The sequence below is a fragment of the Phoenix dactylifera genome, chromosome 18, assembly GCF_051530095.1.
Source record: "Phoenix dactylifera cultivar Ajwa chromosome 18, Ajwa_hap1_PhDact_Kaust_v1.1, whole genome shotgun sequence".
NCBI lineage: Eukaryota > Viridiplantae > Streptophyta > Magnoliopsida > Arecales > Arecaceae > Phoenix > Phoenix dactylifera.
The window spans coordinates 6,587,109-6,659,197 of NC_143207.1; the positions used below are offsets into that span (position 1 = coordinate 6,587,109).

General features: G+C 38.6%; 1 long non-coding RNA gene across 1 annotated transcript; it reads right to left on the reverse strand.

Moving 5' to 3' along the window:
• Positions 1–39,911: 39,911 nt before the first annotated feature.
• Positions 39,912–45,962, reverse strand: LOC148703102 (uncharacterized). The gene is made up of 2 exons (XR_015987859.2): positions 44,868–45,962; positions 39,912–44,445 (listed from the first exon to the last, which is right to left on the reverse strand). It is a non-coding gene; the product is annotated as an uncharacterized LOC148703102 (long non-coding RNA).
• Positions 45,963–72,089: the final 26,127 nt, after the last annotated feature.

Consider the following 72,089-nt stretch of genomic DNA (forward strand, 5'->3'; position numbering starts at 1 on the left):
CTTAGGATGCCCGTGAGCATACCTCCAAGCTTTAGTTAGTCCATGATCCACAATAGCCTCTTGGCTTGATGATGCACCTTCAATTAATTTTTGATTATCATCTTGTAATGTCATCTCATCTATCTTTTCTTCAAGAATTTCAGCATCATCAAAATTAACTCTCTTGCTAGAAGAGATGTCACTAGAATCATCAAATACAACATGTATAGATTCTTCTATAACTAGGGTTCTTTTATTAAAGACTCTATAGGCTTTGCTAGTTGTAGAGTACCCCAAGAATATAGCCTCATCAGATTTTGAGTCAAATTTTTCTAGATTATCTTTCCCATTATTATGAACAAAACACCTACATCCAAAAACATGAAAGTAGTTTACCTTTGGTTTTCTGTTTTTCCAAAGTTCATAAGGTGTTTTCTTTATAATGGGTCTCAATAAAACTCTATTTAATATATGACAAGAAGTATTAATGGCTTCTCCCCAAAAGTACTTAGGGAGGTTACTTTCACATAACATAGTTCTAGCCATTTCCTCTAGAGTTCTATTTTTTCTCTCCACAACTCCATTTTGTTGTGGTGTCCTAGGTGCAGAAAAATTGTGAGTTATTCCCTTTTTACTACAAAACTCATCAAATAAATGATTTTCAAATTCGGTACCATGGTCACTTCTAATAGCTATTACTGTAGTATCTCTAGCATTGGTTACTTCCTTATGAAACTTTTTAAATACTGAAAAAGCTTGATCTTTATGTGCTAAGAACATAACCCAAGTGTATCTAAAATAATCATCTACAATGACTAGACCATATTTATTTCTACCTAGGCTTGTTGTTCTAGTTGGTCTGAATAGGTCCATGTATAATAATTCTAGAGGTCTAGAGGTAGAGACACATTTTATGGATTTAAAGGAGTTCCTAGATTGTTTGCCATATTGACAAGCTTCACATATTTTATTCTTTTCAAATCTTAGTTTTGGCAAACCTATCACAGAATCTCTTTTAACTAGTTTAGATATTGTGTCCATGCTTGCATGACCTAACTTACGGTGCCATAACCAACTAGCATCATTGTCTTTAGTTTCATTAACAACTAAGCATGGGTTGTGTTTGGCAAGATCCTCAAGATCTACAACATACACATTCCCACGTCTTATTCCTTTAAAAACTAAACTATTATCATTTGGATTTGTTATGATGCATAGTGATGGTTTAAACATAACATTATAGCCTCTATCACATAATTGACTAATGCTTAATAAATTATGCTTAAGACCATCAACATATCGAACATTATCAATAAAAGTAGAAGGGGTAATTTGAACTTTACCTATACCAATGATGTGACCTTGGTTATTGTCTCCAAAAGTCACAGCACCTCCCTTCTTAGCTTCAAGGGTGAAGAATTGATCCTTGTCACCCGTCATGTGTCTTGAGCAGCCACTATCCAAGTACCAGTAATTTTTGTTGACCTTGGCTGCAAGACACTCCTACACAAGCAAATCATGTAATCTTAGGTACCCAAGTTTTCTTGGGTCCTTCATGGTTAGTCATGTTGGTTCCTTTTGGAACCCATACCCTTTTAATTTTTTCTTTTGTTTTTCCTTTTCTATAATTACACACATTTGCCTTATGTCCTAATTTTCCACAACAAAAACAGGTTATTTTCTTAGTTTTACTTTCTCCTGCTTTAACAAAGAAGTTACTAAGAAGTTTTTGCTTATTTTTAGGTTTATATCCTAAACCTGCTCTATTGAATACTGCATGTTGACTATTAAGTATCATATTTAATTTTTCAGAACTATAAGTAAATTTCTCAATCAAAGGTTTGTATTTTCCAAGTTCTTTAGTTAGAGTTTGTTTTTCCGTTTTTAGAGTATTCAAGTCTTTTATGAGATTTTCGTTTAAGATTTGTTTATTGTTTTTAAGTTCTGAAATTTCCTTAGTTAGTTTTTCATTATCTTTACTTAAGGTGTTATTTTTTTAATTAAGAGTTGGTTGCTTGTCTTAAGTTCTAGATTTTCTTTGGTGATACAGTCCTTATCCTTAACTAGTTTATCATATTTATGTATGTAAGTTTGATTAGCTAGTTTTAGCTCTTTATTCTTAATGTTTATAGCCTTATATTCAATCATTAGTTTATTAAATGCATCATAAAGTTCATCAAAAGTAAAATCTAGATGCGTTTCGGATGTTACCTCATTTTCGTTGGCCATGAAGCAGAAATTGGCCTTTTCTTCTTGTTCCTCATCCGATGATGAAGATGATGCGTCGGAGTCCGATAAGGTGGTGACAAGGGCTTTCTTCTTCTTGTACTTGCTGCCCTTCTTAAGTAAGGGACACTCAGCTCTGATGTGTCCCGGCTTCTTGCACTCATAGCATCCAATCCCCTCATTTTTCCTTTCCTTACCTTTATCCTTGCGATAGAAATTTGAGGGGCCTCTCCTTTGATGATAGGACTTCTTGTGGTTGATGAATTTTCTGAACTTGCGCACAAGAAGAGCCTCATCATCATCTCCCTCATGATCTTCTTCTTCACTGCTGCTACTGCAGGACAAATCTTTGTTAGATGATGTAGATTTAAGAGCTATTACCTTTTTCTTATGTGAGGACTCTTCTTCGCTGTGTTGCTTCATGGTTAGCTCGTGAGTCATTAGGGATTCAAGGAGCTCTTCAAGTGGAAGCTTGTTCAAGTCCTTAGCTTCTTGGATTGCCGTCACCTTGGCTTCCCATGACCTTGGTAGACATCGAAGAATCTTCCTGACAAGCTCACTGTTAGTACAGTTTTTGCCAAGGCTTTTTAGGCCATTGACAATGTCAGTGAATCTAGTGAACATGCAAGTGATTGTTTCATTAGAATCCATTTTAAATAGTTTATACTTATGAACCAATATATTTATTTTGGATTCTTTGATTTGATTCGTGCCCTCATGGGTCACTTCAAGTCTATCCCAAATCTCTTTTGCAGAATTGCAAGTAGAGACTCTATTGAATTCATTCCTATCTAGTGCACAGTAAAGCACATTCATTGCTTTAGAATTGAGTTGTGCCTTTCTCATGTCGTGTTCATCCCAATCCTTTTCGAGTTTGGGTATAGTGACCCCCTCTAGATAAATGGATGGGATGTATGGCCCATTTGCTACAATGGTCCACATCTCATAGTCTTGGGCTTCGATGAATATTCTCATCCTAGCCTTCCAATATGAGTAGTCAGATCCATTAAAGAATGGGGGTCTTTAGGTGGACTGACCCTCAATGTGGGAAGATCAAAATGGGGTTGTCATTTTGATCTTTGACTCTTAGGGTAGAAGAGTTTAGGCTCTGATACCACTTGTTGCCCAGATAGACAACCCAAGAGGGGGGGGTGAATTGGGTTTTAAAATAATTTGGCTATTAAAACTTTTGTGGATAACTAATTAATGCTTTTGCGAGATGATTAATTAGTTTCTATGTGCGGTGAATGAAATGCGAGAGATAGAGAGAGACAAACAATCACAAACACAATGTTTTATAGTGGTTCGGAGCTAACCCTTACTCCTACGTCCACACCCCAAGTCTCACTTGGGAATTCACTATAACCCCTTGGATTACAGCCGGTTGTTTTCCAAGCTCACAACCAAACTTGTTGTTTTACGAGCTCACAACGAACTCGGTCGGTTTTCCCAGGCTCACCGACTAGAACCAACCCGATTGTTTTCTCGGGATCACAATCGAACCCTTACACGTTGGTTTTACACTCGGCTCACCAACCAACCTCAATACCCTTGATTCAATCCCCCGATTGAACCAAGCAAAGACAAGATGGAAGTAAAAAGGAGTAACAGAAAAACAGAGCTTCTCAAAAGCAGATAAATAACAATATAAACAAAAGAGAAGTTAGAAGCCCTCAAACACGTTTGAGTTGGAGTAGAGTAGGGCTTCTTGAACTTCGGGTCTCCTCTTGAATGTCTGGTCGACTTGAATGCAGGAGGAGATCTCTTTCAATGTTGGGAAGAAGTAGGTGGATGCAGTTAATGTTGCTCTTCACTCTTTTCCGTTGAAAACCAGGTTGCAGAGATTGAAAGCTTGATTACTTTGAGTGGAATAGTTGTTCTCTTCCTTGCTACAGTCTTCTGTGGCTATTTAAGCCATCCCCCACGGAAACTAGCCGTTAGAGACCTTTTTCTGCCCGTTCTGCACACTCTGCACAGCCTGACAATATGTCCGTTGGTGGGTTGGAGTCGACTCGCGCGATCAGGAGTCGACTCGGCTGTAGCGGGAGTCGACTCATGCTTTTCTGAAGTCGACTCGGCAACTGTTCCGGATTTGAATTAAAGTCGCCTCTTCGACGGGGAGTCGACTCGACTTGACCCGGAGTCGACTCGCCAACTTCTGGAGCTGACTTGGCATTTTCGGAGTCGGCTCATCCCATGGAGTCCGTGGATCTATTTTTGAACTTGGTCCACTCGAGTCGACTCGACAATCCTGGGAGTCGACTCGGCGCTCAGAGCCCGAACTCTCGATCTACTGTCTTTTGGCTCGTCCAGTCTTGGAGTCGACTCGAACTGTTCCGGAGTCGACTCGGCTCTCAGTTTCCGAAACTTAGTCTTCTGTGTTTTTAGTGAAGCGCTGCCTTGGAGTCGACTCGAGCTGTCTGGGAGTCGACTCGAATCTCAGAGACAGCAAATTGGTCTTCTGTCTTCTTTGGGGTCGCGGTGTCTCGGAGTCGACTCGTGCAATGCGGGAGTCGACTCGAATCTTAGAGTCCGAAAAACGCTCTCTGACTTTTGCCTTGTGTACTGCTGAGAGTCGACTCTCACTATCTTTGGAGTCGACCTGCCAACCATCGGAGTCGACTCGCATTCTACAGGAGTCGACTCGAATCTCAGGGTCGAAAACCGCTCTCTGACTTTTCTGCCTGTAACTCCTTGGAGTCGACTCATACTTCTCCGGAGTCGACTCGGTAAACATCGGAGTCGACTCGCGCACTTCAGGAGTCGACTCGCTGACAGATTTTGAGTTGATGCTTTCTGTTTGTCTGTCCGTTCTCAGTTGGAGTCGACTCGTAATGGTCAGGAGTCGACTCGAGCCCGTGCCAGTGATCCTGATACGCTTAGAGTCGACTCGTAATACTCTGGAGTCGACTCGAGTCTCAGACTTTGGTTCAAACTGACTTCTTAACTTATCCAAAATATTATGAACCAAGTCTTGAGACACTTAGACAAGATTTTCACTGAAACACTCAATTGAATTCATTAGTAAACAACATATATACTCTAATGCTTTGAGCTCATCAAAATCAAATAGGGTTTTAATCAATCACTCCACAATATCCACTTTTATTTGTAATGAATTTTTTTTTTTATCAAATCTATCATTTCTTTTTCATGCAATTCTTGTTCTAGGTTCAAGTTAATTTCTTTTTTTTTAATGCAATCTTTTAATTCTTCTTTGATGCAATACATTAAATTTTCTTTTATGCAATTTATGTTCTAGGCTTTTGATCTTCTTAGCACTTGTTTTCATCCATTTTAATTTATGCCAAAATTTTTCTTTGAATAGTTAAACATTTCATGAATTTATAAATGCTCTTCAATTTCTAAGTACTTGTCTTTTTATTATTTTTAAATAAAGAAGATTCTATGGTAGACCAGAAAATCAGTCAATATCCTCAAAATAATATTTTTCTTCTATCATTCAAAAGTCTATTTCGAATCAGAGTGAACGTTTTAATTTTTATGCAACTCCAATCACCTTCCTGTGGATCGACCTCTTACAACCACTATTCTTCGAGTAGAAAAGATAAGAGTAAAATTAAATTAAACTTTGTTTGTCGGTTCTAACAACGATCTATTTAGCATATTTTTAGTTAGACAGAAATTGGATGAACAAAATTTTGGCGCCGTTGTCGGGGAGGCAATTCGAGAAGCAAGAACGATCACGAAGATCAAATCAAATTTTGGATGCTCGGAGGGAACGCACTCCGGTAGTAAGTTTTATTTTTATTTTTATTAATTTTTCTTATTTTGATAATTTCTAGTTAATAATTTTATTAAATTCTAAAATTTGAAATTCGAAATTTAAATTTTTTTAAAAAATAAAATAAAAAAAAGTTCAAAAAAAAATTTGAAAAAAAAAATTTGAAAAAAATTCTAAAATTTAAAAATTTGAATTCAAAATTTGAATTCTGAAATTCAAAATTTGAAATTTAAAAAAAAAATTAAAAAAATTATTATTTTTGCTAGTAATTGATAGGGTGTAATCCCCCGAGGTTATCATACCTCTTTTGGGGCTTGATAGAGACGCAACCAGCCCATCTAAAGATCCTTTGCATGGAATTGAAGGTCCTATGACTAGGGCCAAGACTAAGAGGATGAAACAAGCTTTGAAAAGCCTGATGATCAAAGGAAAAGAAGACCAACGTGAGGATGATAGTGTTATTTTGATGATTAACAAGTAATTATCTAGAGTATGTTATAAGTTAAATTGATACTTCATTTATAAGTTCATTACTCTCAGTATATTTGTGTGATTGATAATAGATACATGCTTTGTTCATTTGAATGAATCTAACCTTGAGAATGCAGCAAAGTGTGGTTTGAGTCGACCCAAAGATTGTTTGAGTCGACCCCGGCACATCAAGAAATCATTTGGCACACTCCTGCAAAAATGGCACAGATGAACAGTTGGTTGGGTCGACCCAAGGTAAGCATGAGTCGACCCAAACTTCAAGAACCTCAAACCGTGAAGGAAATATGTTCTCTGGATTTACTGAGAGGGTCGACCCAAACAGTGGTTGAGTCGACCCAAGCTTGAGCCGACCCAAACTCTGAGAGGGTCGACTCAAAGGCAAGACAGAAAGACAGACAGAAAATGGTTCTCTGAAATTACTGAGAGGGTCGACCCAAGAAGAAGTTGAGTCGACCCAAGTGAACTTTGAGTCGACCCAAAGAAAGGATGGGTCGACCCAAGTGAAGGAAGGCTGAAATCAAAGTTTCTGTGTTCTCTGAGAGGGTCGACCCAAGGAATGTTTGAGTCGACCCAAGGCAAAGTTGGGTCGACCCAAGGACAGGTTGAGCCGACCCAAACACGGGCTGAACAGTAACGGCTAGTTCTGCAGATGTACTTTTTGTCCTTCCCAAGGTCAGTAACGGCTAGTTTTTGAATTCTAACCATTGGGGCTTGACCAAAGAAGGTGGGAAGCTATTTAAAGGGGCACTATTCATCAGAGAGAATAACTTTTGAAAGGAATATCAAAGAGTACTCAAGAACACAAAAGTGCCCTAATCTTCTTCATCAAGAGCTTCATTCAAGAATCAAAGAAAGGGATTGAGCAGATTCAAAGAGGCATCAAGAGCTCCATCCCCCCTTGAAGAGTGAAGCATCCTTGACAAAGAAGAGCAAAGCCACTTCAAAGCGATAAATACTTTCTAACTCTTCTTTGTAGTTTATATTGTTTCATATGCTCATTTAGGAGTTTGAATCTTTTCTTTTTGTTTGTCAAACACTTTGTAAAGGTTCGTTGGTTAGCCCGCAAAACCAACAAAGGTTTTTGGTGAACCCGGAAAACCAAAGTGTAAAGGTTTGTTGGTGAGCCCGCAAAACCAACAAAGATTTTTGGTGAACCCGGAAAACCAAAGTGTATAGGTTTGTTGGTGAGCCCGTAAAACCAACAAAGGTTTTTGGATTGTGAGCCCGGAAAACAATCCAACTGTAATCCGCGGGATTATAGTGAATTCCCAAGGGGACGCTTGGGGAGTGGACGTAGGTGCTAAGGAGAGCACCGAACCACTATATATTGTTGTGTTTGTGTTGTGCTTGTGCTTACGTTTATTCTTGCATCATCTTCTATCTTTGCACTAGTTTAAATCATTCAAATAGTTTAAGGAAGCATCCACCGCACTTAATTAAGAAAACGTTTAAAGCACCAAAATTTAGAAGAAACCAATTCACCCCCCCCCTCTTGGCTTGTCACCTTGGGCAACAAGTGGTATCAGAGCAAGGTGCTCTAATAGTACTCATTGATCTCACAATCAAGAGTTAAAGATCATGACAACCCAAGTGGGATGTGCAATGAGTGAGGGGCAAACCACAAATAGACCACCTCTATTTAATGGCACAAACTACACATATTGGAAAGCTAGAATGAGGATATTCATTCAAGCTTCGGACTATGAACTGTGGCAAATCATCACTAGAGGACCTCACACACCCACACTTAACATAGAGGGCACTATCATACCCAAACCAGAAATGGATTGGAATGAAAATGATAGAAGATTAGCACAGTTAAATGCAAAAGCTGTAAATATACTTTACTGCTCTTTAGATGTAAGTGAATTTAATAGAATATCCACTTGCACCACTGCCAAAGAAATTTGGGATAGACTTGAGGTCACACATGAAGGGACCAATCAAGTTAAGGAGTCTAAGATAAACATATTAGTACACAAGTATGAACTGTTTAAAATGGAATCTACTGAGTCAATAATTGATATGTTTACTCGTTTCACTGACATTATAAATGGGCTTAAGAGTTTAGGAAAGTCTTATTCTAACTCTGATTTGGTGCGAAAAATTCTCAGGTCTCTACCAAGGAATTGGGAGGCCAAGGTAACCGCTATTCAAGAAGCAAAGGACCTCAACATACTGCAGTTAGAGGAGCTTCTAGGATCTCTCATGACCCATGAGTTGACAATGAGGCAAAACTCAGAAGATGAGGTCAAAAGAAGAAAGCCCATTGCCCTAAAGACTACCACCCCTAAACAACTAACTGAATCGGAAGATTCAGATGATGATGAAGAAATCGATGAAGAAGGGATGGCTGTGCTTGGGAGAAGGTTCAGAAAATTCATGAGAGGTAAGAATAGGTATCATAAAAAGAAACCCTTTCTTAAAGGTAATTCAAGCAAAGAAAAGGGTAAGGACAAGGAAAAGGAAAAAGAGACTCCCATTTGCTATGAGTGTAACAAACCCGGGCATTATAAGATAGATTGCCCAGATTTGAAATGGATGGCAAAAAGTTGAAAAAGAAGAATTTCATGGCCGATTGGAGTGAAAGTGAGGAATCAAGTTTGGAGGAGGAAGATCATCAAGAGACGGCCCAAATGTGTCATATGGCCAATGACGATGAGGTAGATTCTGAACTTGACTGTGATTTTACTGTGGATGAATTACATGATGCATTCTTAGAACTCATGGAAGAACATAAGAAAGTAATTAATAAAAATAAAGCTCTAAAAGAAGAAAATCAATCTCTCATTAAAGATAAGTTAAAATTGTCTCATAACTGTGAAACATTAAGTAGGAAACTTGCAAATGAAACCAAGAATCTAATTGCTGAAAATATCAAGCTAAAAGAAGATGCTGAAAAATATAAAACTTTGGTAGATAAATTTACTCTTAGTTCTACCAAATTAAATTTGATTCTTGATAGCCAAAAAGCTGTATATGATAAGGCCGGTTTAGGATATAGAACAAATAGGAAACAAAAATTATTAAAGAATATTTTTGTAAAAGCTAAAAGTGAAAATATTACTTGTTATTGTTGCAATAAGTTAGGACATAGAGCATATGAATGTAACTTTAGAAAATCTAATCAAAACAAATTAAGTAATAATCAAAAGATTAAATTCAAGAAAGTTTGGGTTCCAAAAGGAACATGGAGCACTAACCCTAAAGGACCCAACTTAGTTTGGGTACCTAAAGTTTCTTCTTGATCTTGATTGCAGGTGTGTCTTGCAGCTGATAAAATGGAAAAACGATGGTATCTAGATAGCGGCTGCTCAAGACACATGACCGGTGACGAAGATCAATTTGTCACCTTGGAACCAAAGAAAGGTGGAGTAGTAACCTATGGAGACAATGGTAAAGGGTATATCATTGGAAAGGGTAAAATTTTCATTGCTCCATCTATTTTTATAGAAAATGTCTTATTAGTTAAGGGTTTGAAACATAACCTTCTTAGCATAAGTCAATTTTGTGATAAAGGGTTTAAAGTTACATTTGAAGCATCTGTATGCATAATCACTAATCCTAAAGATAATAGTATTGTACTTGTAGGACAAAGGCAAAGAAATATTTACTTAGTAGATCTTCATGAGTTAGGCAAGAAAAATGGTTTATGCTTAATTACTAATGAATAAAAGAAAATTGAAACTAGTTGGCTTTGGCATCGAAGATTAGGACATGCTAGTATGGAATTAATATCAAAACTAGTTAAGAAGGAATTAATAAAGGATGTGCCAAAACTGATCTTTGAAAAGGACAAAATATGTGGACCATGTTCATTGGAAAAACAAACTAAGTCATCTTTCAAATCAAAGAATGTAGTATCAACAACTAGACCATTTGAACTCATACACATGGATTTATTTGGACCTACTAGAACTACAAGTCTAGGAGAAAAGAAATATGGACTAGTTATTGTTGATGACTTTTCGAGGTATACATTGGTTTCATTTTTGGCACATAAGAATGAAGCATTTTCAGAATTTTTGAAACTATATAATAATATCATAAATGAAAAGAAACTCACCTTAGTAGCAATTCGAAGTGATCATGGTACGGAATTTGAAAATCAACACTTTGAAGAATTTTGCACTAAAAATGGAATATCACATCAATTTTCAGCACCTAGAACGCCTCAACAAAATGGGGTTGTTGAAAGGAAAAATAGGACATTGGCAGAAATGGCACGCACAATGTTGTGTGAGTCAAGTCTTCCAAAGTACTTTTGGGCTGAAGCTATAAACACCTCTTGCCATATTCTGAATCGAGTTTTAATACGACCAATAACTAAGAAAACTCCTTATGAACTTTGGAAGAATAAGAAACCAACTGCTAAATATCTTAAAGTTTTTGGATGTAGATGTTTTATCTTAAACAATGGCAAGGAGGATCTAAGTAAATTTGATGCCAAGTCAGATGAAGGTATCTTCTTAGGATACTCCACATCTAGCAGGGCATACAGAGTATTCAATAAAAGAACCTTAGTAGTGGAAGAGTCAGTCAATATTATATTTGATGAGTCTGATAGTGAGTCTACTAGGAAAAAAAATTTTGTTGATGATGATACAGAAATTATCGAATTTGAAAAGTTGAATATTGATGACGTGCCAAATCAAGATAAGGGAGATGATTACGTGCCACCACAACCCCAAGACGTGCCAAAAGAATGGAGGTATGCACATGGACATCCTAAAGACTTAATCATTGGTGATCCATCTCAAGGGGTAAGAACTCGATCATCTCTTAGAAATTTAAATGATTATCTTGCTTTTGTTTCACAATTAGAACCTAAGACTTATGAAGAAGCTGAAAAAGATACTAATTGGATAAATGCCATGCAAGAAGAATTAAATCAATTCAAAAGAAGTAATGTATGGACATTAACTGAAAGACCAAAGCATAATTCAGTAATTGGAACAAAATGGATATTTAGAAATAAATTAGATGAAAATGGATTAGTTATAAGAAATAAGGCTAGACTTGTAGCTAAGGGATACAATCAAGAAGAAGGAATAGATTTTGATGAAACATTTGCTCCCGTAGCTAGATTAGAGGCTATTAGATTACTTCTAGCATTTGCATGTTTCATGGATTTCAAATTATATCAAATGGATGTGAAGAGTGCATTCTTAAATGGTATTATTGAGGAGGAAGTATATGTAGAACAACCTCTAGGATTTGAGAATCATGAATTGCCAAATCATGTGTTTAAACTGCATAAGGCATTATATGGATTAAAGCAAGCACCTAGGGCTTGGTATGATCGTTTAAGTAAATTTCTGCTTGATAATGACTTTAGTAGAGGAAATGTAGATAAAACTCTATTTCTCAAAAGAAAGGACAAGAATCTGTTAGTGGTACAAATATATGTAGATGACATAATCTTTGGTGCCACTAATGATACTCTGTGCAAAGAATTTGCTGATTTAATGCATGGAGAATTTGAAATGAGTCTAATGGGAGAACTAAGCTTCTTTCTAGGTTTACAAATCAAACAAACTAAAGAAGGCATTTTCATTCATCAAACTAAGTATACAAAGGAAATACTAAAGAAGTTTGGGAATGAAATGTTGGGAACCCGCCCATGCCGCTGATATTTCAAAAATTTTTCAGATGGCAGCGGAATCGGCATGCACGGGTTCGACGTTCATCGCATGAACGTTGTTTCGAGACCTTTCGTAATTAGGTAAGAATTAAAACTTTTAAAACTATTAGGAAGATCAAATCTTCACCTTGCACGGGTAGATGATCACCGCAAATCTGAATTCGTGGTTTTGGAAGAGGGTTCGCTTGAAGCCGTTCAAACGTCCGGCCTCTACGGGTATCCACACGAAGCAGGATCCGATCCAAGCTCTCTATCTCACCGGGGTGCTAGTTCCCTTGCAAAGATAGCTTTGATGGCTGATGTCCTCTCTTTCAATCAACTCTTGATTGCACTTGAGAGGAGGAAGAAGAAGGATCTTGAAGAAGAAGAAGAAGATCAAATCCCTTCGCAGCCTTCTTCTCTTCACACGCGCTGAAGCCAAGGAAGAAGACCAAGAGGAGGGAGACGCCTCCTCTTCTTTTCTTTTGCTGATGGCGGCTGAACCAAGGGTGGAGAGGGAGAGGGTGGCCACGGCTTGGAGGAAGAGGGCTCTTCTACCTTGGGGCCGGCCCTAGTCCTCCTTTTATAAGGAGTGGAGCTCCTAACAATTAGGAGCTCCAAGACAATCTTCCAAAGAGGGAAGGGGGGCGCCGGCCCCTCTCTTCATTCCACACACAAGGAGAGGAGGAGGGGCGTGATCCCTCCTTCTTGTGTTGCCCTAATCCTCTTCCAAAGAGGATTGGGTGCCTCTCTTATGGTTAAGTCCTAATCTAATTAGGATTGACCATATTGGGTTCAATCTACGCTAGTCCTAATCCAATTAGGACTTGAATGAACCATGACTCAATTGAACTCTTCAATCCTAATCCAATTAGGAGTCATGTTGATTCATTAGATTATTCATTAATTTAGACTTAAGGAATTCTAATCCAATTAGGATTTGTTTAATTTTAGTCCTAATCCAATTAGGACTCCATTTGAATCCGAAGTCCTAATCCAATTAGGATTTTTAGGAATCCTACTCCAAGTAGGAATCCAATTCAAAATTCCTAATCTCATTAGGATTGTAGGAATCCTATTCCAAATAGGAATTCCAGTCCTACTCCAACTAGGATTCCTAGTCCTAATCCAATTAGGACTCTAGGAATCCTACCCGAAGTAGGATTTGTGTTTAAGTCCAATTAATTAATTCCCTTTGTTCCTTCTTCAACTTCTTATCAATCAAATTGATTTCTTGTGATTCCTAATCACGATTTCAACCATCGGATCGGTCAATACTTCTAGTGTGTGTGACCCCATAGGTTCTATTCTGACTGGTAGTGAGATATATTGTGATCTCTATCACTATATCATTGAAAACTCCTTTCAATGGGTTGGAACGATTCCAACTCAACTCATTAGGGTTTATCGATCATCAAGATAATCCCTATGAGTCCCACCATCCACCAGTGACACCTAGCAGCATGTAGTGGCTACCCAGCAGAATGGAATGATGAACCTCTAGGTGCAGTTAACATGTGATACAGTCCTACTATCGTGGATCTCTACAGGACGGAGGTCATGGACAACTCGTCAAACCCCATCGTCTGTCATATGTCAAGATTTGTTCGACTTGAGTTCGATAGTGGAAAACTCTTTTTCACTTTATATTACTGCCCTGGCCAAGGTCTTAGAACTCAGTCTAACAAATCACATAGGATCACTCCTTTTCTATCAAGGTCGATAGATTCCTTATAGGTGCATACCCTACTCCTACAGTGAACCTACTGCAGCCAATCTACACTGCATGGACCCATATGGCTAGAGACCATGTATGTGTGCAGTCAAACTACAATAACCTCACTGTGAGTAGCCGAAGCACCGCAGGTCAAAGGACCAGTCACACTACTGCAACATCAAGCAAGTCACTGACGAGTGGATAGACATCCAAGTGACTTCTTGTCTTGGTCACGCTCAGTACCCTTGTTCTCTAACAAGCACCTGCACTATCACTTCAGTGTCCCTACACTGTGGACTCAAGTCTCGTCCATCTAGAAGGAAAGTGATCTGTGCACTGATCGGATCGATCACCGTCCTCGTGATGATCCATTGATCAGGAGCATTTAGAAATTAATCACCAATGATACATGGCTCAAATTCTCAACTCTTGAGAATATGTATCATCATCTTATTAATTTCTTGGACGATTCATAGACACATAAACAATATGAATGAAAAGATGCCTTTTATTTATTCAATAATAAATAGTCAAGTACAAAATTATGTCCCTAGAATCAACAATGTGTCAGCCAAATTGGCTTCTAGGGCATACATCTAACATGAAAATCATAAGGGAGTAGGTACTCCAATGAATCCTACTAGTAAGCTAGACAAAGATGAAAAAGGGAAGAGCATTGATATTAAGCTCTATAGAGGACTAATTAGATCTTTGCTCTACCTTACTGCTAGTAGATCCGACATCGTATTTAGTGTAGGGATATGTGCTAGATACCAATCGGATCCTAAGGAGTCACATTTAAGTGCTGTTAAGAGAATCCTTAGATATTTAAGAGGAACTACCACTATTGGATTATGGTACTCGAGAGACTCTTGTCTAGATTTGCTTGCATATTCAGATGCTGATTTTGCCGGATGCAAATTAGATAGGAAGAGCACAAGTGGCACATGTCAATTCTTAGGAAATAACTTAGTATCATGGTTTAGTAAAAAGCAGAATTCAGTGGCACTGTCCACAGCTGAAGTTGAATATATAGCTGCTGGTAGTTGTTGTGCTCAAGTATTATGGCTTAAACAACAACTAGAGGACTATGGAGTTAAACTAGATAATATTCCTATTAAGTGTGATAATACTAGTGCTATCAATCTTACTAAAAATCCAGTTCAGCACTCTAAAGCCAAACACATAGAAATAAGGTACCATTTTATTAGGGATCATGTGCAAAATGGAAATGTATGTATTGAGCATATATGCACTGAAAAACAATTAGCCGACATATTTACAAAACCATTGAGTGAAGATAGATTCTGCATGCTAAGGAGGGAATTAGGCATATGTGATCCTTTTTATTGAAGAGATATAAAAGGGAGCTAGTAGTCTCATGATACTTTCCTCTAATTTCAAAAATCCCATGAAACATGAGTCAAATTTGTTATCTATAGATTTCCTACTCATGTATCATTGTCCCAGAGAGAATTTATAAGGATTGGAAGCAAGGAAAATTTTTAGAAGCAAAAAGGAAGAGAAAAGAAAATTTCTGCACTTGGGTCGACCCAACCCAGAACATGGGTCGACCCAACGTTGAGTCGACCCAAGAAAAATCTTGAGTCGACCCAACGTCGGGACCCCACTGTTATAAGGGGGCCCGAGAGCATTTCTAGGGCACTATTTGGCCTTTGTCTTCTTCCGAAAAACCTACTCCCCACTCTCCAATCTCCACTAAACTCCTCCAAACAGTAGATTTCCTAAAGATCTTGGAGAAATGGGACCCAAACGAGCCGTGGCCAAGAGATCCGGAAGAGTGACTCGGATCCAACGCGAGGAAAGGCAACCTACCGAGCCATCTCCCATGTCTCCACGACGTGAGGCACGTGCGGAGGCCCCTCCTCCTCCTTCCCCCTCAGTGATTCTTGCTAGATTTGCGGGGAGGCCGGTTACAACGGGGAGAAGGATCCATTCCGAGTTTTTCAATCAAGAAGGGTTTCGGATTTGGGAATGGATCCAAAGACAAGGTTGGGAGTATCATTGCTCCCTAGATGTGGTAATCTACCCCGGCTTGGTACAAGAGTTCTATGCCTTCCTCAAGACTGGATTGGGAGGGCTTGTTTCAGAAGTTAGAGGGGTTCGAATCAGAGTATCCGAGGAGAGCTTGAGTGAGCTACTTCATCTACCCTGCATAGGAGCCACTCCGGAAAGGCCAGAAAACAAAATGAGAGCTCTACAATTGATTATGGAAAATGAGAACTTCGATTTCTCCACAAAGGTAATAGCTAGTTCTCTTTCCGCAGAAATGAGATTACTGCTCAATATGATCAATAGGATTTTGTTTCCAAAGACCGGGAGATTCGATCTCATCACTGAGCGAGATCTAGCAGTGATGGAGTGTATGATTCGAGGGATGCCCCTAAATCTTCCGGCTATGATATTGAGACAGATGAGGAAGGTAATGTGCAGCAACAGGGTATCACTACCTTATGGTATGATACTCACCTTGATATTTAGACAGCACGGTTTACCTCTCGAGGAGGAGGCATCCAAGAGTCTGCATCACACTGACACGTACACTGCACGGACACTTATACGCATGGAATATGAGAAAGTGAACGGACAGTGGATTCACACAGGTGCAGGCATTCAGGGTGAGGCACCAGAGGGAGATGCACCAGAGGATGAGGATGAGGAGCATATGGATCATCCTACTGCACCCTCCGAGGCTGGACCATCGTCATCCGTTCCTTCGACAGATACGGATGACTTCTGGAGCAGGATGACTGAGCTCATGTCAGCTCAGGCGAGGACTATCACTGACGGGCTGACGAGCCGATTGGACGCCCGGTTGGATGTCATGTCTGCTGAGATCAGTGATCTGAGGCAGCAGATTGGAGCACTCCGGAGAGAGAGAGAGACACATGGACCATCTGTGCCACAGGCTGCTGAGTCAGAGATATCGGCACAGAGTCATCCAGCTCGTCGTGCTCCACGCCAGACACAGTCTCACCAGGCTCGACCTCCCCTCGCCACGTATACTAGGAGGATGAGGACTAGATCCCAGCCATTGGATTCTCCCTAGGTTGATCTTAGCATCTATGTTTAGAGCCTAGGCTAGATATCTAGTTCTCACATGTATCTTGCTTTTCTCATATGTATCTTGCTTTCTCTCATGTATCTTTAAATCTTGATTAAGGAACATTGTATCTGTTTTTGTTTTTAATGTATGAAAATGTTCCTATTTTGATCAATGAAGATTGAAGTTTATGGTATATTGCATCTTTCCCATGTATCTTTTTGATGATAACAAAAAGGGGGAGAAGAAAAGAAAGAGTATTTAATTTGAGAAGTAAAGAAAGAGTATTAATTTTGGGAGAAGTAAAGATATTGTTTAGAGAGTAAACAAAGTAACAAAAAGGAGAGAAGTAAAGATGTCTTAAGAGTAAGTAAAGCAAGCTAAAGAAAGGATTATGTAAAGAAAGAGAAATAAGAACTTATGCAAGAAAAGAGAAATAAATGGGCAAACAAATTGAAAATCATATAAGAAAGCTTATACATCTAAGGGGGAGCAATTTGTAACAATGAAATTGATTAAATCAAAAATTTCTATCAAATTTCAGAATTTGGCACATATAAATTCAGAATTTGGCACGCACCTCTTGTTGGAAATTATGTCCTAAATCCAATCAATTGTTGATTGTAAATGTATTTGAATCAATTATAAATAACATGGTATTTATTCATCACCAGAACATCTTCACAAACTCCGATGTGATGAAGTCCTTAGGACTGCTTTGTGTAATGAAATATGATTTTGTCACACAGGTCCTTAAATGTTCATGACCGTATGATATACTATTAATAGGACGATAGTATTATCGGGCGTAGGTCATTGTGTATCATATTTGTTGGTTGTCTTCCAAACCAAAGAGTATAGAGATACTAGTATGGTATACAGGTGAATGGTAGTGTACGTTCACTGAACGTGACCAATTGACGGACTCTCTCTTGTCAAGAGTTGTTCCGAGTGGATATGGGTATATGTATCCTTTAGACCTGAGATTGCAACCGGTGGCTTGCAAGCAACTCACTGTACTTTGGTGCCGGACTACCTGAATTTCTAATCCAGCGACGAAAGGTTTCTGGGTCCAGTCAAGTACTTGTGGTAGTCAGTTGCAGATCAAGATGGGATTGACCTCCCTTAGAAATAAGGGTGAATGCCTTGTGTTTTCAATTAAGTAGTACCCTGGCCAGGGAAAGTCAAATCACTATCACTTGACTTATTGAATTGAAACATATTTCCGGATGGATCGTTTCAGGGTAGACAGACTCTAAACCCATCCTGGGCATTTTCTGGTCAAGAGGATGAATTATGCAGTAACCATAGTCCATAGGTTCTAGAATGTTGCTTTGCATCTATTCGGCCTATCCGGTCGCGCGTGCCTATCAAAGCATTCATCATATGAGCCCCCGGGTGGAGAGCCACGCTTCGTCACACGATCACGCGTGAGAGTTCCCGAGAATCGGATAGTCTCCACTAATCCTTTGCTTTGACACCATATATCACAAAGCCCTCAGATCCCGAGGATTGTGTAATTCAAATCAATATGCATAAATCACAATTTCTTGTGATTTGAAGATTGAGATCATATCTCAACCATAAAAGAGATCAGATCTCTTACCTTTAGAAGGGGGTTCCTTCAAGGATGCTTCGCAGCCGCACAAGCGTCCGGCCTCGATGACTCGTCCACGCGAAGCTCCGGAATGATCAGCTTCCCGGGGAGTGCTAGCTCGCAGGGAGGCAGAAGGTTGGCTGAAAGGGAGAAGGAAGAAGATGGACCTTCACAGCTCAAGCACTCCTTCTTGGGCTTTCACCTTCAGAACTACTCTCTCCTCTCACTCTCTTTCTCTGGTGCTCTCCATGTATAGGGAAGAAGGAAGAGGGGTGGCCTATTTATAGGCCAAGAAGAAGGTGAGGTGTCCCTATGAGGTGTCCTGTGAGGTGTCCTGCCAGGACACATGTCACACATGCAAGGAAGAGAGATGTCCTGCTCCGCCACGTGTCACGCATGCAAAGGGGTGAGGTGGCCTGGAGGGCGATGTCATGGATGACCTCATGAGGCAGATGAGGTCATGGATGACATCAGGAGGAGTGTGAGGTGTCCAGGCCCGCCACATGTCACACATGCAAGCAAAAGAGGTGTCCTGCTCCACCACGTGTCACGCATGCAAGCAAAAGAGGTGTCCTGCTCCGCCACGTGTCACGCATGCAAAGGGGTGAGGTGGCCGGGATGTGGGTCCCACCTAAGTAGGACATGGGTCCCACATACAGTATGTGGGTCCCACCTAGGCAGGACGTGGGTCCCACATACAGTATGTGGGTCCCACATAGGGAAGGAAGTCCTAGTCATACTAGGATCATAATTGATTTTAATCCAATTTGACTCAAGCCAAATCTGATTTGGTTGGGGCAAATTAGACATTTTCACCAAACCAATTTTGGTGTCAATTACGGTTTTACCAACTTCAAATCATATTTGAATTTGGTCAAGCCCAATCTCTATTACTCAATCAAATTGAGTCTAATCAGTGATCTAATCACCAATTAACTTCTCCAAGCAACAATTGCTTAGGGCAATCAGTCAATCACATTGACTATTTTACCTCTAGACGATTCTCAATCGTCAATCAGCCATTTGATCAATCCAGAAACTTCTAAGCGTGTGACCTCACAGGTTCGAACCTAAGCCGGTAGTACAAGAACACTTCCTGCACTAATCGAAGTAACCATCTAGCAATGGGACCCGACGACCGGATAGGCCGAATAGATGCAAAGCAACATTCTAGAACCTATGGACTATGGTTACTGCATAATTCATCCTCTTGACCAGAAAATGCCCAGGATGGGTTTAGAGTCTGTCTACCCTGAAACGATCCATCCGGAAATATGTTTCAATTCAATAAGTCAAGTGATAGTGATTTGACTTTCCCTGGCCAGGGTACTACTTAATTGAAAACACAAGGCATTCACCCTTATTTCTAAGGGAGGTCAATCCCATCTTGATCTGCAACTGACTACCACAAGTACTTGACTGGACCCAGAAACCTTTCGTCGCTGGATTAGAAATTCAGGTAGTCCGGCACCAAAGTACAGTGAGTTGCTTGCAAGCCACCGGTTGCAATCTCAGGTCTAAAGGATACATATACCCATATCCACTCGGAACAACTCTTGACAAGAGAGAGTCCGTCAATTGGTCACGTTCAGTGAACGTACACTACCATTCACCTGTATACCATACTAGTATCTCTATACTCTTTGGTTTGGAAGACAACCAACAAATATGATACACAATGACCTACGCCCGATAATACTATCGTCCTATTAATAGTATATCATACGGTCATGAACATTTAAGGACCTGTGTGACAAAATCATATTTCATTACACAAAGCAGTCCTAAGGACTTCATCACATCGGAGTTTGTGAAGATGTTCTGGTGATGAATAAATACCATGTTATTTATAATTGATTCAAATACATTTACAATCAACAATTGATTGGATTTAGGACATAATTTCCAACAACTCCCACTTGAACTAAAGCCAATCAGTACAGTATCGTATACCCATCTTCAAGTAATGATGGTCAAACTCCTTTACACTGAGGGCCTTAGTGAAGGGGTCGGCTAAGTTATCCTTCCCGTCAATCTTTTGAAGATCAACGTCACCTCGTTCTACTATCTCACGAACCAGGTGATATCTGTGCAGAATGTGCTTGGTGCGCTGGTGAGCTCTTGGTTCCTTGGCCTGAGCGATGGCACCAGTGCTATCCGAATAGACAAGGACTGGTCCACTAAGGGAGGGTGCAACTCCGAGCTCAGCAATGAACTTCCGCAGCCACACAGCTTCCTTTGCCGCATCCGATGCCGCAATGTACTCCGCCTCGCACACAGAGTCCGCTATAGTAGTCTGCTTGGAACTCTTCCAACAGACAGCCCCACCACACAGGGTAAAAACATAACCAGACACAGACTTGCTATCATCACGGTCTGATTGAAAACTTGAATCGGTATAACCGACAAGTCTCAACTCAGTATCTCCATAAACAAGCCACTTATCCTTAGTATTTCTCAAATACTTGAGGATAGTCTTTACAACTTTCCAGTGGCTTTCTCCTGGGTCAGATTGGTACCTACTCACTACTCCTAGTGAATACGCCACATCTGGTCTAGTACAAGTCATAGCATACATAATAGATCCCACAGCAGAGGCATATGAAATTCTACTCATACGCTCTCTTTCTTGGGGAGTTGTGGGGCAATCTCCTTTAGAAAGAGTAATTCCATGACCTATCGGAAGATAGCCTTTCTTGGAATTTTCCATGCTGAAACGTTTCAGCACAGTATTTATGTACATGGATTGGGACAGACCGAGCAACCTCCTAGATCTATCTCTATAGATCTTCATCCCAAGGATGTAGGATGCTTCTCCCAAATCCTTCATGGAGAATTGTGATGAAAGCCATATTTTTACTCCCTGTAGTGCAGCAATGTCATTCCCTATTAGGAGAATATCATCCACATACAGTACAAGAAATAAGACTACCGTACCATTAGCCCATTTGTATATGCAAGGTTCCTCTTCGTTCTTAACGAAGCCATAAGTTTTGATAACCCTGTCAAAACGAATGTTCCAACTCCGAGATGCCTGCTTTAGTCCATATATGGACTTTTGCAGCCTACACACCTTAGACTCATCTGCAGAAATAAAACCTTCAGGCTGTATCATATACACCTGTTCCTTTAAATCTCCATTTAGAAAAGCGGTTTTAACATCCATCTGCCAGATCTCAAAGTTCAGATGGGCCGCAATCGCAAGCATGATCCGAATGGATTTCAGCATTGCCACAGGCGAAAACGTTTCGTCATAGTCAATACCATAACGCTGACGAAATCCCTGGGCAACCAGACGAGCTTTATAGGTTTCCACCTTTCCGTCTGCGCCTCTTTTCCGTTTGAAAATCCACTTACACCCTATGGGTTTAAATCCTTCGGGTGGGTCAACCAATGTCCATACATCATTGACCTTCATGGACTTCATTTCAGATTCCATGGCTCCAAGCCATTTATCAGAGTCAGACCTTTGCATAGCATCCATATAGGTGACGGGATCCTCATCGTTCTCATCGAGAGCAATGGGATCATCGTCCCGGACAAGAAAACCATAGTATCTATCCGGTTGATGCGGTACTCTACCGGATCGCCTAACGGGTGCAACCTTAATGGGTTCTGAGTTTGATCCAATCAAATCAGACTCTAACGGTTCAGTTCTAGTTGTCTGATCCTCTACCTGTTGAACTTCATCAAGCTCAACCTTAGAGCTGTTCGTTCTTTCACCAAGAAATTTCTTCTCCAAGAAGACAGCTCTATTGCTGACGAACAACCTTTGTTCATTAACCTGGTAGAAATAATACCCTTTGGTTTTTTTTGGGTAGCCGACAAAAAGACATTCTTCCGACCTAGCTTCCAGTTTATCTGCTTTCAAACGACGGACGTAGGCTGGAGACCCCCAAACTTTAAGGTGAGAGAGTACAGGCTTTTGACCGGTCCATATCTCATATGGAGTTTTAGTCACAGATTTACTGGGAACTCTATTAAGAATATAACAAGCGGTCTCAAGTGCATAACCCCAAAATGATAAGGGCAAAACTGTAAACCCCATCATGGATCGGACCATGTCCAACAGAGTCCGATTCCTCCTTTCAGACACACCATTATGCTGCGGTGTTCCGGGAGGGGTCCACTGAGAGAGAATCCCATTCTCCTCCAGATATGTCAAGAAATCACTGGAGAGGTATTCACCACCTCGATCAGATCGAAGTATCTTAATACACTGTCCAGTTTGTTTCTCTACTTCATTACGGTATAATTTGAACATTTCAAATGATTCATACTTGTGTTTCATAAGAAACACATACCCATACCGAGATAGGTCGTCGGTAAATGTAATGAAATAGCTGTATCCACCTCTTGCACTAGTGCTCATAGGTCCACATACATCCGAATGTACAAGACCTAATACAGCACCAGCTCGTATACCTTTTCCAGTAAAAGGCGACTTGGTCATTTTTTCAAGAAGACAAGACTCACAGGTAGGTAATGATTCACAATCATTAATATTTAAAGTATCCAGTGAGGCCAACCTGTTGATCCTGTTCTTGTTAATATGACCTAGCCTACAATGCCAAAGGTAGATATCAGAGACATCATCAGATCTAGGGCGTTTACTTGTAGTGTACATTACACTAACAGGTTGTGACAATACATAAATGCCATTGTTTAATCGTCCATTGATTACTGTAACACCATTCATAATGATATCACAATAATCCTTCTTTATACAAATTTCATAACCGTTTAAGGCCAAATGACCAACGGAAATGACATTCATTAAGAAACTAGGACAATAGTGACATTCACCAAGGGCAATTATGTGAGAATTTGAAACAATTTGAATATTACCTAATGCAAGAACTGGAACAGTTCTTCCATCTCCAACATTTAGGAATTTCTCATTGTTACCGAAATTCTCAATGACTTGCAGTCCTTTCAACGTATTACAGATATTAAAAGGACTTCCGGTATCCAATACCCAAGTCATCATATCACATACAGAGAAATTATAAGGTGTTATCATATAACCACCTTGACCAGCAACTCTTTGCTGATTTCTCTCATTAGCACTCGAGTTAGCCTGATTCTTAATCAAAGGTCTAGTCGGCTCATCACTATCCAATAGTGATAGGGGGAACTTATAAGAGGACATTTCTGCATAAAGGATAAAACCATGGCCTTATTAGTAAATGAATCAATTAATCTAAAGACATGGATTTTAGTCTAAAGATCCTTCCACTATTTTATACGAATCAGGAGCCTCTACCTCTAATCCGAAGAATTACTCTTAATTCTTTAGTGGGCACTAGAATCCAATAGGCTATACCTGGGCCCGACTTTGGTCGGTATCAACCCAAATACACCTAAAGGTAAGTTCATAACAAATTGCTTCAACTAAACAACTTCTAGTGATCATTCTGCCCCAGGAAGCACTTCAGCAGGCGTATATCGACACTACTAAAAGTCCCGGTCAGGTCCAACCATTAACATGTAGCAATCAATGCAAACTATCTAATAGATGGTCAAGCCCGACTTTGGCCGGTATCCAACCGGACCACCCATTCCAATAGTTGCAACCGACTCATCATTATTGTATGACAATTCCAATGGCCGATACGCACCAGTGCGCGCACGCGCCTCCAATGTATATAGACGTATTGGACTCATTATCACACAACTAATGGGAGGCTATGACGTGGTCATCTCCATTAACCATATCATTTTATGGACCTAATAATTTAGAGGATTTTTATAATAAAAAGCTGACTCAATCCAAATCCTCCCACTGACTTCATAAGTCAGGTATCATAGGAAATAGATTCAAGTCAGCGCACCTAAATCAGTCCAACTGATTTTCTTACAGGCATGGGTCAATTAGAGTCAATCAGAGATCTGATCAAAAGAGATTCATCAAGATGGCCAGGTAAGTGAGATCAGCGGAAGGGTATGCCATTAACTTGACTGGACCGAAACCCAGCAAGTAGCTCCCAATTAAAAACCTACTGATTACAGTTGCCTTTGACACCAGCTGGTTTATCAATTTCAATTCGATCAATATCATAACTCAAGCTCAACCACGAAGCCTAAATCAACATCCATTTGGTCTAATCAAAGACATGGACTTGATCAACTACAACTATTGCAAAGATCAAGAGCAATCTTGACCCAATCTAAGAAACAACTTTAATTAGATTAGATCAACTACTCTACCAAGTTTGATTTCAACCATTGAGTCCAAATCATTTGGATTTGATTTAGCTAACCCATTACCCCATGAATTATGCAATGTCTTAGACATTCAAATCACATTTAAAGTCTAGGATCTATATCATTACTCAATTCATAATTAAGTATATTACATTATTCATGTCTTATCTTTGTTTTGCATGCTCCGTAACTTTAAATCGTTAAAACACTTTTAAGATTCAAGTTAATCATGCAAACAAACATGTTCATTCATCATATGAATAACATAATGAAATAATACAATTAGTTTACATCATATGTAAAAGATCACATCTTGCATAGATATTTGATATTACAAAGAACCTGGACGGGCTCTGATACCACTGATGGTGTGCGTGCAGAGGGCTAAGCATGAATTTCAGAAAATTTTTATGCGGAAAGAACGGGTTAAACATTTTAACCAAAAACATGCTTGATATTTTAGATATTTTAACTCTGGTACCAGTCGAAGACAGTCTTCAACTGCACATCACATGTGGCGCAGGCTCAGTCCCAATTCATAGGGTGACACCCGCGCGTGCCTATCAAAGCACTCATCACCTCTCGCACCCCGATACATAAGCTGAAACTCATATTTTATCTCAAATTTTTGAAGTTTCATCACTAATGAATTATAAATGAAAGGGGGAGCAATTCAAAGAGTCAAATTGGCAACATTTAAATGATAAAGGGGGAGATTTCACTCGTATATATGAAAAGCTGAAATTCAGCAATTTAATCCCTTTTACAAACTGATTTTAAAGACAAGTATCAACAGGCTTATACTCTTTATTTTGTAATCATCAAAAAGGGGGAGATTGAGGATGATAGTGTTATTTTGATGATTAACAAGTAATTATCTAGAGTATGTTATAAGTTAAATTGATACTTCATTTATAAGTTCATTACTCTCAGTATATTTGTGTGATTGATAATAGATACATGCTTTGTTCATTTGAATGAATCTAACCTTGAGAATGCAGCAAAGTGTGGATTGAGTCGACCCAAAGATTGTTTGAGTCGACCCCGGTACATCAAGAAATCATTTGGCACACTCCTGCAAAAATGGCACAGATGAACAGTTGGTTGGGTCGACCCAAGGTAAGCATGAGTCGACCCAAACTTCAAGAACCTCAAATCGTGAAGGAAATATGTTCTCTGGATTTACTGAGAGGGTCGACCCAAACAGTGGTTGAGTCGACCCAAGCTTGAGTCGACCCAAACTCTGAGAGGGTCGACCCAAAGGCAAGACAGAAAGACAGACAGAAAATGGTTCTCTGAAATTACTGAGAGGGTCGACCCAAGAAGAAGTTGAGTCGACCGAAGTGAACTTTGAGTCGACCCAAAGAAAGGATGGGTCGACCCAAGTGAAGGAAGGCTGAAATCAAAGTTTCTGTGTTCTCTGAGAGGGTCGACCCAAGGAATGTTTGAGTCGACCCAAGGCAAAGTTGGGTCGACCCAAGGACAGGTTGAGCCGACCCAAACACGGGCTGAACAGTAACGGCTAGTTCTGCAGATGTACTTTTTGTCCTTCCCAAGGTCAGTAACGGCTAGTTTTTGAATTCTAACCATTGGGGCTTGACCAAAGAAGGTGGGAAGCTATTTAAAGGGGCACTATTCATCAGAGAGAATAACTTTTGAAAGGAATATCAAAGAGTACTCAAGAACACAAAAGTGCCCTAATCTTCTTCATCAAGAGCTTCATTCAAGAATCAAAGAAAGGGATTGAGCAGATTCAAAGAGGCATCAAGAGCTCCATCCCCCCTTGAAGAGTGAAGCATCCTTGACAAAGAAGAGCAAAGCCACTTCAAAGCGATAAATACTTTTTAACTCTTCTTTGTAGTTTATATTGTTTCATATGCTCATTTAGGAGTTTGAATCTTTTCTTTTTGTTTGTCAAACACTTTGTAAAGGTTCGTTGGTTAGCCCGCAAAACCAACAAAGATTTTTGGTGAACCCGGAAAACCAAAGTGTAAAGGTTCGTTGGTGAGCCCGCAAAACCAACAAAGGTTTTTGGTGAACCCGGAAAACCAAAGTGTATAGGTTCGTTGGTGAGCCCGTAAAACCAACAAAGGTTTTTGGATTGTGAGCCCGGAAAACAATCCAACTGTAATCCGCGGGATTATAGTGAATTCCCAAGGGGACGCTTGGGGAGTGGACGTAGGTGCTAAGGAGAGCACCGAACCACTATATATTGTTGTGTTTGTGTTGTGCTTGTGCTTACGTTTATTCTTGCATCATCTTCTATCTTTGCACTAGTTTAAATCATTCAAATAGTTTAAGGAAACATCCACCGCACTTAATTAAGAAAATGTTTAAAGCACCAAAATTTAGAAGAAACCAATTCACCCCCCCCCCCTCTTGGCTTGTCACCTTGGGCAACACAACGTGAGATAGAGGCTGCACCTAATTGGGTCACTTTCATATAATTGGGTGAAGATGCTTCGAGTCCAACCTGAAGACAATACTTTGGAAAGTCCAAATCACATGACAAGAAGCATTCATGGGAAGGCCAACTTTCCTATTGTATTTGGATTTTCGTGCATATTTTTGGGGTTATTTTTTAGATGATATTTTGTATTCCCCAAGTCACATTCAGACTTTCTTGTAGTTCCCAAAGTCACTATAATTACTTTGGGATCTTTTTCCTAAGTTCTGGTTACTTTTCTAGGAGTAGGTGTAACATGCATTTTTTCAAGCCTTAGTAAACGCAGCCTTGGTAAATGCATGACAAGTAGTGCTATGCAATTTCCTAGGAGTTGCTTCTCTTTGAAGCCATTTCAGCCTTAAAATAGCACCTGATTGTACTTGAGAGGGGGAGGACGTTTGAATGAAATTTGAGAGTTTCTCTTATGTGAGAGCTTCACTTTTGTTCTTGGATTAGAACTTGATAGTGTTGGTTCTACCGGCAGGTCATGGTTAGGGTCACACTTCTTTTGATAACTTTGGTTCTACCGGCAGGTCGCGGATAGGGTCAAGTTTCTCTTTCTCTACCTGTTTTCAGGACGGTCTGAAGTGTGCTCTTATCATTTGGTATCAGAGCCCGGTTCCTGAAATCAGGTGTTATCTATCCTTTGTGTGTTTATCTTGTTTAATTCAAAAAAAAAAAGTGTTCCGCTATTGTTTATCTCTATATCCTTAGTGACATCTTCGTTTAATCGATTTGTGTCATCTTCCTTTGTTCTTTTCTGTTCTGCTATTTCAAAAAAAAAAAAAAGAAGAAAGAAAGAAAAGAAAGAAGAAAGGAAGAAAGAAGAAGAAGAAAAGAAAAAAAAAAGAAAAATTCGGAGCAGATTTTGCTTCTAATTTCCTTGTTGGTTCTTTAACGCTTCCATTGAATTGTTCTTGTTGCCCAAGGTGACAACCCAAGAGGGGGGGTGAATTGGGTCTTTTAAAAACATTTCAACTACTTCTAATCTTTTAGAGTTAATTAAGCTAAGTTGTATGGATGCTTAGTGGAATTTAAACTTAGCAAGAGTATGATTCTAATCTAATCAACTATTAAGCAGCGGACTCAATAAAAGATTAGTCTATGTTTGCCCAAGTATGTGATTTAATTGAATGAGACTTGATTAAGTAAATTGAATATGCTTGCAACTAAAGGATGCACGGAGAAGAGTTAAGCAAGCATAGTATCTAAGTAAGTAAGTGAGTGAGGAAGTCAGACAACAAAGATCATCACAAACACAACAAAAGTATAGTGGTTCGGTGCATCCCAGCACCTACATCCACTCCCCAAGACCTCTTGAGAATTTCACTATAATCCCTCAGATTACAGCCGGTTGTTTTACAAGCTCACAACCCAACTTGTTGTTTTGCAAGATCACAACGAACTCGGTCAGTTTTCACAGGCTCACCGACTAGAACCTATCAATTGTTTTCACGGGCTCACAATCCAACCCAGTTGGTTTTCCCAAAGGCTCACCAACCACAACCTTACAACGATTGTTTTTCGGGTTCAAAATCAACCCAGTTGGTTTTCCCCCAAAGGCTCACCAACCACAACCTTACAACGTTGGTTTTTCCTTTGGCTCACCAACAAACCTTAACACCGTTGGTTTTTTCTTTGGCTCACCAACAAACCTTAACCCCTTGATTCAATCCCTTGATTGAATCAAGTTACAAGATATTAGACAAAGAATTTAAAGCAAATACAAGCTTCTTAACTAAGCAAATATAGCAAATATAAACAAATGGAGTAAAGAGAAGCTCTCAAACGAATTTTGAAGATGAAAGAACTCAGCTTCTTCTTTACTTGACCCTCTTCTGATTTGGCACGAGGTAGAGGATCATTGAGGCAGCACACGGATGGAGAGGAAGCTTTGGGATTCACTTAGATGCTCTTCTTCTCTCTATTTTGCTTTGGATGGCCCTTTTGTGCTTATGGGAGATTTTCCTTGTAATCTCTTCGAAATCTCTTTCCTAAATGTTCTCTCCCACTTCCATACCCTCTCCCCTTGCTCTCCCCTTTATTTTATAGCTTTAGAGGGAGTGAGAACAAAAATCTAGCCGTTAGAGACAAAAATAGAGCCGTTGGAATCAAGAAAAAACTAGCCGTTATGCCTCCCAGCGTGCTGGAGTCGACTCGGCTGAAGTAGGAGTCGACTCGGCTGAAAATCAACTCTCTGTTTTTGGCTGTTTGCAGTCCTGGAGTCGATCTGCAGTCTCGGAGTCGACCTCGGAGTTGACTCGAGCAGGAGTCGACCTCGGAGTTGACTCGAGCACTGTAGCACTGAAAATCAACTCTCTATTTTTTGTCTGTTTTCAGTCGGAGTCGACTCGTAAAGTTCTGGAGTCGACTCGAGCACTGTTCCTTGAAACTCCAGAGTGCCAGAGTCGACTCTGAACTTCCAGGAGTCGACTCGAGGACTATTCTTTTGAATCTTTCTTTCAATTTGCTCCTCCAACTTAAATTCTTTGAACTTGAAACTTGGGCCAATAAATTGTAGCTTTCTTCTAACTTTTCTTGAGAGCTTTTGAGGCCTTCTTGTATTTTTCCAACTTGCTATGTTCCTTGCAAAACAAATTATCTTTCTTCTTGCAACACAAACATTAGTATTTATACTTCAAGGTTTTGTGATCATCAAAATCAATCTTTAAATCAATCTTTGGGTCATCAGTCTCCCCCTTTTTGATGATGACAAAATTTGGAGTATATGCAATATAAAATATATTGTGTTCTAGAAGTAGTGCATAGCTAAGTTGCATGAAGTAGAAAATATATATATTTAAAACATACTTCATGATAATGCTTTAGATTTAATCAGCTTAACACAATCAACATATTTCAATTTAAGCTGATTTGTATTCAATTCAAAACATAAAGCATTATGAGCATATACTTAGATATTTCTCCCCCTTTTTGACAACATCAAAAAGGTTGCAAGATAATGAAACATTAAGCACAAAGATAAGAATACTCCAATATGTCTTTTTCTTTTTGTACTCTGATTTGTATGTCAAATTATCGCAAGAATATGAATCATATAACTCAAGGCAATAATGTTAGAAAAAGATTAATGAGCATAGATCAGAGCCAATTATAATGAGAACACATCGAATGTGGTTTCAAAGATAGTTTTCAAATCAAGTGTAGGTGGAAACTTTCTCAAGTTAATTCAAGAAGTACCAAGAATGATATTCAAAGAAAGCACGAATGAAAATCTAATCATTCTTTAATAATAAGTATGAAAGCTTGTTCATTTAAGATCTTTTGCCCAATATATTAAGTATTTTAGCAACATGAGAGCAATTGAACTAATTTTCTTTTTGGAGTATAATAGCAATATATTAAGTATGATTTCAAAGTTCTTTTATTTCTTTACAAATAAGTACATTTTGATACATATAATAGTGAATTGGCACAAAATTGAAGTTCTAAAGAGCAAGCCGATAAGAACTCATTAGTGAATTCCAAAATAGATTTTCTAAGAGATACTCAATGAAATTCAACATTATTCTCCCCCTTTTTCATTAAGCTAGAGGCTCTTAAGATCAACTGTTTGAATTGCAATTTGGTTCATGATTTATGCATAAGATATATTAACCAAATAACAAGCCTCAAGGTGTATCATAAAGATTTGTATATTTAAATTTCAGATGATACTTATTGGAGAGTATTAGGATCACTTCTCATTCAGTGTTCTTTCTCTCTCCTTTAGTTATGGATTTATGCGATTAAGTTCCATATGATCTCTCCCTCTAAAATTTTCTTTCTCCCCCTTAATTATTCATTCCATTTAAGAGTTTAAAATTTGAAGATAGTGTCCAATAAAATTGTCAAACTCGAAAATATATGTTCAATATATTCTATTTCCATAAAGCTCAAATTTTGAGATAAAACAACCTTTATACAACTCATCTCAAGGTACAAGCTTATTATGTATTCATGAAGTCATGCAACACAATGAGGTTCATCAAAATCAATCCATAAAGCATTCAAAATATTCATCAAATGGACGTGACATTTTGGATAAGATACAGAATGCATTTAGATTGAATATCTAAAGCTACCCCTCAAAAGATGCATTCTTCTTTAATTATTCTATAATATTAAGAATGTAGAGTGATCTAGAATTATTCAAAATTTATAGCAATCACTCTTTTTAATCTTTCAAGAACAAGTTATGCTTCCTCTTAATCTTTGAGAAAATGTACTGAAATATTAATCAGAAAATGATTCATTTGAAGCTCAAATTCTTTCAAAAGCATTTACATTTTCTTTCTTTTAAGAATCATTTGAGTGAGCTGAAATGTTTCTAGACTTAAGATCATTCACTCTCTTAATAATATATATATATATATATATATATATATTGATGGAAGTCTTTAATAATGTAGGAGAGAAAAACATATAGATGATCATTGAAGTATATATATTTATAGAACTCAATTTCTTAATCATAGTTTTTCAGAAATATATACATGAAGCACAATAAATCTTTTTAATATCAAAATAAAATCATATATTTAAAAATATTTGTTTACAATTAAGATCATTGAAAGATACATCATTTAGACCAATATTAGTACACTTTAAGGATAAGAAAAGATATGTTTCGGATGCGTATCGAGACAATCAACCAAGGCGTCAAAATTAATTCTGTTTTTCTTATATTAAAATTTTCATTTAGAAATCATATTGAGTTATTCTCCTGAATGACGTGATCATTGAAGCATATAACTAAGGTTACAAAGATGTAACGATATAAGTATTTTTAAGTTAAGTTTAAGCTTTTATACAAAATCAGATTTTGAATTTTCATAAGAATTTCCAAGAAGGCTTTCACAATTATAATTTGAGATATGTATCTTCTACATTGTAGCTCATCTTAAATCACTAAGATTGAAAACACATATTTCAATAATATTCGAGCACTTTCAGAATCTTTGTATTCAATATTGAGTTTCGATACAAAATAAAGGATATTTTAACAAGTATTAGGACATTATGTATCAAAGTTAGGCAAGTAGAAAGATAGAACAAGATCAATTCATTTTGCCTAAATAGAAATATCCTTCTCTTCTTCTTTTTGTAAATCTATTTAACTTTCAAAGATAATCGTGAATGATAAAACTGAAATTTCTTTTTAATATTACTTAAAAAAAACTTTATGTAGTATTTTAAACATTCAAGCATTGGAACACAAGTTAGTTTGAGGCAAGGGTGAAGCAAGGACTTGTGAGCAAAGTTAAGACATATTCCAAGTTAAGACATATTTCAACCAACTTATCCAAGCATGGAGCATTACAAAATATTGAGAACCCATAATTCAAAACATCATGCCACATGCAAAATATATTATGTGTTAAGTCATGCATTAAAATATTAAGAACAAACATGTCAAGGATCAAAATCAATTCTTTTCGAATTAACTCCCCCTATTTAAATATAATCTTCCACTAATTTCATCCTTAAGGTGTGTTTCCAAGTGATTAATACTTGACTTGATTCTTCTTATATACTTTCATTTACTTTGTCATTCATTTCCTCCTTTTTTTTGAATTTCTTTTCTTAACCAATTAACGAACATTTTGATATTGTTTTTTGTTTTTACTTTCTTATGCTCTATACTCTATTTGCTCCCTATCCGGTGGAGTTGGAAGGGGCACGAGGTACTACCACTAGCCTCCCTCTTGTGCCGTCCCTAATATACCCTACACCGAATAGTTGGGTCAAATAGTGCCGGGTACTACCACTAGCCTCCCCATTGGCACCATCCCTATGATGAGCAATACAGAAAATTTAAAAGGTTCACTTCAAACTCTCCCTATTTAAGTGTAATTAATTACGGATTTTATCCCTTCCAAATGTGCCGAATATATTATGCTTGTTTTGCTTTTCCTTAAGATTGGAGTATTTGCCTTTGCTTAGATTTTACATCTCTTGAATAATATCTATTTTCTTTTCTTTATCTCTCTCTCTTTTTGTTATTCTCAAGTAATTTATATGAAAGAGCAGAATAAAGAAATAATCTTATTTATCATATAGATATATATCATGCAAACAACATTTTCATTGTGCTCAAGGATTCATAATTTCTCACAAGTTATTTTAAATCAAAATTTTAAGCATAAACTTGTGTATTTCATGGTTATGACATAGGCAAAGATATATTTTAGTTTGGGCAAACCATGAAACAATTTCTAAAAGTATAAGTCAATCAATATATATATATAGACATTGTGGAGTGATTGATTAAAACCCTATTTGATTTTGATGAGCTCAAAGCATTTGAGTATATTTCTTGTTTACTAATGAATTCAATTAAGTGTTTCAGTGAAAATCTTGTCTAAGTGTCTCAAGACTTGGTTCATAATTTTTGGATAAGTTAAGAAGTCAGCTTGAACCAAAGTCTGAGACTCGAGTCGACTCCAGAGTATCACGAGTCGACTCCAAGCGTATCAAGTTCACTGGCACGAGCTCGAGTCGACTCCGGATCAGTACGAGTCGACTCCGACTGAGAACAGACAGACGAACAGAAAGCTTCAACTCAGAACCTGTCAACGAGTCGACTCCCGAAGTGTGCGAGTCGACTCCGATGTTCACCGAGTCGACTCCAGGGTAGTAAGAGTCGACTCCAAGAGGAATACAAAGAAAAAGTCAGAGAGCAGTTTTCGGGTCTGAGATTCGAGTCGACTCCAGTGTAACGCGAGTCGACTCCGATGGTTGGCAGGTCGACTCCAAAGACAGCAAGAGTCGACTCTCAGCAGTACACAAAGAAAAAGTCAGAGGGCAGATTCTGGACTCTGAGATTCGAGTCGACTCCCGCATTACGCGAGTCGACTCCGAGACTCCGCGACCACAAAGAAGACAGAAGACCAAGTTACTGCCTCTGAGATTCGAGTCGACTCCCAGACAGCTAGAGTCGACTCCAAGGCAGCTTCACATCAAAAGGGCAGAAGACCAAGTTTCGGAAACTGAGAGCCGAGTCGACTCCGAGGAAGCTCGAGTCGACTCCAAGACTGGACGAGCCAAAAGACAGAAGATAGGGAGTTCGGGCTCTGAGCGCCGAGTCGACTCCCAGGACAGTCGAGTCGACTCGAGTGGACCAAATTCAAAAATACGTCCACGGACTTCATGGGATGAGCCGACTCCGAGAAAGCCAAGTCAGCTCCAGAAGTTGGCGAGTCGACTCTAGGTCAAGACGAGTCGACTCCCAGTCTCGAAGGCAACTTTAATTCAAATCTAGAACAGTTGCCGAGTCGACTCCGGAAAAGTATGAGTCGACTCCCGCTACAGCCGAGTCGACTCCTGATCGCGCGAGTCGACTCTAACCCACCAACGGACACATTGTCAGGCTGCGCAGAGTGTGCAGAACGGGCAGAAAAAGCTCTCTAACGGCTAGTTTCCATGGGGGTTGGTTTAAATAGCCACAGAGGACTGTAGCAAGGTAGAGAACAACCATTCCACTCCAAGTAATCAAGCTTTCAATCTCTGCAACTTGTTCTTCAACGAAAAAGAGGGAAGAGCAGCATTAACTGCATCCACCTACTTCTTCCCAACATTGAAAGAGCCTTCTCCTGCATTCAAGTCGACTACACATTCAAGAGGAGACCCGAAGTTCAAGAAGCCCTTCCTCTTCTCCAACTTAAAAGCGTTTGAGGGCTCTTAACTTCGTTATTGTTCATATTGCCATTTATCTGCTTTTGAGAAGCTGTATTTTTCTGTTTGTCTCTTTTATCTACACCTTTGTCTTTGCTTGGTTCAATCGGGGCATTGAATCAAGAGTATTGAGGTTGGTTGGTGAGCCGAGTGTAAAACCAACGTGTAAGGGTTCGATTGTGATCCCGGAAAAACAATCGGGGTTGGTTCTAGTCGGTGAGCCTGGGAAAACCGACCGAATTCGTTGTGAGCTCGTAAAACAACAAGTTTGGTTGTGAGCTTGGAAAACAACCGGCTGTAATCCAAGGGGTTATAGTGAATTCCCAAGAGAGACTTGGGGAGTGGACGTAGGAGCAAGGGTTAGCTCCGAACCACTATAAAAGCTTTGTGTTTGTGATTGCTTGTCTCTTACCATTACTCTCATTTCATACACATCACAGCAACTAATTAATCATCTTGTAAAAAGCATTAATTAGTCACCCACAAACGCTTTAATAGTTAAAATTATCATAGACATACCTTCTTCATACCAATCTTCTATAAGAGTTTTCTTGTGGACTAACTTTGGTCAATGAAGATCCCCTTTCTTGTTTGGCTTAATTTGGAGTTCGAGAGAAAATGTTAATTCATTCATCATACATATTTCAAACTCACCTTGCATGAGCTTAGTAAAATCTTCATATAAATCTCCATTAGTAGAACCAAAAATGATGCCATCAATGTGTGCTTTGAGCAAGCAAGATATCACAGATTCATCTTTTTAATGTATAGATTTATCATTGTTACTTTTTATCAAAAAGTTACTCAAGCTTTTATATATCATGCTTTTGATGCTTGTTCCAAATCACATATTGCTTTATCATATATGTAATGAGTATTTTTAAATAAGGTGGTTTTTTTACATAGATCTTTTCTAATGAAATAACTACATAGGAGTGCATTCTACACATTCATTTGACAGAATTAAAGTTCATGAAGCAAGCAAATGATAATGGTGATCTTTACTTCTAATCATGCAAGAATCTTATCAAGATCTATTTCATCTTTTCTTGATTTAGTCTTTTAGTAGTCATCAATTTTTCTTCATTAAGTGCATTTCTGAAAAATCCAATTTGGTTCTAATTATTAACAAATTTTTTTTTCAGATTGTTATATGTAAAAGATTAACCATATACATATATAATTTGATTTTAGTATTTTGATAATAAATCATTAGTCTCATAAAGAATAAAATGAATTGATACTTCTACAACTAGAATCTTTTCATGAATGTTCTATATGCATTGCTTGATGAATGATATCCAAGGATAGAGATATCTTTATCAGATTTGGCATTATTTTCATAAGAACATATCAAGCATAACGTGTATGACTGAAAAATATGAAAGATATGTAATGGTTCATTTTCCATTTTTCAGAAGATCAAAAGGAGTTTTCATCAAAAATAGATCTAATAGAAATCATATGTATGACAAGCAGTGATGATAGCTTTTAAAAATCATTTAAGTAGATGACTATCATACACAATTGTCTTTTTCATTTCTTCAAGAATTCTATTAACCCTATTTTACTTAAGGTGTCCTTGGTGCTGAAATAATTAATTTCTGTATAAACTTTATCAGGATTTCGGTTTTCAACACTATGCCATGATACTCTTTATCTTCACAATTTGGAACCTTTATCATTTGAAACACTTTTACAAGATTTAGCAAATACAGAAAATATTTCAATTTTATTTGCCAAGAACAAATCCAATGTAAGCTTTTGAAAACTTAGTGATGGAAACAACATCTTTAGATTTGGAAATTGATTTTTGTTTGTTTCCTTAGTTAGCATGCATAGCAAACTTTGACCTTTCAGAAGATAATCTAAGAAAGCCAATGGCAAGGTCTTTTGAGATTAAGTACATACTAGCATGAGTTGATTTTATATGCCAAAGATGGTTTCTTTAATCTTGGTATTCATAGTGCATATATTCAAAAGCACACCAAGTACACATTATCATATCTATGATCAATAAACAATAATGCCATGGATAAAAACTCTCAATCAAGCATATAGAGAATTCATAGAGTTATTCTTAATAAATTGATTACTCATTTAGCAACTTATCCAATAGTGAGTAAAGTATACTATAAAATGAAGTGATTTAATTATATTTCCAAAAGTATTTTATATATCACAAAATTGATCAATACTTGCAATTCATATTTTAATCAAATACTAAAGCAAAAATAATGATGAGATGCAAGGATTACTGATTTCATTATTATTATTATTATTATTATTTATTTAAAATTACTTTTCATAAGTATGTTTTAAGTTTTATTTTTTGACGTGTGTCTAGAACACCCATTTGTATGAATCTATTTGTTCCATGGGTATCTTGGCACATCTATGTCTACATCCTTATATTTTCATTTTGGGTACCCAAGTGTTGGAATCCCTCGCACGCCGCAGAAAATTTCAGAAAAATTCTGCGCGCAGCGGAAGACATGCGCGAGATTCCGTTCATCGCATGAACATATTTTAAAACCGTCGTTCGTAGATAGATTAGGATTAAATACTTTTACATAATATTAGGAAGATCAGATCTTCACCTTGTGCGGGTAGATATTCACTGCAATCTGATGATCGTGGTATTTGTTGGAAGGTTCGCTTGAAGCCGCACACGCGTCCGGCCTATACGGGTATCCACACGAGGCAGAGAACCAATCCAAACTCTCTAATCTCCCTGGGGTGCTAGCTCCCTTGCAGAGATATATTTTGATGGCTGAAATCCTCTCTTGATTTATCAACTCTTTGATAAATCTCAAGAGGAAGAAGAAGGACTTGAAAGGGAGGAAGAAGATCCCATCTTGCTGCCTCCTTTTCTTTTATTCTTGTGGATGGAAGGAGGTTGAAGAGAGAAAGCCATACACCACCCTATTTTATTTGATGCTCATGGCTGAAACCCCAAGAGGAAGGAGGCTTGCCCATGGCACAAAAACCAAGAGGGAGGAGGCACTCTCATGGCACAAAAGAAAAGGAGAGAGGGGAGGAGCTCTCACGTCACAAAAGAAAAGGAGAGAGGGGAGGAGCTCTCACGTCACAAAAGAACCATGATATGGGCTGCCCCTTTGTTTCCCCTTTTCTTCCCCTTTTTTTTTTTGTTTGTGTGCGGCTGAAACCATCATGGGAGAGGGGGGCTGCCGTATGCTATTTATTAGATGAGAAGAGGAGGCCACATGCTCCCCTTTTTTTTTTTGTTTGAACCCTAGGCGTGAGCTCCTACAAATTAGGAGCTCACGTCTATCTTTTGGCAAGAGGAGGGGCGTACGCCCCTCCCTCTAATCCTCTCATGTCCCACGCCCAAGCCTCATCTCATGAGGTGCGTGGGCCCCACTTTCAGCCCTTTTTAATCCCCTCATAATTGAGGTCTAATCTAATTAGATCTCAATCAATTTATGAATCAATTAGGACTTATCCATATGAGTCCTAATCCAATTATGACCCAATTGAATCTTGACTCAATTAAACTCTTCAATCCTAATCCAATTAGGAGTCATCTTAATTTATTAGATCAAAATTAATTAGGACTTTAGGAACCTAATCCAATTAGGATTTATTTAATTTTAGTCCTAATCCAATTAGGACTCTAGGTATCCTACTTCAAGTAGGACTTTAATTAAATTTGAAGTCCTAATCTAATTAGGACTCTAGGAGTCCTACTCCAAGTAGGACTCTTATTTAATAAGATCAAGCCCAATTAATTAAGTCCAATTGATTCAATTGAATTGCAATCCAATTGCAATTACTCCTTCTTCAACTCACTAACTCTTAGTGGGTTAATTAATTATCAATCAAATTGATAATCATGAACTATTGTGATTCCAAATCACAACTCAACCATCGGATCGGTCAATACCTCTATTGTGTGTGACCCCATAGGTTCTATTCTGTCTGGTAGTGAGATATATTGTGATCCCTATCACAATATCATTGAAACTCCTTCTTATGGGTTGGAACAATTCCAACTCTTCTCATTTGGGTTCACTAATCACTAAGTGAATGCCTCTGAGTCTCACAATCCACCAGTGACACCTAGCAGCATGTAGTGGCAACCCAGCAGAATGAAATGATGAACCTCTAGGTGCAGTTATCATATGATACAGTCCTTCTATCGTGGATCCCTACAGGACGGAGGTCTTGGATAACTCGTCAAACCCCATCGTCTGTCATATGTCAAGATTTATTCGACTTAAGTTCGAGAATGGAAAACTCCTTTTCCACTGTACATACTACCCCGGCCGAGGATTTACGAACTCAGTCTCATAAATCACATAGGATCTCTCTTAACCTATCAAGATCGATAGATTCCATCTAGATGCACCCCTACTCCTACAATGAACCTACTGCAGCCAATCTGCACCACAAGAACCCAATTGGCTAGGGCTCATGTTTATGTGCTCGTCAAACTACAGCAACCTCACTGTGAATAGCCGAGGCATCGCAGGTCAAAGGACCAGTCATACAACTACAGCATCAAGTAAGTCACTGACGAGTGGATGGACATCCAAGTGACTACTTGCTATGGTCACGCTCAGTACCCTTGTTCTCTAACAAGCACTTGCACAATTGCTCCAGTGTCGCCACACTGTGGACTCAAGACTCGTCCATCAAAGAAAGCGATCTGTGCACTAATCTCAGCGGATCGATCACCGTCCTCGTGATGATCCATCGATCAGGAGCAATTCAGAAATTAATCACCAATGACACATGCCTCAAATTCTCAACTCTTGAGAATATGCGTCATCATCTTATTAATTTCTTGGACTCATAAGAACATGAATGAAAAGAATGCCCATTCTAATAAATTTATTATTAGGTCAAGTACAAATTTATGTCCCAGAATAAAATAATGCGTCAGCCAAATTGGCTTCTAGGGCATACTTCTAACAATCTCCCACTTGCACTAAAGCCAATCAGCTATAAACCTAAGCCCCATCTTCTCAAGATGCGCTTCAGTTTTTTGCTGACTTATCTGCTTAGTGAATGGGTCCACCACATTTTCTGTGGAGTCTACTCTCTGATCCTTTACTTATTTCTTTTCAAGGTAGTCGCTTATTAGGTTAAACCACCGCTCTATGTGCTTCGGCTTCTGGTGAGACCTTGGCTCTTTAGCTAGTGCTATGGTGCCTTTGTTATCGCAGTAGCGTGTTATGGCATCTGATGACATTACACCTAACTCCGCAATGAACTTCTTAAACCAGAAGGTTTCCACTGCACCCTTAGATACGGCTTAACATTCAGCTTCTAAGGTAGAATCTACAATAATTGGTTGTTTGGAACTCTTCCAATTTACTGAACCATCATTGCATATAATCTGATGTAGACTTTCTATCATCAATATGTGTGCATCCTTCTACCTTCAACTCTGATCTTCTTCCAAAGACCAAGAACATGTCCGTAGTTCTTCTCAAGTACTTAAGACTGTTCTTCACAGCTATCCAGTGCTTCTTGCCTGGATTTGACTGATATATGCTCGTGACACTCACAGCATGTACTATATCAAGTCATGTACATAGCATGGTATACATGAGGCTCCCTATAGCCGAAGTATAAGGGATCTTGCTCATCCACTGAATCTCTTCAGATGTGTTGGGGCACATCTTCTTGAAGAGGTTTACCCCATGCCTAAGGGGTAATAATCCCCTTTTAGAGGTTTCCATGCCGAATCTCTTCAACACTCCCTTTATGTAATATTCTGTGACAGGACAAGCATCCTCTTAGATCTATCTCTATAGACCTTAATTCCCAAAATATAGGATGCTTTTCCAAAGTCTATCATGGAGAATTCCTTAGACAACCAAACCTTGACTTAGGATATCATCCACGTACAATACGAGGAATGCAATAGCCCTCCCACTAACCTTCTTATAAACACATGGTTCCTCCTCGTTTCTTGAAGAAATCAAACGATTTGATTATATCGTTGAAACGAGTGTTCCAACTCCGAGATACTTGTTTTGTCCATAGATGGACCTTTGCAGCTTACAGACCTTGTGATCACCATCACAATATCATGATATGCTACAACAACAAGCAATATTCGAATGGACTTCACATGGCTACAGGTGAAAAAGTATCCTGATAATCAGTGCCTTCGCACTGACTATAACCTTTCGCCATTAGCCTTGCCTTATAGGTCTCTACCTAGCCATCCGAACTTAATTTTCTCTTGTAGATCCATTTACACCCAATAGGTACTATACCTTCCGGTGAATCTACTAAGGTCCAGACTTGGTTGGAATGCATGGAGTCTATCTCTAACTTCATGGCTTCCAGCCATCTCTCGGAATCGATGTCTAACATCGCCTCGTTGTAGGTATTGGGATCCTTACCTTGATCCCTATCTCCCATGAGGAACACTTCCTCTACATCCTCTGTAAGTATACCTAAGTACCTTTCAGGAGGATGGAAGATCCTACTAAATCTACGAGGTGGAGGAGGTACAACATGTACTGGCTCAATATGAATAGGTTCTATAGGCACAATGGCTCGTTGCTCTTTAGAGACTTTCTCTTCGAGCTCAATTTTTCTCCCACTGCCTCTATCAAGGATAAACTATTTTCCACGAAGATAGCATGTCGGCTCACAAACACTTTGTGATTCTCTTGGACGTAAAATTGTATCCTAATTACTTTTTAGGATATTCTATAAAACGAGCACTAATTGTCCTATCCTCTAACTTATCCGCCTGTTGTCATTTGACTTGGGCCGGACATCCCCAAATCTTGAAATAACCAAGACTCAGCTTCTTACCATGTCATATCTCATATAGTGTGGTAGGAACAAACTTAGAGGAAACACTATTCAATATGTAAATAGCTGAAAATAGGGCATCTCTCTAAAGAAACAAGGGTTGATCAGTGAAGCTCATCATGGACCTGACAATATCCAATAGGATCTGATTTCTCCTCTCCGACACTCCGTTAAGCTGAGGTGTACCAGGAGGGATCCATTATGAAACTATACCATTCTCCTTGAGATAATCACGGAACTCTCCACTAAGGTATTCACCTCCTCGATCTGATCGAAGAACCTTAATGAGTTTTTCTGTTTGTTTTTCTACTTCATATCTGAACTCTTTGAACCTTTCAAAAATTTCAGATTTGTGTCTCATACACATATCCATACCGTGAGTAATCATCGGTAAATGAAGTAAAAAATTACAACCCCTAGCCTGCGCATCGAATGGGCCACACACATAAGTGTGTACTAGGGTAAGTATCGCAGTGGACCTCTCCCATGTCCTAAAAAAGATAATTTGGTCATCTTTTCTTGAAGGCAGAATTCACAAATCGGATATGACTCGAAAGTCAATGAGCTCAGAAGCCCATATTTCTTCAATTTGTTTATTCTGTCTTCTCCTATATGACCAAGCCTGAGGTGCCACAAATACTTTAGATTTATCTCATCTCTAGATCCTTTTGGATCCTATGGTACTCACTGTTTGCTCAGATACATTCACAGGTACATCCAAATGTAAGTGATAGAGACGGTCAATCATAAAACCATATGCATCCAATTTATTTCTCAAACAAATTGAACAATAGTCTTATAAAAATCTTTCTGTGCTAAACAAGATACAGAAATCAAATTTCTGTTTGCAACAGGTAACAGTCTCTAAGTATCCTTTTAATAATGAGCATATCTGGCATACCTTCTGAAGGTCTGTCACCCTTCTTACTCTTTATGCTTTCCATGTATGTAGGACAGTTCCTCTTCCAATGGCCGTCTTATGATGCAATGGAAACACTTTTCCTTGCAATCGGCCTTTTTCTTGGAACTTCCTTACTTGGCCTTTTCTCGGTCTTCTGCCTTTTCACAGGTTTCTTCTTCTTCCAAGTAGACTCTCTCTTGGAAGTAGAAACCAACTTGACAGCGAGAACGATGCCCCTTGAACTCTTCAAGGTCCCTAAGGTAGTTACCAATTTTATTTAACAATTCTATTTTGGTGCATACAATCTTGTTCATATGGTAATTTACTATAAACTGTTCATATGAAGCTAGAAGGGATTGCGGGATCAAATCCGTTTGCAATTCCTTGTGCATGGTCATGCCGAGCTTCTCAAGCTCCTCTAAGTTCTTTATCATGGTCAAACCATGATCATGGACAGACTGCCCATCACACATCTTGGCCTTGAAGAGCCTCTTGGATACTTCAAAACATGCTGCGTGACTCTGTTCACCATACAACTCTTGTAAGTGATATAATATGTCCCTGGCAATCTTCATGTTCTCATGCTGGCATTGTAATTCATTGGACATGGATGCCATTATGCAGCACCTAACTTTATTGTTATTGCTCGTCCACTTAGCATGCGTCTTACGCTGATGAGTGATCGGACGGATTGGTAACACGGAGATTCCATGGTCTAGCACATACCCGAATTTCTCACAATTCAAAACTATTTTGAAATTTGCTGAGCCAGTCTTTATAATTGGGTTTGGTCAAACGGTTGTTCTATAGGATATGAGTTAAGAGTCTAGAAGCTGAATTTCTAATCCTCAGAGAGTAAAGATTCTAATTAGAATTTTGTACTTGATCTCTATTTATTTTAGGGCCTTTTAAAACAAATATACCTCCCACTATTTTCTCGAATCTCTCACACTCCTCTAGTAGAGAAACAGAAACCTTGCGACTCTAGGTTTCAAGTGGGGTGCTACGGTCCCACCAATTTACATACCACCTCACCTAACAGTTATTGGTGACAAATAAACGATGAGTGTACAACTCTTGTACAATGCTTCTCAAGCAAGTTGTAGCGTTATCAGGTCTCTAAGTAATGAAGACCTCACCTAACAGTTATTGGCCCCATTCCTTAGTTAAGTCGGACCCACCGTATAACCGCAGAAGTAAAGCCGTCATTGGGTCCCTCACCTAACAGTTATTGGGCCCAACCCTATCTTTATCCCTACAACATCTCATGCCTAATAGAGAGGTCCAGTCCCCCGATGCAACTTGCCCACTGTATCCAGCCGAGACAAATCAACGCCGGAAAGACCTTAGCAGCTCTACTACGGTGGAAGACCGCTAGACTTAATATTTTCGAGGAGATTTAATTTAGGTCTCTTTCATTTAATTATCTACATCTCATGCAAATAATTATCTACCCGCTATGCATAAACATAAACATAAACATCCAGGCATAATAACAAAAATTAAACTGGTGATGATCATGGATCCAGGATGGGGTCATAGTACAAGCACATGCACGTCAATTGGTTAGATCGTCTTCAACTCTTGACTCGATCTTGAGCACCCTTGGTCCAATTGCGATCAACTCCTTGATCCATCTCCAATCAACCGTTGATCTCGATCCGCGCAAATCGTGCTTGTAGAGGCATGCACCGATCAACCATTGACATGCAAACACATCACAGCTTACATCCCAGATAACTTTAAAAATAAATAAAATTAAATAATAGTTACAATCCTTTTTCATGAGACACGCAGGTCTCTAATACATCAATATAAGATGCACGCAGGCATCTGAAAATCTGATTTACATGCATCACATAACATCACAAAACATCTCAGACATTGCAGAACATTTCAGCACAATTAAAGGGTCCATCCATGATCATCACCATACGCATCTCATGCATTAAATAAAATTTACAGATCTGAATATTTAACAGATTATGTCATCTTATGAGTTGCTGATCATGCAAGATATGATTCTAAATATTTTTAATCTCATTAACAAATCAATAGAATCATTAATCTAATTGCATAGAAAATCAGCATGCAGAAAAATCAGCAAGCTGAAAATTCTGCATGCAGAAAAATTCAGCAAGCATAATCTTTAAATTTTCAGATCTATTATGCCTTAATCATTTAATTCTAATCTTAATCTACGCAACCATGGCTCTGATACTACTGTTGGAATCCCTCGCACGCCGCAGAAAATTTCAGAAAAATTCTGCGCGCAGCGGAAGACATGCGCGAGATTCCGTTCATCGCATGAACATATTTTAAAACCGTCGTTCGTAGATAGATTAGGATTAAATACTTTTACATAATATTAGGAAGATCAGATCTTCACCTTGTGCGGGTAGATATTCACCGCAATCTGATGATCGTGGTATTTGTTGGAAGGTTCGCTTGAAGCCGCACACGCGTCCGGCCTCTACGGGTATCCACACGAGGCAGAGAACCAATCCAAACTCTCTAATCTCCCTGGGGTGCTAGCTCCCTTGCAGAGATATGTTTTGATGGCTGAAATCCTCTCTTGATTTATCAACTCTTTGATAAATCTCAAGAGGAAGAAGAAGGACTTGAAAGGGAGGAAGAAGATCCCATCTTGCTGCCTCCTTTTCTTTTATTCTTGTGGATGGAAGGAGGTTGAAGAGAGAAAGCCATACACCACCCTATTTTATTTGATGCTCATGGCTGAAACCCCAAGAGGAAGGAGGCTTGCCCATGGCACAAAAACCAAGAGGGAGGAGGCACTCTCACGGCACAAAAGAAAAGGAGAGAGGGGAGGAGCTCTCACGTCACAAAAGAAAAGGAGAGAGGGGAGGAGCTCTCACGTCACAAAAGAACCATGATATGGGCTGCCCCTTTGTTTCCCCTTTTCTTCCCCTTTTTTTTTTTGTTTGTGTGCGGCTGAAACCATCATGGGAGAGGGGGGCTGCCGTATGCTATTTATTAGATGAGAAGAGGGGGCCACATGCTCCCCTTTTTTTTTTTGTTTGAACCCTAGGCGTGAGCTCCTACAAATTAGGAGCTCACGTCTATCTTTCGGCAAGAGGAGGGGCGTACGCCCCTCCCTCTAATCCTCTCATGTCCCACGCCCAAGCCTCATCTCATGAGGTGCGTGGGCCCCACTTTCAGCCCTTTTTAATCCCCTCACAATTGAGGTCTAATCTAATTAGATCTCAATCAATTTATGAATCAATTAGGACTTATCCATATGAGTCCTAATCCAATTATGACCCAATTGAATCTTGACTCAATTAAACTCTTCAATCCTAATCCAATTAGGAGTCATCTTAATTTATTAGATCAAAATTAATTAGGACTTTAGGAATCCTAATCCAATTAGGATTTATTTAATTTTAGTCCTAATCCAATTAGGACTCTAGGTATCCTACTCCAAGTAGGACTTTAATTAAATTTGAAGTCCTAATCTAATTAGGACTCTAGGAGTCCTACTCCAAGTAGGACTCTTATTTAATAAGATCAAGCCCAATTAATTAAGTCCAATTGATTCAATTGAATTGCAATCCAATTGCAATTACTCCTTCTTCAACTCACTAACTCTTAGTGGGTTAATTAATTATCAATCAAATTGATAATCATGAACTATTGTGATTCCAAATCACAACTCAACCATCGGATCGGTCAATACCTCTATTGTGTGTGACCCCATAGGTTCTATTCTGTCTGGTAGTGAGATATATTGTGATCCCTATCACAATATCATTGAAACTCCTTCTTATGGGTTGGAACAATTCCAACTCTTCTCATTTGGGTTCACTAATCACCAAGTGAATGCCTCTGAGTCTCACAATCCACCAGTGACACCTAGCAGCATGTAGTGGCAACCCAGCAGAATGGAATGATGAACCTCTAGGTGCAGTTATCATATGATACAGTCCTTCTATCGTGGATCCCTACAGGACGGAGGTCTTGGATAACTCGTCAAACCCCATCGTCTGTCATATGTCAAGATTTATTCGACTTAAGTTCGAGAATGGAAAACTCCTTTTCCACTGTACATACTACCCCGGCCGAGGATTTACGAACTCAGTCTCATAAATCACATAGGATCTCTCTTAACCTATCAAGATCGATAGATTCCATCTAGATGCACCCCTACTCCTACAATGAACCTACTGCAGCCAATCTGCACCACAAGAACCCAATTGGCTAGGGCTCATGTTTATGTGCTCGTCAAACTACAGCAACCTTACTGTGAATAGCCGAGGCATCGCAGGTCAAAGGACCAGTCATACAACTACAGCATCAAGTAAGTCACTGACGAGTGGATAGACATCCAAGTGACTACTTGCTATGGTCACGCTCAGTATCCTTGTTCTCTAACAAGCACTTGCACAATTGCTCCAGTGTCGCCACACTGTGGACTCAAGACTCGTCCATCAAAGAAAGCGATCTGTGCACTAATCTCAGCGGATCGATCACCGTCCTCGTGATGATCCATCGATCAGGAGCAATTCAGAAATTAATCACCAATGACACATGCCTCAAATTCTCAACTCTTGAGAATATGCGTCATCATCTTATTAATTTCTTGGACGATTCATGGACTCATAAGAACATGAATGAAAAGAATGCCCATTCTAATAAATTCATTATTAGGTCAAGTACAAATTTATGTCCCAGAATAAAATAATGCGTCAGCCAAATTGGCTTCTAGGGCATACTTCTAACACCAAGCTTGCTTGGGTCCTTGAGAGTTAGGACATATGGTTCCTTTTGGAACCCAGATTTGTTTAATTGTAATAACTTTACCACTTGATTTAATTATGTTAGAACGATAGGTAAAGTTGTTATGCCCATTCTTTTCATGTTTGAAATAAGTTATCTTATTTAATGGTTTGCTTGGTGAATTGATAACCTTTTTCTCTAGAGATTTATTATTAAGTAAAGGAGTCAAGCCAACTTTTGATTTATCATAAGCAACATATTGGCTTTCAAACATTATTTTTAATCTTTCTGAACTTACAGTGAATTTGTTAATAAAAGATTTTAATTGGTTAATTTCTTCACTTAAGTTTTGATTTTCTTTAATTAAATTCTGATTTTTCTGAATCAATTGATCTGAATTTAACCTTAAGCTTTCATTTTCAGAATTTAGTTTGTCATATATTTCAGCAATAGAATTTTTTTTCTTTTGAGATTTCGAGATTTAGCTTTTTAAAATTTTTATTTTTGATAGCTAATTTTCTACATTCACTATACAAATCATGAAAAGCATTTAATAGTTCATCATAAGAATATTCTTCATGAAATTCATTAGATTCAGATTCTACTTTATCTTCTAGTGCCATAAAACATAAGTTAGTTACCTCTTGTAGTTCATTGTTGCTTCTAGCTTTCAATTTCTTGCTTGACTCTTCCTTGGTCAAGACTTTCTTGCTTTTTACCTTTTTCTTCCCTTCTTCTTGCTTCCTCTTCTTCCTTATCTTTAGGAAGCTTTTGAATCTTTCGGTGTTTGGGAATGGATCCTTGTTTCCATCACCGGACTCTTTATTTTTTGAACTAATCTGCCTCAGAGTCGACTCGGGCTTTGTTGGAGTCGACTCGGCTAACTTGGGAGTCGACTCGGAAATACTTGGAGTCGACTCGTTCACAGAATTTTCAAGACTGTGTCTCTGCCTTTCAGACTGTTCTTCTCTAGGAGTTGACTCGGACAAACTGGGAGTCGACTCGGCTACTGTGGAGGATTCTGCAATCTCATTGTTAGTATGCAATTGAAGCACATGTGAGCTAATATGAGATTTATCATAAATAATTGTTAAAGTATCCCAGATTTCTTTAGCAGATAAGCATGCAGAAATCTTATGAAATATAGATTCATGGATAGCACAATATAGAAAGTTCATAGCGTTAGCATTCAATTGTGCTAAGTCTTTTTCATTGACATTTTGAGAGAGTGAGTGAGGTCCATCTATAATGATATTCCATATTTTATAGTTTTGTGATTGAACAAAAATTTTCATTCTAGCTTTCCATTGAATATAATAAGTTCCATCAAACAGTGGAGGTCTGTTTATGGAAAGTCCCTCGGCAAATAATATGTTATGTGGGGTTGTCATAATCTTTAGCTCTAGTCGGTTAAGACTGTAATTAATAAAAGAGCACCTGCTCTGATACCACTTGTTGCCCAAGGTGACAACCCAAGAGGGGGGGTGAATTGGGTCTTTCAAAAACTTTTCAACTACTTCTAATCTTTTAGAGTTAATTAAGCTAAGTTGTATGGATGCTTAGTGGAATTTAAACTTAGCAAGAGTATGATTCTAATCTAATCAACTATTAAGCAGCGGACTCAATAAAAGATTAGTCTATGTTTGCCCAAGTATGCAATTCAATTGAATGAGACTTGATTAAGTAAATTGAATATGCTTGCAACTAAAGGATGCACGGAGAAGAGTTAAGCAAGCATAGTATCTAAGTAAGTAAGTGAGTGAGGAAGTCAGACAACAAAGATCATCACAAACACAACAAAAGTATAGTGGTTCGGTGCATCCCAGCACCTACATCCACTCCCCAAGACCTCTTGGGAATTTCACTATAATCCCTCAGATTACAGCCGGTTGTTTTACAAGCTCACAACCCAACTTGTTGTTTTGCAAGATCACAACGAACTCGGTCGGTTTTCACAGGCTCACCGACTAGAACCTATCGATTGTTTTCACGGGCTCACAATCCAACCCAATTGGTTTTCCCAAAGGCTCACCAACCACAACCTTACAACGATTGTTTTTCGGGTTCACAATCAACCCAGTTGGTTTTCTCCTAAAGGCTCACCAACCACAACCTTACAACGTTGGTTTTCCCTTTGGCTCACCAACAAACCTTAACACCGTTGGTTTTTCCTTTGGCTCACCAACAAACCTTAACCCCTTGATTCAATCCCTTGATTGAATCAAGTTACAAGATATTAGACAAAGAATTTAAAGCAAATACAAGCTTCTTAACTAAGCAAATATAGCAAATATAAACAAATGGAGTAAAGAGAAGCTCTCAAACGAATTTTGAAGATGAAAGAACTCGGCTTCTTCTTTACTTGACCCTCTTCTGATTTGGCACGAGGTAGAGGATCATTGAGGCAGCACACGGATGGAGAGAAAGCTTTGGGATTCACTTAGATGCTCTTCTTCTCTCTATTTCACTTTGGATGGCCCTTTTGTGCTTATGGGAGATTTTCCTTGTAATCTCTTTGAAATCTCTTCCCTAAATGTTCTCTCCCACTTCCATACCCTCTCCCCTTGCTCTCCCCTTTATTTTATAGCTTTAGAGGGAGTGAGAACAAAAATCTAGCCGTTAGAGACAAAAATAGAGCCGTTGGAATCAAGAAAAAACTAGCCGTTATGCCTCCCAGCGTGCTGGAGTCGACTCGGCTGAAGTAGGAGTCGACTCGGCTAAAAATCAACTCTCTGTTTTTGGCTGTTTGCAGTCCTGGAGTCGACCTGCAGTCTCGGAGTCGACCTCGGAGTCGACTCGAGCAGGAGTCGACCTCGGAGTCGACTCGAGCACTGTAGCACTGAAAATCAACTCTCTATTTTTTGTCTGTTTTCAGTCGGAGTCGACTCGTAAAGTTCCGGAGTCGACTCGAGCACTGTTCCTTGAAACTCCAGAGTGCCAGAGTCGACTCTGAACTTCCAGGAGTCGACTCGAGGACTATTCTTTTGAATCTTTCTTTGAATTTGCTCCTCCAACTTAAATCCTTTGAACTTGAAACTTGGGCCAATAAATTGTAGCTTTCTTCTAACTTTTCTTGAGAGCTTTTGAGGCCTTCTTGTATTTTTCCAACTTGCTATGTTCCTTGCAAAACAAATTATCTTTCTTCTTGCAACACAAACATTAGTATTTATACTTCAAGATTTTGTGATCATCAAAATCAATCTTTAAATCAATCTTTGGGTCATCAGTTCTCAATTCAAACCTTCCTTGAACCCCTTGTTGGTTCCAATTAAATTGCTCCTTGCGAGTTCTTGTTCCCTAAGGTTATCATCGACTCCTTACTATTTCCTGTTGTGTAGAAACATCCAAAAGGTTCTTATTTAAGAGCTCATAAGGTGAAGCTGAGTAGTAAAAGGCAAGAGGGTGGGATCATCATCAAGAAAAAGCCATAAAAGAGTGTCCACCAGAGAAAGGAGTGTGTGAGGACCTATTCTGTTTATACTAATCTTTTGATTGCAGCATACAAAGATGAGCAGTGAAGGTAGTGAACAACCAGATGTTGATATGAAGTTATGGATGAAAGCCATTGCTGATCAACTTACTAAGCTTGGTGCACGAATGAATGATTTGGAATCACCAAGCAGACTCAAACTTTTGAAAGGGCGGATGTTTGAAGAAGGAGAAGAAGAGGAGTATTCGGATGGAAGAAGTAATGGCAGGAGGCAAAGAGATGAATCAAGAAAAGACAGTCATTTGGGAAGTATTAAGATGACAATCCCTGCATTCCAAGATAAAAATGATCCTGAATTATATTTAGAGTGGGAGAGAAAGGTCGAACATGTGTTTGAATGTCATAATTATTCCGAGGAGAAGAGGGTTAAACTAGCCATTGTTGAGTTCCATGATTATGCTAGTACTTGGTGGGATCAAATTGTGACTAGTAGACGTAGAAATGGGGAGAGGCCTATTGGTACATGGGATGAGATGAAGGCTGTCATGAGAAAAAGGTTTGTACCCAGCCACTACTATAGAGATTTGCACAGGAAATTGCAAAGTCTAACTCAAGGCTCCATGAGTGTGGAAGATTACTATAAGGAGATGGAAATAGCCATGATTAGAGCCAATGTTGAAGAAGACCAAGAGGCAACTATGGCTAGATTCATTGGAGGTTTAAAGAAGGAGATAGCTGATGTGGTAGAATTGCAACATTATATAGAGATGGAGGATTGTTGCCCAAGGTGACAAGCCAAGAGGGGGGGTGAATTGGTTTCTCTTAATTTTAACTATCTTACTTATGTTAATTGATGAGTTAGTGGAATTAAACAAATCACAATACAAACAACAAGAAGTATAGCGGTTCGGTGCTCTCCTAAGCACCTACGTCCACTCCCCAAGCGACCCCTTGGGAATTTACTATAATCCCGCGGATTACAGTTGGATTGTTTTCCGGGCTCACAATCCAAAAACCTTTACACTTTGGTTTTCCGGATTCACCAAAAACCTATGTTGGTTTTATGGGCTCACCAACGAACCTATGTTGGTTTTCCGGTGATAAGTGCTAAATAATTCATAAATTAATATCTTATTTATAGCACTTACCATTATTTTAATTCACATATTTTGTAAATTTAACTAAAAATTGTATTACCTTCATGATTGCATTTTAATAAATTATTAAAGGTAATTCAAGTTTTACTTATTTACTGATTGAGTCTAATGTATGCAGGTTGAGTCAAGTTCATTAGGAATTATTCCTGGACCTAAACCACATGCACCCCGCAAATCAAAACCCTCTGATTCAGTCACTTAACTCTTTTTCCACGTGATCCAATTTTAATCTCAAAAACAATAAAATCCCTTCAATTATTTGTTCCTCAGATTTCAAAGCATGCCATCATATTTGCACGAATCCTAAAGCTCTCCTTCACTCCTCACGTATCAAACCCCAATTCCTTCTCTTCGCGTATTCTTCCCAACGGCTTATCTCCCCTTCAAGCCGTTCACAACTCCAATCTTCTTCCCGAAACAACTTCATCCACAAACACATCTCCCAGATCTCATCCCATCATACTGTATCCTCATACCGTTCATCATCCTTATCCCTTATCCAACCGTTCCCAAGCTTCATCCCATTCGAATCAAACACTCCATCCAAGCTTCACGGAACAGAGCATCCTCTTCGCCTGTAGGATAAACTCCAAATCCAAACTTCTTCCGGATTGATCCAAACTCCATGCTCCCCACGACTAAGCTCCCATCCACGTCACTGTTTGACCCACCTCCTAGATTTCCCCAGCCGCATCTCAACCGGATGAGCTTTATCCTTGCGAGCTTCATGGCAACCACACATATTCTTCCTCTGTTCCGGAATAACCACCAGCAAATCTACATCCCAGCTCGCGGTTCATCACTTTCTTCCAACGTCTTCCCAGATTTTCTCTTCCGAATCAAGTTAATCTCCCTTCTGTTTGTAATCGGTTGCCACCCACGATGGAATCTCCCCACCAACGTCAATCGGATGAACATCCTTGTCCTATCTCCCAACCAACTCCAACCTTCATCCCGTTCGCAGATTGACTCCTTCATCCATGGAAAAGAACCAGCTTTATCCCTTCCGAAACACTCTGCATCCCAACGTTATCACCAACTTCTCATCCGAATCAGTTTAAATCTTTATCCAAGCAAACCTCAGGATCTCGTTCTTCCCAACAACTCGATCAGTTCCCTTTCATCCCGAGATCCCAACTTCCTCCCAACCTCCGAATCCGAACTCCACCCCATCCTGTTTCTTCCACGTCCTCGTCACCCCCTGCAGCCGAAGATCAAACAACAGACTTCCGGATCAACTACCAGCTCACCTTCCTCTGCTTCGGAATCAAATCCCAACAGCATACCAACTCTCGAATCAGCTCCAAATCTCAGCGAAGTCAGCACCCATGACGCGTCCGAGTAATCCACGATTCGACTCCATCCGCAAGAGAGCTTCGTGAGGCTATAAAAGGAGAAGACTCCTCTTCAATGGGGCATCTATCAATCTCTCGGAGGCAAGTCCCACGGGAAGAAGAAGAGGAAACAGGGGAGGGAGTGAGCCACGGGAACATGAGAGAATAAAAAAATAAGAGGAGAGAGAAGAGTTTTGTTATTTTGGGAATATTTCAAAGAAAGAAATCATGAAGGAAGAGATGGGAGCCTGCTGCTGTGCTGCTGCTGCCGTCTCCAACTCCATGCAGGGCTGATCTCTTCTCCAGGGCCGGATGTAGCCCTAACAAAGGGCCAAGGGTTTTTATATTTTTAATTTCTATTCTTGGAGTTGTATAAACCTTATTCTGCTTCTAATGAATATTTTATTTCATCTCATATTTAATTTCTGTGATTTTAAATATGAAGTTTATACAACTGCTCTTCATGATCATTGAAGTAAAAATAAGATAGTTCATGCTTAAGGAAGATGCGATGTGCTACCACCTTAGATTAGGGTAGACATTTCATGCTAAACTAAAGATGGATTATGCCTAAATTACTTCTGTGAAATTTTATTCGAATGATTATTAGGCTTGTAGCCAATTTGCATGTCAATCCAAGAATAAATTAAAATATAAATAACCCTTGTTCCGATGTTAGTGGTGAATTCCTTGCCCTAGGTTCTCCCAAATTGATATCATTTTAATTGCATTTTTTTATTCAATTGCTTAGTTTAATAGTCTTCACAAATTCTCTTCCTTTCAAATATTTTTATTTTTAAGAAAAACAACTATACCCCAATCCCTGTGGATCGATACCCGTAATCACTATCCTACCAGATACGTGCTATTGCGTGGTCTTTAAAGTTGACTATCAATTTTTGGCGCCGTTGCCGGGGATTGGTAGCATAGTTGTTTTTCTTTTTATTAAAAAAATTTTTCAAAATTTTTTTTTCGAAAATAAAAAAAAAATAAAATAAAAAAAGTTTCTCTTTTTACTTTCCTTATCTCCTTCTCCTCTTTTACTAATTTTTGATTTTTCTTCGTATCATTTGATCAGGAACCAAAGAGGAAGTTTGGGACAATCAGAAAGGGAACGGCTGGAAAAGGAATATTGTAGAGGTTTGCTTTTAAAAAAAAAAAAAAAATTGCTGGAAATTCTGGTAACATCTGAACCTTTCTTATTTAAATTGATTCTCATCTAGCCTGCAAGTTGTGGTGATTGTTTGATTTCAATTTTTTTTTACAAAAGTGTGAATGCATGCTTGATACACATACGCCAATTAATCTGCACATAGTAAGGGCAATCACCCCAGCAAGATAAGAACTGGATTTCATCACCAGATTCTTGCCCAAATTAGGTGAATCAATTCTCACATAGCTTTCACCTTAATTAAAATCAATTAGACGTTGGCCTCTAGGGACATTCGAGCTCAATAGGACGAAGATTACCGAAAGTTGTACCAATTTCGCTCTGTGGCTCAGTTGATGTCTAGGCAAGCTTTGTCCCAAGGAAGACAGTTCATCTGTTCGAGGCAACTGGTTTTTAAGTGGGACCTTTGCAACGCATCGTGACCCCCCCACTTACCTGGGAGCTTACCTGGTCAACTCAGTTCATTAGACCGGATTGGAGGCTTAGGTGCCCTCTTCAAACCAGTTAGGAGCTGTCTAGTGATTTTAGGGTAACATAAGGAATTGTGTTTTTCTTTTTAGTGCATGCTTGACTGTACTGATCAGAGGAGTCTTAGTGTATGCTAGGGTGTCGTTCCAAATCTCCCGAATTAGTGCCTTTTGACTCTGAAATAGAGCGTTCTATTAGGGCTCTTCGAGCTGAAATCCGCACCTATAGAACCATAGGATCTGCTCCACTTATAGAGATGGCTGAAGAACAACCCAAACTCCTAAAGGAGTACTTCACTCCTTCCATTTATACCTCTCCATCTTGTATTCGACTACCTGATACCATCGCTGCTGCACATTTTGAAATTAAGTCTAGTGTCATCCAAATGCTTCCCTCTTTTTATGGACTTAACAATGAAGACCCATATAAACATTTAGATGAGTTCCTTGAGATCTGCACTACTGTTAAAATTCAGAACTTCACTGATGATGCTCTGAAACTTAGGCTGTTTCCTTTTTCCCTTAAGGATAGAGCTAAGCAGTGGCTACATTCATTAGAAGCCAATTCCATTCTTTCATGGGCTCAAATGCAACATGAATTTCTAAAAAAATATTTTTCCATAGGAAGAACAAACCAATTTAGGCATGCTATCACGAGCTTCTCCCAATCTGATGGGAAAGAATTTCATAAAACTTGGAAAAAATTTAGAGATTTACTCTGAAAATGCCCGCATCATCAAATACCCAAATGGCAATTAGTGCAATGCTTTTATGACGGACTATCCGAACGAAATCGTCAAATGGTTGATGCTTCTTGTGGGGAAACTTTCATGCTTAAGAGTGAGCATGAGGCATGGCAGATGTTTGAAAACCTTAATGAAAATTCCCTCCACCATGCCTCCTCCGCTCGTCAAGCACCCCCGAGTTCTCAAAGAAAAGGAACCATATATGAAGTTAGCCAGTCCATAGGTCTATCTGACAAAGTAGATGCACTATCCCGCAAGTTGGACCAGCTAATGTCTAGAGAACAGCTTAAATTTTTCCCAAGCACAAGTCTGTGCTCTTTGTTCTAGCCCGTCTCACCCTATTCATGAATGCCCTTCGGCAGCACAATTCCCTGAATTTGTGCAAGAGCAAGTAAATGCTATCCAAACACAATCCCGACCGGGTAATAATCCATATTCTAACACTTATAACCCGGGGTGGCGCAACCATCTAAACTTCTCCTGGAAGCAGCAGACTCCCAATACTTCCCAACCTTATTCCCAAAACTTTCAACCATTCCAGAATATTAATCCCTACCGTCCTTCGACTCAATTTCAACACACTCCTCCTCCACCCCAAAGAAACACAGCCTTTGAGGAGAAAGTGTTGACCTCCCTTCAAGGTTTGGAAACCATTACACAATTGGTGCACTCTTACACGCAATCTATCGCCAAGCTAGAATTCCAAATGGGGCAACTAGCTAATGCACTGAACAAGCGAGAGGAAGAAAAGCTTCCAAGCCAACCAGTGAGTAATCCTAGGGGACAATACATGGCTCAAGAAAATCAACCAAATACAAAAATTCATCATGAACAAGCCAATGCTTTGACTACCCTAAGGAGTGGACGTGTAGTAGACAATACGATTGGGGAGGGAAACAATAAGGAAGGTAAAGAGGAGGAGAGAAATGTATCACATGAAAATCCAAAACCTTCTTCTTCCTCAGTTAGTCCACCTTCGGCCAAAACTCACATCCCAAAGGCTCCATTTCCTGAAGCTCTTAATGCACCCACTCCCTTTGGCAAGAAAGGAACTTTACTAGAGGAGATGATGGAGGTTTTCAAACAAGTCAAAATCAACCTCCCGCTTCTTGATGCTATTAGACAAGTTCCCTCCTATGCCAAATTTCTCAAAGACCTTTGTACCCAAAAGCGAAAATCTAAGACACATGTGCCTAAAAAGGTCTTCCTAACTGAGCAAGTGAGTTCTATTCTCCAACACAACACCCCTCCGAAATTCAAAGATCCTGGTGCTCCCACCATCTCCTGTGTCTTAGGAAATAATTTCATTGATCGAGCACTCTTAAATCTAGGGGCAAGTGTCAACCTTTTACCTTACTCAGTTTACGAGAAACATGGGTTAGGTGAGTTAAAACCAACCTCGGTATCCCTTCAATTGGCTGATCGATCTGTAAAAACACCACGTGGGATAATTGAAGATGTTCTTGTCAAGGTAGACAAATTCTATTTTCCAGTAGATTTTATCGTTCTTGATATGGAACATGAGCCTAATCCTAAGAAACAAATCCCCGTGATCCTTGGGCGTCCCTTTTTAGCTACAGCCAATGCGAGTATAAATTGTAGAACTGGGGTGATGAATATATCCTTTGGGAATATGAAGGTCAAGTTAAATATATTTTGTGCCTCTGATCAACCTGCAAAGGAAGTTGAGTGCTTCCTAATAGATAAAATGGACGATCTTTTAGAAGAAGCCCTTCCCTATATTTTGGCAGATGAACCTCTGAAAACATGCTTGACCCATTTTGACGTTACTATAGAAAAGACCATAGAAGCAGTCAACTCTGTGCCCGACAATCGGTTTTCCACGAATTTTCTTCCTTGGAGAACTCGGCATGAACCCGGTATGATTTGATAAAGATGTACTGCGTCTGGCTGAAGACGTTAAACTTAGCGCTTGTTGGGAGGCAACCCAATTTTCATAAGTTATTTTTGCACATTTTCTTGTCGCATTTTTTTCAGATGTCCTCATATTACTGATGCAACTAAGGTACAATGCTTCTATCTTCCATATGCATAATATTTTCGTCCAAAATAAAATAACGAAAAAAAAATTATAATAATATAATATTAAAAAAAAAATAAACATTGAGGACAATGTCTGATCTAGGTTGGGGGGTATAGGATTCGAATTTTTGAAGCTATTTTTCACATTTTCATATTTTTAAATAAGTATTTTGATTCAAAAAAAAAGGAAAAAACCTAATTTCTATGCTTTAGTGCTGAAATGATAAACACACAAAGTATATAAAATCTAAAAAGCCCAATAACTAGTCAGGAGTAAGTCAATTTGAGTTCTTTTTATTAAAAATTCTTTTAGTGAGTTGTAAGATAATTTTTTACTTTGGAATTTCACAACACACATGGCCTGCACTTCTAAGGATTAGGTTCAACATTACGTTGCTAAGTCTAGTAGCAACCTTGAGTCCTGATGAATCATTCCTATCTAATTCACTATTATCCCGTATTTACTGTTAAAAAAAAAAAGTGAATTTAGTCAGGTACATCGAAAAGGGCTACCTATCGTCAAAGGTCAGCGGGCTTGTAATGAGGAACCCGAGCATAGGTCCGTAGGGGAGTCTTGATGCCCAACACCTTACGCCATCTGGTGTGGGAGTGTTGACTGAATGCTCGCTACACGAAGGAATCATTACAAGAGTAAAAGTGCGTAATTTATAAATCTAAAAAAAAAAGAGAAGAAAAAGAAAAAAAAATTATAATATTGATCTTGAAAAAGACGATAGTGTGAAAGCCGTCGTTGTAAAAATTCGAATAAACTGGAATATTACAGATAAAGCCCATGAGGTATTAAAGTAAACATCCACAACTCTCGAAATCCTGCAAGGTAGGATGGTTTTGAATCAGTAATTAGGTCTTATCTGACCAATTCTTGGAACTACTAGCTTTAGCAGTATTTTGGGGATCTAAAGTCTTAGCTTGTGTATGGTCCAGATATCACCAAGCACCCAAGTATAAATTAGCCTTACAACTCTCTAACGGAAACTTAATGACTTCAACTTAAGTTGCATCTTGACCGAGGATTTGGGCTGACTTAGTAATAAAACTTTGTGTGCTTTTGAAATTCTTGGCACTTATGCATTTGAAATTAGATTTTATAAAACAATAAAATAAACTAGGTTGTTGCCCAAGGTGACAACCCAAGAGGGGGGGGTGAATTGGGTTTTCTAAAAATTATGTTCCCTAATTTTTACTTTGAATAGAATGCAGCGGAATAATAGGATGTTATTTACTTAAACTCTAGGCAATTACAAGTAAAGCAGTGGAAGATTAAGCTAGAGCAATTATACTATGGCTTTAGGGTGCAATTGATCTAAAATTAACTTATAGTTGTATGATCAATCTTAATCTATGTGTATGGTAAGAATGGAGTGGAAGCTAAGCAAATCACTTATAACTCTATAGAAAACAAAGCTAGAGATATTACACAATCAAGCATGAATGGAAGGCATGAAATACAAGAGATAAGGCATCACAAACACAAAGATGTATAGTGGTTCGGTGCACCCCAGCACCTACATCCACTCCCCAAGACCTCTTGGGAATTTCACTATAATCCCTTAGATTACAGTCGGTTGTTTTACAAGCTCACAACCCAACTTGTTGTTTTGCGAGATCACAACGAACTCGGTCGGTTTTCACAGGCTCACCGACTAGAACCAACCGATTGTTTTCACGGGCTCACAATCCAACCCAGTTGGTTTTCCCAAAGGCTCACTAACCACAACCTTACAATGATTGTTTTCCGGGTTCACAATCAACCCAGTTGGTTTTCCCCAAAGGCTCACCAACCACAACCTTACAACGTTGGTTTTTCCCTTTGGCTCACCAACAAACCTTAACCCCTTGATTCAATCCCTTGATTGAATCAAGTTACAAGATATTAGAACAAGAGTTTAAATCAAATACAAGCTGCTCAAATAAGCAAATATAGCAAATGTAAATAAGTAAAGAAAAGAGAAGAAGCCCTCAAACTAATTTGTAGATGGAGGAACTCGGCTTCTTCTTCACTTGCCCCTCTTCTGATTTTGCACGAAGTAGAGAATCTCCGAGGCAGCACACGGATGGAGAGGAAGCTTTGGGATTCACTTGGATGCTCTTCTTCTCTCTATTTTACTTTGAATGGCCCTTTTGTGCTTATGGGAGATTTTCCTTGTAATCTCTTTCAAATCTCTTCCCTAAATGTTTTCTCCCACTTCCATGCCCTCTTCCCTAGCTCTCCTCTTGATTTTATAGCTTTAGAGGGAGTGGAAACAAAAATCTAGCCGTTAGAGACAAAAATAGAGCCGTTGGAATCAAGAAAAAACTAGCCGTTATGCCTCCCAGCGTGCTAGAGTCGACTCGGCTGAAGCAGGAGTCGACTCGGCTGAAGCAGGAGTCGACTCGGCTGAAATAGGAGTCGACTCGTGAATAGTAGTCTGCCGGCACTGTAGCTGGGAGTCGACTCCGCACTGTAGCACTGAAGTTGGAGTCGACTCGAGATCACTGTAGCGCTGAAAATCAACTCTCTGTCTTTTTGTTTGTTCTCAGTCGGAGTTGACTCGTAGAGTATCGGAGTCGACTCGAGCACTGTTTCTTGAAACTCTAGAGTGCCAGAGTCGACTCTAAACTTTCCGGAGTCGACTCGAGGACTATTCTTTTGAATTTTTCTTTAAATTTGCTCCTCCAACTTGAATTCTTTAAACTTGAAGCTTGGGCCATAAATTGTAGCTTTCTTCCAACTTTTCTTGAGAGCTTTTGAGGCCTTCTTGTATTTTTCCAACTTGCTATGTTCCTTGCAAAATAAATTATCTTTTCTTCTTGCAACACAAATATTAGTAATTATACTTCAAGGTTTTGTGATCATCAAAATCAATCTTTAACTCAATCTTTGGGTCATCAGTCTTCCCCTTTTTGATGATGACAAAACTTGTAGTATGTGCAATAAAATATATTGTGTTCTAGGACTAATGCATAGCTAAGTTGCATGAAGTAGAAAACATATATATTTAAAACATACTTCATGATAATGCTTTAGATTTAATCAGCGTAATACAATCAACATATTTCAATTTAAGCTGATTTGTATTCAATTCAAAACATAAAGCATTATGAGCATATACTTAGATATTTCTCCCCCTTTTTGACAACATTAAAAAGGTTGCAAGATAATGAAACATTAAGCACAAAGATAAGAATACTCATATATTTCTTTTTCTTTTTGTACTCTGATTTGTATGTCAAATTATTGCAAGAATATGAATCATATAACTCAAGTCAATAATGTTAGAAAAAGATAAATGAGCATAGATCAGAGCCATTTTGGATAATTTCAGAGCAAATTATGATGAGAGCACATCTAATGTGATTCCAAGGATAGTTTTCAACTCAAGTGTAGATGGAATCTTTCTTAAGTTAAATCAAGAAGTACCACAAATGATATTCAAGGAAAGCACGAATGGAAATCTAACCTCTCTTCAATAATAAGTATGAAAGCTTGTTCATTTAAGATCTTTTGCCCAATATATTAAGTATTTTATCCACATGAGAGCAATTTAATTAATTTTCAGAGTATAAGATCAAAACTTATATACTTGAAAAACATATCATCATGTTGGATCATTAATTCTTAATGACTTCAAAGTTCTTTTATGATAATAAGAGCATTGGGGCACAAATACCAAAATATGGATCCATGCAATTTTTGATACATCTTAGAGCTCTTTTAAAGATTTTCTTTTATTCCTTTAGAAAATAAGCACAATTTGGTATATATAATAATGAATTGGCATAAAAATTGAAGTTCTAAAGAACAAGCCAATAAGAACTCATTAGTAAATTCCAAAAATAGGTTTTCTAAGAGATACTCAAGAACATTCAACACATTATTCTCTCCTTTTGTCATTAAGTTAGAGGCTCTTAAGATCAACTGTTTGAATTGCAATTTGGTTCATGATTTATGCATAAGATATATTAACCAAATATCAAGCCTCAAGGTGTATTATAAAGATTTTCAGATTTAAATTTCAGATGATACATATTGGAGAGTATTAGGATCACTTTTCATTTAGTATTCTTTCCCTCTCCTTTAGTTATAGATTTATGCGATTAAGTTCCATAAGACCTCTCCTTCTGAAATTTTCTTTCTCCCCCTCAATTGATCATTCCATTTAAGAGTTTAGAATTTGAAGATAATGTTCAATAAAATTGTCAATCTCAACAAAAATATATTTTCTATAAGTTTCAGCGTATTTTCATAAGACTCAAGATTTGAGATAAGACAACCTTTATAGAACTCATCTCAAGGTATAAACTTATAATTAAAGCAAGTCTTGCCATATAAGGAGGTTCATCAAAATCAATCCATAAAAATTCAAGGTATGCATCAAATTAAAGTAATTTTTAGGATAAGATACTGAATATCTAAAGCTCCCCCTCAAAAGATGCATTCCTCTTTAATCATTCTTTTCTTTTGTTGAATTTCAGATTGTAATGACAAGTGTGAATAAAACTGAAATTCTATGATATCGAGAATGTAGAGTGATCTAGAATTATTCAAGATTTATAGCAATCACTCTTTTTAATCTTTCAAGAACAAGTTATGCTTCCTCTTAATTTTTGAGAAAATGTACTGAAATATTAATTAGAAAATGATTCATTTGAAGCTCAAATTCTTTCAAAAGCATTTACACATTTTTTTTAAGAATCATTTGAGTGAGCTGAAATGTTTCTAGACTTAAGATCATTCACTCTTTTAATAATATATATATATATATATTTTGATGGAAGTCTTTAATAATGTAGGAGAGAGAAAAACATATAGATGATCATTGAAGTATATATAGTTATAGAACTCAATTTCTTAATCATAGTTTTTCAGCAATGTATACATGAAGCACAATAAATATTTTTAATATCAAAATAAAATCATATATTTAAAAATATTTGTTTGCAATTAAGATCATTGAAAGACACATCATTTGGACCAATATTAGTACACTTTAAAGATAAGAGATGATATGTTTCGGATGCGTATCGGAGCAATCAACCAAGGCATCAAAATTCATTCTGTTTTTCTTACATTAAGAATTTATTTAGAAATCATATTGAGTTTAAGCTTTTATACAAAATCAGATTCTGAATTACATAAGGATTTTCAATAGAGGCTTTCAAAATTATAATTTGAGATATGTATCTTCCACATTGTAGCTCATCTTAAATCATTACGATTGAAAACACATATTTCAAGCATATAAGCGCATATTCAGAATATTTGTATTTATGTTGAGTTTTGGTATGAATTAGAACATTATATACCAAAATTAGGCAAGTCGAAAGATAAAACAAAATCAATTCATTTTGTCTAAATAGAGATATACTTCTCTTCTTCTTTTTACAAATTTATTCAACTTTCAGATTTCAAAAATGATTGTGAACGACAAATCTAAAATTTCTTTTCAATAATACCATAAAATAACTTCATACAGTATTTCAAACATTCAATCAAATTATCCAAGCATGGAACATTACAAAATATTGAGAATCCATAATTCAGAACATCATGCCATATGCAAAATGTATCATGTGTTAAGTCATGCATTAAAATATTAAGAAAAAGCATGTCAAGGATCAAAATCAATTCTTTTCAAATAAACTCCCCCTATTTAAATATAATTTTGCACTGATTTCATCCTTAAAATGTGTTTTCAAGTGATTAAAAATTTGACTTGATTCTTCTTATATACTTTCATTTACTTTGTCTTTCATTTTTACTTTCTTATGCTCTATACTCTATTTGCTCCCTATCCGGTGGAGTTGGAAGGGGCACGAGGTACTACCACTAGCCTCCCTCTTGTGCCGTCCCTAATATACCCTACACCGAATAGTTGGGTCAAATAGTGCCGGGTACTACCACTAGCCTCCCCATTGGCACCATCCCTATGATGAGCAATATAGAAAGGTTAAAATATTCACTTCAAATTCTCTCTATTTAAGTGTAATTCATTACGGATTTTATCCTTCCAAAAGAATGCTCACACAAGTCTCACAAATGTGCCGAATATATTATGCTTGTTTTGTTTTTCCTTAAGATTGGAGTATTTGCCTTTACTTAGATTTTACTTCTCTTGAATAATATCCATTTTCTTTTCTTTATCTCTCTCTCTTTTTGTTATTCTCAAGTAATTTACATTAAAGAGCAGAATAAAGAAATAATCTTATGTATCATATAGATGTATATCATGCAAACAGCATTTTCATTATGCTCAAGAATTCATAGCTTCTCACAAGTCATTTTAAATCAACATTTTAAGCATATACTTGTGTATTTCATGGTTATGATATAGTTAAAGAAATATTTTAGTTTGAGCAAACCATGAAACAATTTCTAAAAGCATAAATCAATTAATACATATATGGACATGATATCAAAAGATTAATAATTAAAGATTTCAATCATGCCATAATAAGATTTAAGTTATTGACTTTGCTCAGCTAATTTATGAGAGGGATATCTAAAATTACCGATACATTCTGCATTCTTCAAGTCAAATACCTACTAGATTTCTTATGTGTAAACTTTTGGCTGAAGAAGGTCCTCTCTCTTATTTGCATGTGAATGTATATTGTATCTTATGTGGAGGTGTTCTTCAAGTTGAAATCTCTCATTTTCTTGCTCAAGGATCCTGCAAACTCCTTTTCTTTTTTTGAAAGAAAGTCATTAGTTTCTTCAAGATACAAAACATTCATCCAACATATTTTTAACTAGATGACTCAATATAAGATATGACAATAGTTGAATGTTGAGTCACTTTACTCAAGAGATTGCCTAAATATAAGCAAGTACATATCACTTGAACTAAAGAGATAGTTTCATTAACCAAGATGGTTCAAGGACAAGCATGTTGAAAGATTCATCAAGATCAAATCAATTTCTTATTTTCAAAATCAATTTAGCTTAGATTCTATTTGCTTAAGATAATTATCAATAAGGCATGCTAGCTAAGTTTTGATCAAATTGCCTTAAACAATTATTTCTATCAAAATTCAGATTATGATTCATTTGTTATCAATAAAATATGATTCATTAGAGTTAGATAGAAGTCTTGCACAAGGGCACATAATGAGCATACAATCTGGTCTACTAGCTGTATGATAATACAGTTATTCTATCATGCTTCAATACAGCTTTAAAACAATAGATCTACATTGCTCATCCTTTTCAAATTCTACAAGATGGGGTCATAGACATACCTTCTTCATGCCAATCTTCTATTAAGAGTTTTCTTGTGAACTAACTTGTTAGATGTATGCCCTAGAAGCCAATTTGGCTGACACATTGTTGATTCTAGGGACATAATTTTGTACTTGACTATTTATTATTGAATAAATAAAAGGCATCTTTTTCATTCATATTGTTTATGTGTCTATGAATCGTCCAAGAAATTAATAAGATGATGATACATATTCTCAAGAGTTGAGAATTTGAGCCATGTATCATTGGTGATTAATTTCTAAATGCTCCTGATCAAAGGATCATCACGAGGACGGTGATCGATCCGATCAGTGCACAGATCACTCTCCTTCTGGATGGACGAGACTTGAGTCCACAGTGTAGGGACACTGAAGTGATAGTGCAGGTGCTTGTTAGAGAACAAGGGTACTGAGCGTGACCAATACAAGAAGTCACTTGGATGTCTATCCACACGTCAGTGACTTGCTTGATGTTGCAGTAGTGTGACTGGTCCTTTGACCTGCGGTGCTTCGGCTACTCACAGTGAGGTTATTGTAGTTTGACTGCACACATACATGGTCTCTAGCCATATGGGTCCATGCAGTGTAGATTGGCTGCAGTAAGTTCACTGTAGGAGTAGGGTATGCACCTATATGGAATCTATCGACCTTGATAGATAAGGAGAGATCCTATGTGATTTATAAGACTGAGTTCGTAAGACCTCGGCCGGGGCAGTATGCACAGTGGAGAAAGAGTTTTTCACTATCGAACTCGAGTCGAATAAATCTTGACATATGACAGACGATGGGGTTTGACGAGTTGTCCATGACCTCCGTCCTGTAGGGATCCACGATAGTAGGACTGTATCACATGTTTAACTGCACCTAGAGGTTCATCATTCTATTCTGCTGGGTAGCCACTACATGCTGCTAGGTGTCACTGGTGGATGGTGGGACTCATAGGGATTATCTTGATGATCGATAAACCCTAATGAGTTGAGTTGGAATCGTTCCAACCCATTGAAAGGAGTTTTCAATGATATAGTGATAGAGATCACAATATATCTCACTACCAGTCAGAATAGAACCTATGGGGTCACACACACTAGAAGTATTGACCGATCCGATAATTGAAATCGTGATTAGGAATCACAAGAAATCAATTTGATTGATAAGAAGTTGAAGAAGAACAAAGGGAATTAATTAATTGGACTTGAAACAAGAATCCTACTTCGGGTAGGATACCTAGAGTTCTAATTGGATTAGGACTGGAATTCCTACTTGGAATAGGATTCCTCAATCCTAATGAGATTAGGAGTTTTGAATTAAAATTGGATTCCTACTTGGAGTAGGATTCCTAGAAATCCTAATAGGATTAGGACTTCGGATTCAAATAGAGTCCTAATTAGATTAGGACTAAAATTAAACAAATCCTAATTGGATTAGGATTCCTTAAGTCTAAATTAATTATTAATCTAATGAATCAACATGACTCCTAATTGGATTAGGATTGAAGAGTTCAATTGAGTCATGGTTCATTCAAGTCCTAATTGGATTAGGACTAGCATAGATTGAACCCAATTTGGCCAATCCTAATTAGATTAGGATGAAACCATGAGAGAGGCACCTAATCCTCTTTGGAAGAGGATTAGGTTAACCAACTAAGAGGGGCATCAGCCCCTCTCCAAATGCTTGGGGCGACAAGAAGAGAGGAGCTAGGGCCGGCGCCCCCTTCTTATTTGGTAGGTTGTCATTGGAACTCCTAAAAGTTAGGAGCTCCAATCCCTTTTTAAAGAGGACTAGAGGCCGGCGCCCTAAGAGAGCTTTTCATCCTCCTCTTGCTGCCGCCACCCTCCCCTCTCCTCTCTTGGTTCAGCCGCAAGCAAAGGAAGAGCAAGGTCCAAGCGTTGGCGTCTTCCTCTTCCTCCAATCCTTCTTCCAACGCAGGGAAAAGAAAGAAGGCTGCAGAAGCTGTGTTCTTCTTCCTTGAGTTCCTTCTTCTTCTTCCTCCTCTCAAGCACTTTCAAGAGTTGAAAGAAAGAGAAGAGATCAGCCATCAAAGGAGTCTTTGCAAGGGAGCTAGCACCCCGGGAAGACAAGAAAGCTTTGATCGGTTCTCTACTTCGTGTGGATACCCGTAGAGGCCGGACGTTTGAACGGCTTCAAACGAACCCTCTTCCAAAACCACGAATTCAGATTCGCGGTGATCATCTACCCGTGCAAGGTGAAGATTTAATCTTCCTATTAGTTCTAAAAGTTTTAATTCTTACCTAATTACGAAAGGTCTCGAAACAAGCGTTCATGCGATGATTCTAATTGCATTGTTAATGGAATTACAAAGTTTAGATCTGATTTTTATGTGATAAAAAGATGATTCTAATTGCATTGTTAATGGAATTACAAAGTTTAGAATCATGATTAGCATGATCAGCGACCTATGTCATGATATAATCAGTTAAGTTTCAGATCTGAAAATTATAATTGTAGCATACAGTGATGATCATAGGATTCAACCCCTTTTGGTATCAAATGTAATGACCTGCGATGTGATCTGCGATGTCATGTAATTTTTCAGATGCTTGCATGCATCTTATTTGATGTTTTGAGAGGCCTGCGTGCCTCCTAAAAGGAGATGTAAATTATTTTTATTTTTATTTTACATCTGGTTGTATTTCTGTGATGTGATGTACATCAACGATCAAGTCGAAGACGATGCATGAGATGAACAGGGGTCTAAGCGGTTGATGGCGATGGGATCAAGAGTTGATCAAGGATCGAATCAAGGAAGCTTGGATCCAATTCAAGAGTTGAAGACCACTTGATCGATTGATGTGCATGTGCTTGTAATACGACCTAATTAGAATCCATGATCATCACCTAGTTAAAGTTTAGCTTTAATTATTGCCACGATTATAACTGCCTGTAATGCGCCGTTTGCATGTGATGTGAATGAGAGTCGGGTAGATAGGTCTACATGTGATGTAGCAAACCCAATTGAGACCTAAATCAAAACCTCCTCAATCAAGTCGAGAGTGAACCGACATGAGCAAGTCATATTAGATTAATTGATCTAATTGGTGTATAGGAAAGCATGAAAGGTGGTTACTTAATTAAGACCTTACTCTCTGAGTAAGGGGAGCCTCCCACCTGCTTACCTGGCCAATTGTTCGATTACCTCTTATGAAAGGCTCAAGTTGCAAACACTAAGACCTGATTAACCAATATTAAGTCAATAGGTCTTCCACTGTAGTAGAGCTGCTAAGGCCTTTCTGATGTTGACTTGTCTCGGCTGGATACAGTGGTCAAGTTGCATTGGGGGGCTGGACCTCTCTATAGACATGAGATGTTGTAGGGTAAAGGTGGGGTTGGGCACCAATAACTGTTAGCTGAGGACCCAATGACGACTTTATTCCTACGGTTATACAGTGGGTCTGACTTAACTAAGAAATGAGACCAATAACTGTTAGGTGAGGTCTTCATGGCTTAGAGACCAAGTTGCACTGCAACATGCTTGAGAAGCATTGTACAAGAGTTGTACACTCATCCATCTATGTGTCACCAATAACTGTTAGGTGAGGTGCATGTGAATTGGTGGGACAGCAGTACCCACTAGAAACCCTAGTCGTGTGGGATTTCCGTTTTCCTACCAGGGGAGTGTGAGGAATTCGAAAAAATAGTGGGAGTCATATTTGTTCTAAAAGACCTTAGGACAGATTAGGATCAAGTACAAGAGTCTAACTAGAATCTTTACTCTCTGCAGATACAATGTCGGCTTCAAACCCTTTGACCCGTATTCTTGAGACCAACCGACTGACTGGAACCAATTACAAGGACTGGCTTAGAAATCTCAAAATAGTTTTGGACTGTGAGAAGATAGGCTATATACTCGATTCAGATATCCCCACATTACCAGCACGTCCTACTGATGTTCAGCGTGAGATGCATAAAAAGTGGTTGGATGATGACATTAGAGTAAAATGCTATATGATGGCATCTATGTCTAATGAACTCCAATGCCAGCATGAAAATATAAAGACTGCTAGGGACATACTGGCACACCTACAAGAGTTGTATGGTGAGCAGAGTCGCACAGCTCGTTTTGAAGTGTCCAAGAGGCTTTTCAAAGCGAAGATGCGCGAAGGGCAGTCTGTCCATGATCACGGTCTGACCATGATCAAGGACCTAGAGGAGCTTGAGAAGCTCGGTATGGACATGCACAAGGAATTGCAAGTGGATTTGATCCTACAGTCACTTCCTGATTCATTTGGTCAGTTTATAGTAAACTACCACATGAATAAGATTGAATGCACTAAGACTGAACTAATCAACATGTTGGTAACTGCTGAGGGAGCCTTGAAAGGTTCAAGGGGCAATGTCCTCGCTGCTGAGTTGACTTCTGGTTCCAAGAGAAAGTCTACTTGGAAGAAAAGGAAGCCTACAAAGAAGCAGAAGAAAGACAAGAAGCCAAAGAAGGAAGTTTAAAAGAAAAAGGCTAACGACAAAGAAAAATGTTTCCACTGCAATGTCGAAGGCCACTGGAAGAGAAACTGTCCTTCATACCTCGAGAGCCTGAAGAACAAGAAAGGTGACACACCTTCAGAAGGTATAGACTTGCTCATAATTGAAACTAATCTAACGGTTTCTTCTACTTCCAGTTGGGTTATAGATTCTGGTTCTAGTGCTCATTTGTGCACTACCATGCAGGGTCTAAAGGAAAGTAGAAGGCTGACAGAAGGTGCGGTAACCCTTCAGGTTGGCAACGGGGCAAAAGTTGCTGCTGTGGCTGTGGGCACCTACCATCTGCGACTACCGTCTGGATTTAGTTTAATACTTAGAGACTGCTATTATGTACCTGTTGCTAGCAGAAATTTGATTTCTGTTTCATGTCTAGCACAGGAAGGTCATGTTTTTACATTTGACAAAGACTGCTGTTCTATTTATTTGAGAAATAAAATAGTCGCACGTGGTTTTATGATTGACAGTCTCTATCATTTACATATGGATGTATCTGTGAATGTTACCGAGCAAGATGTGAGTGCCAAAGGATCCAAAAGATCCAGAGATGAGATAAACCAAAGATATTTGTGGCACCTCAGACTTGGCCATATTGGAGAAGATAGAATGAACAAAATGGATAAAGATGGGCTCTTAGGCTCATTGACTTCCGAGTCATATCCAGTTTGCGAGTCCTGTCTTCAAGAAAAAATGGCTAGACTGCCCTTTGTAGGACATGGGGAGAGGACCACTGAAATACTTACCCTAGTACATACAGATGTATGTGGCCCATTCGATGTGCTAGCCAGGGGACGTTATTCTTACTTCATTACCTTTACCGATGATTATTCACGGTATGGGTATGTGTATCTTATGAGACACAAGTCTGAATCCTTTGAAAAGTTCAAAGAGTTCAAAAATGAAGTAGAAAAACAAACTGGAAAACCTCTTAAGGCTCTTCGATCAGATCGGGGAGGAGAATACCTTAGTGGGGAATTCTGGGACTATCTCAAAGAAAACGGCATAGTCTCACAATGGACACCTCCGGGTACACCTCAACTCAACGGGGTGTCAGAGAGGAGAAATCGGACCCTATTGGATATGGTCAGGTCCATGATGAGCTTCACTGATTTACCTATGTTCCTTTGGGGAGATGCCTTACTCACAGCGATTTATTTATTGAATAGAGTTCCCTCTAAATCCGTTCCTACCACACCGTATGAGATATGGCATGGTAAGAAACCAAGTCTGGGTCATCTCAAGATTTGGAGATGTCCGGCCCACGTCAATCGACTACAGGCGGACAAGTTAGAGGCTAGGACCATAAGTGCTCGTTTTATAGGATATCCTAAAGAGTCATTAGGATACAATTTTTACGTCTCAGAGGATCATAATGTGTTTGTGAGCCGTCATGCCATCTTCTTGGAAAATCAGTTTATCCTTGATAGAGGCAGTGGGAGGAAAATTGAGCTTGAAGAGAAAGTCTCTGAAAAGCAACGAGTCATGGATCCTAAAGAACCTATTCATAAGGAGCCAGTACACGATGTCCCTCAACCACCTCGTAGATCTAGTAGAGTCTCCCATCCTCCCGATAGATACTTAGGTATACTTGAAGAGGATACTGAGGAAATGTTCCTAGTGGGAGATAGGGATCACATACAGGATCCCAAAACCTACAACGAGGCGATATCTGATATCGATTCCGAGAAATGGCTGGAAGCTATGAAGTCAGAGATAGACTCCATGCATTCCAACCAAGTCTGGACCTTAGTAGATCCACCAGAAGGTATTGTACCTATTGGATGCAAATGGATCTACAAAAGGAAGATAGGTTCGGATGGAGAGGTAGAGACCTATAAGGCAAGGCTTGTGGCGAAAGGGTATAGTCAGCGCGAAGGCATTGACTATCAGGAGACCTTTTCACCTGTAGCCATGCTAAAATCCATCCGAACATTGCTTGCCATTGCAGCATTTCATGATTATGAAATCTGGCAGATGGATGTGAAAACTGCTTTCCTAAATGGATATCTTGATGAAGATATCTATATGAAACAGCCTTTGGGTTTCACTTCCAGTGATGGAGATCACAAGGTCTGCAAGCTGCAAAGGTCCATCTATGGACTAAAGCAAGCCTCTCGGAGTTGGAACACTCGTTTCGATGATGCAATCAAAACGTTTGATTTCATCAAAAATGAGGAGGAACCATGTGTTTATAAAAAGGTTAGTGGGAGTGCTGTCGTTTTTCTCGTACTGTACGTAGATGACATTCTCCTGATTGGGAATGATATTCCCATGCTAACCTCGGTCAAGGTCTGGTTGTCAAAAGAATTCTCCATGAAAGACCTTGGGGAAGCATCCTATATTTTGGGAATAAAGGTCTATAGAGATAGATCTAAAAGGATGCTTGGCCTGTCACAGAAAATGTACATAGAGGAGGTGCTGAAGAGGTTCAGCATGGAAAACTCCAAGAGGGGTCTCTTACCCCTAAGGCATGGAATTCATCTCTCCAAGAAGATGTGCCCCAACACATCTGAGGAAATTCAACGCATGAGCAAGATTCCTTATGCATCGGCAATAGGAAGCCTCATGTATGCCATGTTATGTACACGACCTGATATAGCTCTTGCTGTGAGTGTCACAAGCAGATATCAGTCGAATCCAGGTGAAGAACACTAGACAGCTGTGAAGAATATTCTTAAGTACTTGAGAAGAACTAAAGATTTATTCTTGGTTTTTGGAGGATCATCAGAGTTAAAGGTAGAAGGGTACACAGATTCAGACTTCATGACTGATGTCGATGACAGGAAGTCA